General features: G+C 35.9%; 1 protein-coding gene and 1 pseudogene across 1 annotated transcript; one reads left to right on the top strand and one right to left on the bottom strand.

Moving 5' to 3' along the window:
* Positions 1-25986: 25986 nt before the first annotated feature.
* LOC114165244 lies at positions 25987-27459 on the bottom strand. Its single transcript, XM_028049901.1, has one exon. The coding sequence runs from the start codon at positions 27457-27459 to the stop codon at positions 25987-25989; it is 1473 nt and encodes a 490-aa protein (XP_027905702.1).
* Positions 27460-29282: 1823 nt separating this feature from the next.
* On the top strand, positions 29283-45902 carry LOC114165243 (annotated as a pseudogene).
* The last annotated feature ends 26187 nt before the right edge of the window (positions 45903-72089 follow it).

Genomic DNA, 72089 nt, shown 5'->3' with positions numbered 1-72089 from the left:
GAAAGGAAATAAAAAAATTGGTCTGAGTTCATGTAATATTGATTAAATTGGGAATTTGGAATCTTGGGTCGCATTGTTGTTGCGAAGGAAAAATCTGGGCTTGCCTAGATTGCTATGTGCCGCCTAGCGACGAGAATGCGCTACCAAGCGATGGGCGGGACAGTAGAGTTAAGTGTTGTATTAAATGGTTGTACGCAGGTTGGGTTCTGTGAGGGTAAGGGAAAAATTTTGCAATTGATAATAACGATAGATGCAAGTTAATGAAAATTGGTATGTGAATAGGTTTGAATGATGAAAGAATTGGGTTGGATGGAATAACTTTAATTGGGTGTGAGAACCACTGTTTGGTTGGACAAATCCATTGTGTATTACTTTACATTATTGGCACTCAAGAGTTGTGCTAGGGATTGACTGATGTAATTTTAAAGTGTTAGTAGGAGTACAAGGGACTTTGAATTAGTGATCGTATAATAAGAAATAAATAACTTATTTGAAATCTCGTATAAAGATGCTAAATAAAGACATGTAGATAGTTGATACGAAATACTTAGATGTGCTACCAAGTGTTAAATAGGTGGGGAAGCTAAATCAGTAGCTGTCGCGTTACTGTCAAAGCGTCTGACAGCACGGACAAGGCCGCAAGGCGACGTAAAGACCAGAGATGTTTCACAACTAAGGGGCGCCTGGCGGTGAGTGGCAAACTACCAGGCGATAACAGTGCAATAAGGTCCTGTTGTGGTGTGGTGCCAGGCGATATGCGCGATCGTTCGCCTGGCGGCGCATTGGCAGCACTAGGCGATTAAGGCTGCAACTGTACAATTCTTGGATGTTTATGATGGCGGGCTTGAAGGACTAAGTCCATAGGTGATTTGGGATGTGCTTAATTTAAGTCATGAGCGAGGAGTTTGTGTTGGGTGGACCGCATGCAGAACGTGAACGGTTTAGGTCACCGGAGGTACTCTTGTTTGGGATGAGTGAGTGAGGCAATTCATTTCATGCTCAAACTTGAGAATGTTATAAGCAAGGGAGTTCATAGTAGGAAAGGCGCGTATGCAGGTCCGGAATCGAGCAAGGAGTTCGGATGACGGGTGAGGCAGTCCGTGAAGCAGGACTACGAGCGGGATAGGCTCGTAGGTTGGACCACAAACGAGGAAGTTTGTGGGAGCACGAGAAAGTACCATGATCTAGAGAACATGCATAAACTCATAATGGTTATGAATGTGGGAAAATAGGTGTTTATTATAAATAAGATGAATAATTATGAGTGTTTGGGTGGGTTTATTTCATATTTATTTTATTATGTGCATAGCTCACCCTATCTGTTTGTGTGTGGCGATGATCGGGTAAATTGTTATCCGGGAGCAGATGGTGTTACAGGTGAGCTAGGAGATGCTTAGTGGCGGAGAGCGGGAGCAGAGTATAGGGGGATTTATAAAGACCTCTTTATTAAATTTTCATGTAATTCAATTATTTGTTTTTACTGCTTTTGACTTTTGAATTTTAAAGACCGATTATGACTGTTTTGTCTTATATCGCGAACATTATGTTTAAGTTTAAAAATTTCCCGCGTTTTGGGAAAATGGTTTGATAATAAATGAGGTAATTATTTCATTAAGCTGTTTATTTTTTATTATATTTAAGTAATATCCTACCTGAATGTTATAGACACCTTCAGGTGTGCGAACTATAGGTTCAAAAACCTTTCGTTTAGCAAGCAACTCTAGTTATGATTCTTTGCATATTTTTATTTTGTCTAATCTTTTCTTTGTCAACAATCTTCAATGATCATTTATTATTGATCATCATTGTCATTCATAACATTCATTGCTATATTATATGTAAAAGTTTCATCAATGTTGACTTCATTTTGGTTCCACATTATATTATTCATGACATAATTTATTGAGATCTCATCATTTTCAACAATTTCAGGTACCTGAGGTTCTTCTGGAACCAAATCATTAATTATGTTTAATGAATCTTTTGAGATTTCCACCTTTTCGATTAGGTAATCTTTCATTTTAGCTCCCTTTCTCATTCAAGAGTTTTTATCTTTGGAACCAATAGGTCTACCACGCTTCAAACGTGTCTTTGGAACTAGCAGGCTTACCACACTTCAGGCGTGTTATGAATTAATATCAAATATACTCGAAGCATTAGCTGTTAGTATATATGATTTCATTATCCTTTCTATCAGTAAGAACATTTGGTAATTGATTGACTAATTTTGTAAATGAATTATCCTTTGAACTTCCAGTTTACATTCTTTTGTACGAGGATCAAGATAAGATAATGATAATTCATTCCAACCAATATTCTTTTCCAATTATTATTTTTCTCTCCCTAATGTTGGAAAAACTTATTCATCAAAGTGAGAGTCAAAAAGTCGAACTATAAATAAGTCAAACTATTGATAGTTCAAGATATTTTATTATTGAGGGAGAATCATATCCAACATATATTCTCAATCGTCTTTGAGGACCCATCATAGTCTCTTTTGGTGGGGAAATTGAAACATAAACACCACACTCAAAAAATTCTTACATGAGAATATAAGGTCACCGACCAAAAACTAATTGCATAATAGAGTATTTGTGATAATGTGTTGGCTTGATGCGAATCAATAATGCAACATGCAAAATCGCATATCTCCAAGTAGCCATCAAAATATTAGCTCTCATAAGTAATGGTTTTGCAACCAATTCTAGATATTCTAGTAATGATTCAGCAATGGTTTTGTAACAAATTTTAGACGTTCTAGTAATGATTCTGCAAGTCTATTTTGAGTATGAACATGTGCTACTGGATGCTCAACTTCAATTCCGATTGATATACAATACTCATGAAAAGCATGAGATGTAATTTCACCAGTATTATCAAAACTAAATTTTTTTAATCAGATAATCTGGGAAGTGAGCTCTGAATTGTACAAATAACTTTGCAAATACTTGATTGCGAGTTGATAATAAACAAATATGTGACCATCTAGTTGATGCATCAATCAAAACCATGAAATGATCCATATGATGGGTGTATTGGACCACAAATTTCACCCTGCATTCATTTTGAAAATGAGATTGACTCATTTCTAATTTTTCTTGTGATGGTCTTATTATCAACTTTCCTTTGTGAACGTATAGTACCTGAGAACTCATCTGTCTGAAGAAGTCTTTTGACTCTTAAATGTGCGTCAACATGAGTTTTGCAACCTTTTTTTTGCATCATAATAATTGATCATGCCAACCAAGGAGTTCATTCTGATTCGTAAACTCCTGGTTTACCATGAGAGGCATTTTAATTATATTGATATATATGTAGTACAAACCATCCAACTGATAATGCCAAACAAGGCATCCATTTTGATTCATAAACTTCTGGTTTACCATGACATGCATCTCAATTGTACTAATATATGTGTAAACTATAAGAAAATTTGATAATTTCTCCAATTCACATTTTATTTTCAACTCAATTGTAGAGATATAAAGATATTTCATATCTTTGTCATCGTTGTTTGTCTCAATATGATATATATTTAGACAAATATCCTTAAACTTAATAAGTTTCTATTCAAATTTTGGGTAGAAGTATAATAGTTCTTTTAGAGCCTTCACATATATTTGTAGTACTATAAATAATACTAACATTGATGTCTCACATTACCAAACAAGAGAAATAAATTATTACTCTTAAGAATTGTATACGTTGTTGCACTATTAATCAAACACATATCTTCATCATTAGTGTTAGTGCCAACATTCATTTTTCATATAAACATATATATCAATATGAGATTTTTTTTAACACTCTCATAACCAATAAGGTGATCAATGCTTCCATTTGGTTTAGAAAAGAAAATAATAATATCAAGATAAGTAGCATCCATATGGCCATAATCAGAATCACCATCTTCATAAGAAAAATGTGTTTCTATTATTTGTAAGATGTTTTGGTGTACAACAAGTACAACTCAAATGGTTTTTACTATCATAATGATAATATATACTTTCGTCTCATTTACAACAAGTCACATTTTTCTTTTCCCTTTTTCACATTAATGTATCTTTGAAATTTTCTTTATAACCATGTCCATAACCAATATCACGATCATGAAAATATAAATAAAATGTTACTGCATTCACTTCTGGGAATGAAGCAGAACCAATTGGACAAGTTTCATGATTTTTTATCAAAAGCTCAATGCTTTGTTCAACCATACAAAGGCATGAAATGTTTTCATAATATTTATGGATGCATTCACTTCTAGGAATGAAGCAGATTTTGGATGGATCTCATGACTCTTCATCAAAAGCTTCATTGCTTTGTTCAGCCATACAAAGGCATGAAATAAATTCATAATATTTATTGATGCATTCACTTTTGGGAATGGAACATATTGGATGGATCTCATGATTTTTCATCAAAAGCTTCATTGTTTTGTTCAGCCATACAAAGGCATGAAATAAATTCATAATATTTGTGAAATCTCTGTTAATAATATTATTCTCGCAAGAACAAACTAGTTGCTCATATGCTTGATTTCTTTATTTAATGGTATCACCAAGACCCATTGCATCTAAATGTATTTCAACATCTAATATCCAATATAAGTAATTCTTCCTTGTAATATCAAGGGTTACAAATTCAAAATTTGCAACATTTCGCTTATTTAGAACTAACACATAAAATAATAATAATAATAATAATAATAATAATCACCATCATAATAAAAATAATAATAATAAGATGGAGAAGAAAATTGATAAAGTCAAACAATTTTTATCCCAAGGATAAAAATATAAGATAAAATTGTAAATGAAGAAAAGATTAGAAAGAGCTTGGATTGAGACACGCAGAACATTGTCCTTAAAGAGGAAAAAAAACTTCTAGAAGTCGTCATTTGGTTAGAGCATCATGTTGATAACGTGTTATGAAATGAACCTAATAAGAGAGAGGAGAAGGAGAGAAAGAATAGAGATTGAGAAAATAGGGAGCAACTCTTTTGTGTATTATTTACTGATAGGAAGAGTCCTATTTATAGATACAACATGTAATCCATAAAGTAAACAAATCAACGAGTTAATACAAATATTTACATAAAGAGTAATAAATCATAAGAGTATCAATCATATGAGTAAATGTACCGAATCAATGAACAATCATTAATTCATAACAAAAATAACATTATTACAATATTTTTCTTGTTGGTGATTAAAATTTTCCTAATTATAGTAAAAATTTGTTAAAATACAAATTTATTATTTATTCCGTATATATTTCATTATCAAAGTATCAGTTGATATTAGTATGTAGAATCTCATGTATCAATTATTTTAATGAACTTTAAGACAATAAATGTTTTTTTTTAATTAACACAGATGCGTAATAACGGATCGTTGTTTTTTAATTCTTTTCTTTAATTTATATTAAAAAAAGAATATAATTATTATTGTGTTTAAATGATAATTTATTTATATAATTATATTTAAGTATTATAATAATGTATAGAATTTATTTGTTTTAAATTATGCAATAGAATCCCGTACAAAATAAATACACGAAATTGATGATAAAATTTTAAATAGAAACATATGTAGGGATAAATAATTTAAAACACATAAAAATGTTAAAAAACTATTGACCATACAAAATTAGAGAAAAAAAATGAAATTAAACTTAAAATATTGTAAACAAAAATAACATGTATATATAAATAAAATGCAATAAATTATGAAATGTAATCCATATTAAAAAGTTAGAGTAGAACGTTGTTATCAATGTAGAGATTAACTGTAATAACTAATTATTGTTGCGTACATATATATGATTTCTTTTGTTTGGAATTCATTTGGGTATTTTTTGTTATTAAATTATAAAATTGATATAACAATCGATTAATTATATATAATAAAATAATATTGTTATATTAAATCAATTATATTTTTCTATTTTTTTCTAGTGTTTTAAATCAATTCTATTTTTTTATAAATATTATTCGAACCAAATTGGGTGCTCACAGTTTTTCTTGATCTAAAAGGAGTATAGTGTTTTGTAGTAAGGTATATAACATTCATTTCCTTTTATTTTATAATGTTTTAGTGTTTTGGAGAAAAATTAAGTAAAATAATTTCGCTTTGAAAGTTGTCATTGTAATTCTTTTTTCTATTTATAACAGAAAGTATTATTGTTTTGTCCTTAAGGGTATGTTCACTTCTGAATATTGATTTGGGAAGAGAGAGAGAATAAATTCGAGTATATTAGAGGATGAAATTTGTGTTGTTCTTTGTAAGAGATTTGGAGGTGAGAGTAAGTAACTTTAAAAGTAAAGTTTGTGAAAGTTTCTGACTCATTTGATTGATTTAATTGATTAAAAATTAATTGAAAGAAAAACAAGATTACCTAATTGTGCTTAATGTTGAAAGTAATCTAACATTATATTTAGATGAGTTAGATTTATTTTATAAAAATATTTAAATGAACAAATTAAAATATATATTTTTTAATAAAAATAAAATATATTTACTTCTTCAACTTCTTTTTTGATAAAGAATTTAGACATTTCGGGTATTAATTATTGTTGTAAGCCTAATTTTAAAAGTAATATTTTTACATTTTTATCATAATTATGCAACATTATTAATGAATTAACGAGAATTAAGAGAATGAGAAATGAATCGAGGGCATAATGGTAATCTTTCTCAAATTACCTTCAAATCATCTCATATGAGGAAAGATGCGAAAATAAGGGAATCTTATGTTCCTTCCTTTCTCTCTCTCTCAAATTCCTAGAAGTGAACATGTAACTCACCCTCAAATCATACCTCTCTAATCACTCTCAACAGTAAATCCCTTAAAGTGAACACAACATAAGGGTTAGGAGAAGAATATTGTAAATTTGTCATTTAGTAATATTATATCACTACACTGTCTACTAACTTTAGAAACATTCTATTTGTTACATTTATTTTAAATGTGATGATACATAAATTTAGTTACATTTCCTTCGTTACACTTAAATAAATGTTACAATACATACCATTTTTCATAAAAAATGTCATTACAAATAAAACATTCTAAGAAATAATATAATAGCAAAACCTAAACCATGTGATGAGTTATTATTTTCCCTTATTTCATTTCCTTTTTGTTTCCATTTTGATGGTTGTTTAGTGCTTAATTGTCTATTGTTAGTGCATTTTCATCCATTGGGCTTCATTGGGCCATTATTTTGAATTTTGATTAATGTGGCATTAATTGATCTAATTTTCGTTTCTAATTATTTTTAGGTATTTTGTGAAGCAATTTTGGAGCTTGAATATTAATCTTAATATGAAGAGATTTTCCACATCATTTCTATGTCATTTCCACACCATTTCCATTTCATTCAAATGATTGGGCCAACATTTTGAGCCTTGAGTGGCAATTTTGTAATGTTGTAGCCTTGAGTTGCATTTTTGTAGATATGAGTGGCAGAGTGATGTGATCACGAGATTTTAGGTCTCATATTTATTTTGGACAACCACCTTTTTCCTCATTCTCCATTTTCATGTTTTTAGAGCTTGTATGGTGACCATGGAGGAACCCACTCATTTTTCTGCACTTTGAATTGACACCAACTTAGGGATTTTGATATTTTTGCACCTTGGAACAACTTGGGTATAATTTTTGTTGCAGTATTGTTTAGTTTCTTCACTGTTTTTTATTTAACCTTTCATTGAAGCATTTTGGTTTTCGTTTCTGCCTATTACATTTTAAGTTTTGCCCATTTACCTTTTCTTGTTCTTTGGTGCATTGAAAGGATGAATTTTATTAGGATTATATTTTGTTGCAGCTCCATTTCCATGGAGAGCTGATTTTTATATTGATTCCCTGAGGGTAATGCAAATTTGAGGTTTTGTCCATCAATGTTTTATGTTTATTATTGATTGGGTTGCTCTTTGTTATTTAATTTTGAAACTTGAAAACTTGAATGATTTTGTTCTAGGCAAGCTTAATATCCAATACCATTTTTGTGCGCTGAACTCATGCTTAATGGGTTCTATTATTAGTTGTTGAGATTATTGAACGCACACCTTGCTTAAGGGTATGATGAAACTCGATTATATTTACTTAATTGGTTAATTTCGAGTGGATTGACAGTAAACCCTATCAATGTAATCTATTTTGAACCTAGGATAAGTTGCATTTGAATCAGGGAATTAGTTCTTTTAATTAAGTAATTAAATATGTTTCATAACTACAATTTTAATTCTATGTTGAATCTGCCAAACCCCTCGTTATGTTGTGTTTGTCTACATTAGGAACCTTTGACTGATAATATTGGTTGGGAGACAAATTTGGGTTCATTACCAAGTACTACATTTAAATGCAATATTTGGTCGAGTACAACCCCGATCACCCTGCCTCCGCACCACCCACTACTAACTAATGGGCCTTTCGAAGTGGTTGTCGTGACAACAAGCCGCTGCAGTTCGTGATTGTTTGTCTTCCTTCATTAAAGCGATCTCTCCTTCCTTTCTCTAATTCGCGTTTCATCCTCTTCGACATCATGTCATCGTCTCTAGCGAACCACAATCGAACCAAAACAAATCGCAGAAGAGTGATTGGGAGTGCTTGGGCCGGTGGTGGCGAAGTACATGTTGTGGAACACGACATGCATAACCCACCACTAATGTGGCTTTAGGAGTGGGTTTCGTGACAACAACCCGCTACAGTCAACAACTTTCTATTTTCCTTCACCAACAGATCTCTCATTCCTCTCTTCGATTCGCATTTTCAGCTTCTCCAACACCATGTCATCATCTCCAGCAAACCACTAGCAAACTAAAAAAAATCGTGGAAGAGCGATTTGGAGTGCTTGCGACCGGTGGTGGCAAAGTACATGTCGTGGAACATAGTGTTTTTGGTGATTTGTGCGTCGGTGTTGTGGCGAGGCATTGTGGAGAAGTTGAACATGCCGCTATGGATGTGGAGTTTGGGGTTTTCGAGTGTAAGGCTAGGTATGTTATATCTCTTTACGTATTGGTTGAGTTTTGAGGAAGTATATGGTGAAAGTTTGTCCCACTTGTACTTTGCTCAATGAAATGAAGTTCAAATTTTAGCTGCGACAAGGATTCTCCTTTAGCTTTACACTCGGACAAGTTTGCAATCTCGTTCGTGTTATTGTGAATTTACCGTGTTTTTAATTTATTGTTTGTAATCAACTGGTGTGGTGATTAGACAAAGGCTTATGGCATATGTTCACATTGGTCTAAAGGGTGAGTTTTCTACCATAGACTTTGTGTTTGCTATTTTTCTTTTTTTTATTCAAGGAACATTGCATTTTTTGCAACATATACACATCAAACATTGCATTTTCCTTTATTAAAGGTTTCCCCTACAATATAGGTAGTCAAATAAGAGAGTATTCCTATATAAACGATAATATTCTTAAAATTGTGTACTATCTCTTATGATTGGAATTTGATCTTTTCATAAATTTCTCTATTTGTTGCTATTTTTTGTTTTCATATTGTCATTGAATGTAAAGAAGGTCCTCTATCCTTTAAATTGTTGTGCATTATCAATAAATTTGGCAACATTATAAATTTAGCTATTTTTCCAAATCAAGGCTTGAAATTATGATAAGTATGTTTGGAAGATAATTATTAGTTACTATATAAGTTTCTTAATAAAATGAAGGAGTTCTAGGGTAAAGTAAGACACATTGTTGACAACGTAGCGAGAAAACTCATCAATAGATGCTATAGACATTACAAAAATAATTGTTTTTAGTGGAGGTTATATTTGGTATTTTTGGGGGTTTTAACCCCCAATAATGGCTTTACCAGGGGTTTGTAATTCTCCTAGAAGATCCACCAGCGTAGCTAACATATTATTGGGAGTTTTTAACAACCCCTGGAACTAGCAGAACTTACCAGGTGTTTTTAAAACCCCGTTAATACTTGGGGTTCGAAAAATCTTGCTAATACATGGGGTTTTGAAAACTCTCGTTAACACATGTTGAATAGAAATAAATGTCACGATGGGTTTCGCATCTTGGATCCCAAAGGTGAAGAAGATGATGGAATTTTTTTACACATGTTCTTCAGTGTACGACACGTATCCATTCTTCATTGTCACATGTTTCTGAAAATTTAACATGATGGACTTGATTGATGCACTTAAACTTATTTAAAGACCAAATTGACACTTTTTTTTCGTAGGGTACCAATTTGACATACTTTACCCAGAGTGAATACCATAAAAATAATTAAACCTTTTTAAATTGATATAATTCGATAAAATGTTTTGGTTTTAACCATGCATTTAAACGACATCGTGTACTCCTCCCTTTTATTTAGTCCCATGGTTTTCTTTCTACTCTTTTTGTTGTCTACAACGTCAGAGGCGGAGCATCATAGGAGCAGGGAGGGGCCTAGGCCCCCCAAATATTTTTGATTTTTTTAAAAGTTATATATCTACTTTTGGAATTTTTAAAATTTTTGAAAATTTTGAAAATTATAAATACTATATTTTAGAAATTGATGATAATTAAAACATATAATCCAATATAAAAAAGATATTTAGGTTTAATTAGTCTTCTAGTATGTGTTTTCGTCTAAAAATATGAAATTGCAACTAAAAATTTGTGACTAAATTGAAACTAACAAAAAACTGGAAGACCAATTTACATTTTTGGAAACAATAACCAAAAGAGTAATTAAACCAAACATTTATTAAATTTTTTTTTTTCTTCTGTCATTGCCTTTTTAATTTTTGACAAAATTGTACTCATCTCTCACTATCATATGTTTTTTTGAAGAAAAATGAAGTTAGACACATACTCATTATCTTTGCTCTCATTTCTCATTTGTTTCTTTGGTTTCTCGAAGAAAAAAAATGTAACTTTCTGTTATCTTACTTGATGATAAAATATTAGTTTAATAGTTATTAAAATTATTTTTTTATCTCATGAGCCTTTTGTATACTAATTTTTTATGATTATGGAAGAAAAAATAATGTATTATATGTTTTTTTATAACCGATTTTTAATTGTTACTTGATTATAATATATTTTTCTTCTAGTACTTATGTATCTCAATATTTCATTAGATTATGATAAATTGTTTTTTAATATATTTAAAAAAAACATATCGATTAATAATAGAATAATGAATTTATTTGGTAGAAGTGGTAAGAGGGAAGCTACACGTGAAAATGAAAATAAGTTAAATTATACTTATTCACATCTTTTAAAGTATTTAAAGCATTATACTAATAATCCAAACTACGGATCCAATTGTTTTATGGAAGAGTCATTTTTAAAAGTGTTATACTAATGATCCAATCAAATGATCAAAGAATTATATTATTCTAGCCTCTCCAAAACTCTTGGTCAAGATCCGCCATTGTTCAACGTTACCTTTGTAATATTATATTTTTATGTTATATTATATAGTATTAAAACTAATTTATGAAATAAATATATTTTTGTTTTATCGTTATGTAATAAAACTATAATTTAAATCGATATACTTAAAATCAGGTTTCAGTTACTAATTTAAAATATATAAAAAATAATTAATTGTGGATTTACTATTATATTAAAAAATTAGAGTGATTCAAATATGATGGGTTAATCGTCGGTCTTTCGGCGTAACCATTTCACAAACTAATTAATAAATTTAAAAGAATGTTACGTTTACTCTTTCTCTAATTTTAAAATAAACATATTGTTATAATTTTATAAGACCTTTTATTAAAACAACAATTACATTTATTTTAGTTATTCTCTTAAAAATTTTACTTTATTTTATTTAAAAATAATATATTAAATAACAAGTAATAAAATTCAAACGTCAAGTTTTAAAACAAAAATTAAAAATATCTAAAAATAAATTATATTTTCACTTAATTATAAATCCTCTGATATAAAGAAAAAAAACACTATATTTACAAAAATGTTATTTTAATAAGAGTAACAAATATTTATAACATGGATGATTAAATTTGTTACATTTAAACACGGTTTTAAGTGTAAAAATAAATAAAATAAGAATTGTGTTTCAATTTATCAATAAGACTAAGATGGCTTTTTTTTTTCTTAAAATTAAAAAGTATATATTATTGAAAGATGACTTAAATTGTTAATATTTATAAAATAAATTTTAACTATTAATTATAATAAATCAATTTAATATATTAGAGTAATGGTTAAAAACATTAGTTAATCAATTAAAGTTTACATAATTAAAATATATATTAACATAAAAATATAATAGAAAAGAAAACTTTAATATAAATAAGAAAAAATTAGCATACTAATAGATTAAGATTTGAGTTCATCTAAAGTATCTAATACGTTTTATGATGCTTTTCGCGGAATTTAACAATTTCTTGAGTTTTTGTTTGTTTTTATATATTGGGTTTTTTATTCATTTTTAAACGAGTGTCATTTGATTTATGTGAAGAGAAGGAGGAAAAGTAGTGTACTGTATAGCCCATCGTCGAATCATCGGTCGGCGGACTAAGGATAAGCGGTCGCAGGCCGTTCGCTACAGGCGGACCTTCCCTTGAGCCGTTGATGTAACAATCTCTCCGGAGTGCTTTAAGGGGGCTCGCGACCAAATGCCTCCTGCGGAGACATCCTCATTCATGAGGACAGCCGACAGGATGCACGACCCTTCAATCGGACGGCCACACCAAAACCTAGATCAGTGAGAAAAGTGAATTAAGATAATACAAATCAGTAATCAAGTTTAAAAAGCAATTGAGCCATGATTAAGAAATCCTAATCATGGGCCCATACCAAAAACTATAAATAGAGGCTCAAGGTAAGTTGGTAAAGACCTTTAACTCGCATTTATTACAACATTTATTATTATATCCCGATCGAACTGAAAATTGACTTAAGCATCAAAGCCTTTTAGACAGATACTCCGATTGAACTGAAGAAGGAATTGAATAGCTAGTTGAGAAGAACATCAAACTAAAGGACTTAAGGGTAATTTGAGTGTTGGAGATAGGTGCTTGGCCCCTATACCCAAAACATTTTGGCGCCCACCGTGGGGCCGAGCAGTCATTTATAGACCTTATACCCTTATGGTGACCACAAGAAACATGACAAGTAACGTTGACGGAGGAGGAATGGCAGACGACTAAGCTGATACGAGGGAGATGATCAGGGCTTTGCAGTAGAGAATGGATGATATGCAGAGAACTATGAAGCGCAACTGTGCGTTCTACAAGAAGAAAATGCCGCTCTCTGGCAAAAGGAGGATCCCATCCCCTCAACACCGACCATGTCGGTCCCCGCTCGAATGAGTAGGGAACGATTGATGAGCCGACCTCATCTGACGGGAGTAGAACAATTGCAACCGCCGCGGGTAGAGAAGACTCTAGCGTCTAAGGGAAACTCGATTCATATAGTGGTCGAAAGCTCGAGAGCAAGCAGGGGCGGGCCGATGGAAGGATCGAGAGCAAGCAAGCAGGGAAACTCTAGCGGTACACGCAGCGGGGAATTTCCCCTTCACCCAGTTCATCCTAGAAAACCCACTATCTGACCGATGGAAGGTGCCCACGTTCGACAAGTACGATGGCACGACCAATCCTGAGAACCATCTACGAGTGTTCACACACCAGATGATGTTTCACGCTGTGAGTGACCCGATCTGGTGTCATGTTTTTTCATCTTCCTTGACGGGGGAGCACTCAAGTGGTTTTTTGAGCTGCCGCCCAACAACATAGACTGTTTCGCCACGCTGAAGGCCAGATTGAGCACACAGTTAACACCTCTCTGATCGGCCATCCTCATAACGGATGCATTGGTCAACATTCGCTAGGAGGATGGCAAATCTCTAAGGAGCTACCTAGACCGATACAACCGTATGTCAATCAAAATCAAGGATCTCAATGACGAGATCGCCCAGCACAATTTCTCCTACGGCCTGTAGTCGGGCGTCTTTACGGACAAAATAAGTTGTAAGAAGCCAAAGACGATGGAGGATCTGAGGGAGCGAGCGAACCAGTTCATACAGATGGAAGACATGCAAGACTTCAGAGTCAAAAAGAAGGAGAGGGAGTATGCGGTGGTAGAGAAGAAGCCCCCAGATCGAGCAAACCGATTGCCAAATCGGGCGAACGAAATGGCCCCAAGTTCACCACCTACACAACCCTAATCGTTCCCAGGGTAAAAATCTTGCAGGAAGCATTCAACACTGAAGCACTTCCACCTTCGAGGAAGAAACCATCTCCCTCCAATGCCGATGGCAGTAAGCACTTTCAGTACCATCAGACGATCGGTTATACAACAGATGAGTGTCACCCCCTCAAAGATAAGATAGAGGAGCTCATCCGCCAAGGGCAGCTGAAAAAGTACATCAAGCAGGATCACCCTACTTGTAGCCCTGAGAGGAAGAAGAGCCCGGCGCGAGCATACTCTTTGTCTAAGAGAGACGAGGGTACATTAACACCATTTCTGGAGGGTTTGCTGGAGGAGGATCCAGCTTGTCCGCTCGGAAGAGGCACGTCCGAGCACTCAAGTCAATGCACCTGGTGGAAAAGAAGGTGCGATCCATACCACCTATCCCTTTCACCGACGACCATTTCAAGGCGCCTGACCCTAATCATGATGACTCGATGGTGATATCCATCAAAGTGGCAGAGTACGAAATTGGCAAAGTCCTGGTGGACCAAGGGAGTTCTGTCAACATCCTATACTAGAAGACGTTCTAGAAGATGAACCTCTATGAGGATTTGATCGTCGCCTATAATGAACAGATCGTCGGCTTCTCAGGCGAGCGGGTGGACACCCGCGGCTACTTGAATCTGCGCACCAGGATAGGCTCAAGGCGCGACGGTCAGGAGGTAAAAGTTCAATACATATTGGTCAAAGCTAACACCTCTTACAATGTTTTGCTAGGAAGGCCATGCCTGAACGCCTTTGGAGCGATTTTTTCCACCCTCCACCTGGCAATGAAGTTCCCATCTGACAGGGGAACGATCTGCACTATACACGTCGATCAGCAGATCACTATGGAATGTTATGCTGCTAGAACATCGGTCAGAAGTCGCGATGACTAACCTCAATCCGGGAACCAACACGGAGGATCGGATGCAAACCGAGGGGGAGACCAAAGAGTTGTCGATCGGCCACAGCCAAATCAAGTCACAAAGTTGGGAAGACAACTGACGACAGAGGAAGAAGGGCTCCTGACCAAAGTCATCAGTCAGAATAGGGACCTGTTTTCCCTGACATCTGCAAATATGCTGGGCATCCATCCTGATATCATGTTCCAAAAGTTGGCCACCTTCAAAGAAGCCCGACCAATAGCCTAGAAGAAGAGGAAGATGGGCGAGGAACGAAGACTAGCGGTCAAAGAAGAAGTGAAAAAGCTTCTAGAGGTTGGGTTCGTCTGGGAGATCAAATACACCACTTGGCTAGCCAATGTGGTGATTGTAAAGAAGTCAAGTGGGACATGGAGAATGTGCACAGACTTCACCGATCTCAACAAGGCTTGCCCGAAGGACGTTTATCCATTGCCAAGCATCGATCAGCTCGTTGATGGGGGCTTCCAAGCACAATTTTCTGAGTCTTTTAGACGCCTACTTGGGATACAATCAGATCTCAATATACGTCCCCGACAGATCCAAAACAACGTTCATCACCAATTAGTCAAACTATTGTTACGATGTAATGCCTTTCGACCTAAAGAACGTAGGGGCCATCTATCAACGTCTTATGAATAATATCTTCAGATATCAGATCGCCGAAGCAAGGAGGTTTACGTTGATGACAGGGTGGTAAAGTCACAGACATCCGACGAACACGTCTGCGACCTTAAGGAGTTCTTCCATCAGTTGCGGAAATACAACATGCGGCTGAACCCGGAGAAGTGCGTGTTCGGGGTGCTGGCTAGGAAATTCTTCGGATTCATGTTAACCGCCCGAGAAATAGAGCCAACTCCGATAAATGCACGACGATCGTGGAAATAAGAAGTCCAAAGAACCTGAAAGAGATTCAGCAACTGGTCGGTCGACTGACATCCCTAACTCGTTTCTTGCCACGATTGACATGGAGGATTAAACCAATCCTCAAGGTGATGAAGAAGCAGACAATCGACAAATGGGACGACCAGTGCGAGAGTGCCTTTCAAGAAGTCAAGGCCATGATTGCCAACCCGTCCATCATGTGCTGACCGGTCGCCAGTCTTCCTCTACAGTTATACTTGTTAGTCTCGGAGGAGACCATTAGTTCAACTTTTGTACAGGAAAATTCAGAACATCGACTGGTGTACTTCAGAAGTTGGGTCCTAAGGGACTCAGAGACAAGGTACCAGCTCGTGGAGAAGATAGCGTTGTCATTACTTGCAGCCGTCCGACGACTCTGCCAGTATTTTCAAAGCCACTAGATAATCGTCTGCACCGACCACTTGATCGCTAAGATCCTCAGGAAGCCCGATCTATCCGAGAGAATGATAGCCTGATCTATGGAGTTGTCCAAGTTCGGCCTAAAGTATGAATCACACGGGTCCATAAAAGGCCAACACTTAGCGGACTTCGCCATGGAACTGCAAAACGCAGCCGAGCAACCGGAGCAGGGATGGACTCTCTTCGTTGACAGGTCATCTGACAAATGTGGCGGAGGAGGAAGCATTGTGATCGAGGGACCAAACGGCTTCTTGGTGGATCACTCATTGACCTTTAAGTTCAAGGCATCCAACAACCAGGCAAAGTACGAGGCTCTAATCGCCGGTTTGAGGCTACCCAAAGACGTAGGGGCAAGGAGGCTGAAGTGCAACAATGACTCACAGTTGGTGGTAGAGCAAGTCAGAGGAGATTACCAAGTCAAAGACGACCTTCTGCTCCAATATTATCACTAGGTGATAGAAGCAATGAAAGATTTCAAAGAGATGACTCTACACCATATCCCCCGAGCAAAAAGCACTAGGGTCGTCTGGTTGTCAAAACTAGCATAAGGGAAAGAAAGAGGGCAGCTTAAGACGATTATCTGACAGACTTTGACCAGACCGTCAGTAGGAGAGTACGCTTCCATCGATCGAACGACCGATTACAGAAGTGAAATCAGAGAGCTCCTAAAGAAGAACGATGAAGGAAAAGAAATCAAACCCAGTGAGCGAACACGAGAGCTCAGGTTTGTAATCATAGGAGAAGATCTATACAAGAGGGGGTTCACTGCCCCGCTCCTAAAATGCTTGTCGGAGGAAGAAGCCTCATATGTCATGAATGAAGTCCATAATGGGGTTTGTGGCATGCATACTGGTCGACGGACGATTTCAAATACTCTGAGCAGGATACTATTACCCAACCATGGAACAAGATTGCGAAATGATGATCCGCAAGTGCGAAGGATGCCAGGCGCACGGGAATGATGTCAAGAAAGCACCGACGGAGCTTCATAATCTGACAAACCCTTGGCTGTTCGCACAATGGGGTATGGATATCGTCGGCCATTTCCCCATCGGTCGTGCGCATAATGGGGTATGGACATCGTCGACTACTTTACCAAGTGGGTCGAGGTAGAGGCTCTTTCCAACATCACCGCTCGGCAAGTCCACTCATTCGTGTGAAGGAATATTATATGCTGATTTGGCCTACCTCACACCATTATCACGAACATCGGTCGATAGTTCATTGATAAGAAGCTGAGGGACTTCTACAAACAAGTAGGAATCTGAAACCTGACTAGCTCGGTCGTGCATCCCAAGACAAACGGCCAGGTCGAGGCAATAAACAAAATCATCGTAGCCGAGCTGAAGAAGAGGCTGGGAGAAGCGAAGGGAGCTTGGCTGGACGGGTTGCCACAGATTCTATGGGCTTATCGGTGCACCCCACATGGAACGATCGGTGAATCCCCCTTCAACTTGATGTATGGAATAAATGTCATGTTGCTCGTCGAAGTAGGAGAGCCAACATTGAGGAAGGAGATGAAAGATTTAGACGTCAACTGTGGGCGAATTCGGGAGGAACTTGATTGGACAACCGAGCGGTGGGAGAAGGTGGCAATATAAGTTGAAGCTTGTAAGAGGATGGTGGCGAGGAGATACAATGCAAAGGTGAAGCCGAGGAACTTCGTCAAAGGAGACTTGGTGTGGCGAAAGACCAAGGATGCACGCAAGAAATCCGCTCACGGGAAGTTAGCACCTAACTGGGAAGGACCGTTCCGAGTGACCGAAGATATGAGCAATGGAGCTTACAGACTAGAGTACCTGAGCGGGAAGAAGTTACCCAACACTTGAAACACCACTCATTTAAAGATGTATTATAGTTGACATTGAAAAGATTGACATCAATAAAAAAGGCATTTTTCCTATCTCGATTATCACTTACAAGAGTGGCCGATAGGCCGACTAGGGCTCCCTACGGGACTCGAACCAAGCCTATTCGCTCAAAGGGTGAGCTTCCTCGAAAGCCCTGTTCGAACAACACCGACCCTAGTGGTCAAACAAAAACCCCGATAGGGTACAACAATGACATGAGCTGTTAAAATGAATGCCCCAACAGGGGCTTCACAATAACTTAGTTAAAAGCAATTTTTCAATTGTGTTGGTCGATTAACAAATAAACAACCAAAGCGTTAACAATATAAGTCGATCGTCATTGCGATAACAAAGCAAACAAGCAAAATCCGTTAAAAGATAGATAGTCGATCACATCATTAAAGTATTCGTCACTACTAACTCACCGATCATCCCGACGATTGAAGTCATTAAATCAAACTTCTTTATTACGTAATCACTCACCGATCGAGACGTTAAAGAAATTACAATTTAGGATTGATCGCTCAAACGATCAAAGCATACTTAAACAATCAAATAGTAGTAAATTTGTCTGATCAAAACAAGTAATTAATGTGCGAGACATAATCGATCGAATAGTATGAAGATAATTAATGATGGATTAAAAAGTCTAAGTCAATAACGATCGATTGAGCGTGATCCACCGATAGGTTGATCGCGCTCGACACTCGATCGATCATCCAAAAAATTCAACACAAAATACAAAAAAATACAAACTAAGAATCTAAATCTTCAACGACGGGAGGAGGAGTTGTAGCAGTTGGAGGCGGATCGACAGTAAGAACGAGGGGCTTGTATACTTTGGTGAGATTCGCATCAACCATGCCAAGTTGGACGTCGATTCGGTCGACGAGAACATTGAAATGATAGGCTGCCTGATCCGCAGCCCTTTGGAACCCAGACTCGTACTGCGCGAAGACTTGTTCATCCACAATCTGCAACTCGAACTCGAACTCTTCCGCCTTTTTGCGCCACGTCTCAGCCGACCGAACATACGCCAAGTTCTACAACGTTAAGTCGTCGAAACGACGTTGAAGCTTGTGAAGTTCTTCAACAGCAGCCTTGCTTCATTACTGCTCCTCCTTCAACCGGTCGTCAACCTCTTTAAGCTGACCAACGTACTTCACTTGCTCAGCCTTGACCAGGGACAACCGATCAAACTTCGTCTTTAACTCGGAGGCTGACGCTTTCACCTCCTACAGTTCTGCCCAAGCTGTGGCCAGGTCCTTCTCCAAGGCGTCAACCTTGCTCTGGTCAACCTTTGGAAATTTGGAGCATAATACAGAGAGCCTAAGGTTTAGCTCCCTAGCCGTGCGGACGACCTCATCGCCAAACACGTCCTTCAACATGTCTTTCACCCTGGACCCAAGGTGATAAGAGACTTCCTCCCCTAGTTGGACGTAGCTTCCTAAAAAAGTAGACCATAAAGACCCAAAGGCCTTCCCGCGCTTGCTCCACTTTGGTGAGCAAGCAGAAGATGGACCTTCCTTGCCCTTTTTTTTTCTCTTGGTCGTCACTCCTTCGGCGATCGAGATTGTGAGGAGTCTCAAGCACGTGGGAGGCTCACATGTCTTCGATGCCTGACGCCCCGGTAGGAGCATCACACTTTGGCGTCGGCTCGGCGGATGGAGCGATAGGACCAGTCTGTCGAGCGACAACAGCCTTAGAAGATCCCATTGGTTTGCAGCGTGTTTTGGCCCGCTCCATGAACTCAACGTTGGTAGCAGTCGTGCGGAACATTATATCTGCAAGCAAACAAAAATTTAGATAAGTTAATTTACCCCCAAAATAACCGGGCGGATCAGAAACACTAACCATAAACCGCCCCAGATAAATCCTACGAGCGAAGACATTGGATCAAAGGCCTTGGTGGAATTTTGTCAAGAAGACCCTTAAGGACGGCAAGGTCCGCCCACTTGGTTGGGGTCATCCGGTCCTCAGACTAGGGGTCAAGAGGCGGCAACATCTGCGTCCAATACAAGGGGAACTTCGGTCGGTCCTCCTCGTCGAAAATGAACTTCCTCCTACAAAGTACAATTGAGACCTTGAAAAAGCTGGTCTTAAAGCCCTTGTAGGAGGTAAGGTAAAGGCCGATCAGGCTCTTATTAGCCACGAGGAACGACACCCAACCCTTGGTCAAAAAGGGCAGATTTTGTAAAAATGGACGAACAGGGGCATGGTCGTAGTAAGCCGGCCGCCCGACATAGCACGTCGAACGCCTGCATGGATGCCCAGGCATTTATATGGATTTGGGTGGGAACACATTTGATCTCCGCAAAACGTCCATCTACCAATCGGCGAAGGGCACAGTTAAATACAAGTCTTGGAAGAAACAAGCGTAGACGTAGAAGAAGTGTAGCTTAGCCCCTTCCCGATCGTAGCACACCCTTTCGTTACCAGCGCACACCTTCAGCCGAAGAAACTCGTCTTCGACGTCATCCCTGAAAATGTTTGCCTTGCCGACCAGGTCAGCCAGATCATTTCCCCATCGGAACCTAGTCATATAGGTCCTAGGCTCATGAGGTGACCACTCGTAGCCAGGAATAGGAGGAAGGTCACGCCGATCCCCTTCGTCAACACATTCGATCCTAACAATAACACAAAAAAGCCTTTTAACGTCCGACATTTTCGATCTTTGACGTCTGCCCAAACACCGACGTCGTATCGGGTGACGTCAAAATAACGTCGGAAAAATAGCAGACGTCACTTGACGTCGGTCCTTTTGGGAGTCCGACGTTATCCAACGTCGGGGCCAGTAATAGCAGACGTCAATTTTCGCACCAGAAAGAGGGAAAAACCTGAGCAATTTAACGTCTGTCAGAGACTGTCAGACGTTAAATAACGTCGGCCCTGCAATAGTCAGACGTTAAATTACGTCGGCCCTGGTACAGTCCGACGTTAAATTACGTCTGTCAGGGCACACCAGACGTCAAACTGCTCCATTTTTTTTAAAAAATTTGACTGTTTTTACAATATCCACACACCTGAAAATCAGAAAATTCCCAGAACAATTTAATAAAACTTTCAGCACAATTTTAGAGTTACAGTTATATATAATAGAACTAAAGTTTCAACATATATTCTAAACTAATATAAATAACAACAAACTAAAAGTTTCAACATGAAATTCTTGTACAATAAAGTTTTTAAAACGAGTTCTAATTCATGTGGTATCAACTCCATCTCTCCAATAGATATGCTGCCCATTCCTGTCTTAGTGTGTGGATAATGTCATCTGGTAGAGGTGATGGATTCTTGAATCGCTGAAAAAGTAATACAATTTCATTATGTATGAATATCATTCTTTAAAGTTTGATATGATTTATAATATGTGAAAGATATATATAATTACCTCTATCCATTCATCTTTAACTGCAGCTCGAATGATTGTTCTTATCCAAGACATGACATAATATCCACATTCCCATGAATCTTCTTGCTTGTTACACTGAACATTACAAATAAAATAAACACATCAAAGTCATAAGTTGACATACAGAAATTAATAACTTTAAAATGAATGAGTTCTAACCTTTGGATATATGACTTTAAGTTGTTGGCCTCTAGGTTTACCCACAATTCTAATGAAATTTTGGAAACATAAAACATATATAAGTTTTTATAACTAAGTAGATACATAGGTTAGGATTGAAAAAAAAATAATACTTACTCTTGTAACATGTTTTTAAAAGCTGGTGGAATCTTCCTATGGCATGAACAAAACCATACAACTAGGCATTGTCTTGGAATGATGAGACAAAGTTGCCAATGATACCTACCATTAATCACAAGTACTTAGCCAAAATAATTAATAATACTTCACAAAATATTATTAGCAAAAACACTTACGAATCAATGTATGGCGCAAAGTAGATCTCTCTATTTGACTCAACCACCATGTTTGCAAATAAAGTTTGATTTGGTCAGGTGAGTTTCCCGAAGGTTGAATTGTTTGAGGTTCAATGAATCCATAGACGGAAGATCGACCTTGGTCCACAATGACTTTGTCCATGTACCTACAAGAAGACAGTTAGGTATAATATTAAAAGGTACCAATTCCTTGCTTTAAATATGAAATACAATAAAAAAAATCTTACATGCACCATAGTTGTATGACTGAAATATTTAACATCTTGTCTCCTGTAATGATCTCTAGTGCATCATTCAGGTTTATGTACAATGGGACATGACAATGGAGGCCAAATACTCTTAACTCCCACTCTAGCTCTACCGGTCCTCTTTTCAACTTGTGTAATTTCAGAAGCAGCTTTCCTAGAGGATCATCTTCTGCTTCCGCCATTTCATCATCTTCACGTATAACACGTGGACGTCGGACCGGCTGTTTTTCAGGACGAGTGGACTGAAATAAAGATTTAGAAAGGTTTGACGTTAAAAGTTTTATAAATTGTAAGATTGAACTACTAAAAACATGATGTCATAATACCTTTGGTGGGCTAAAGTATGGCATGATCAATGCTTTAGGCCAAGCAATAAATGTGCCTAAAGCTTCCCCAACAAATTGGATTTCTGAAGTTGGCACAGGCACTTGGGCATGGGGATCTCGAACTTCATCAATCATCACACGCACATGATGGGGCAATAGAGGAACACCATGGATAGTCTCCCCACCCTGAAGTTGTCGTCCTATGGCCACTACGCGCGGGGGTCTTCATCAACCAATAGCTCATACTGACTTGTGTAGTCAGTATGATCTACACCAGAGCATGAGCCTTTTGTACTCACACGTTGTCCTGTTGGAGCTTGAGTGGGTAATTCCATGTTCTGTTGCTGCATGGACTGAAGTTTTTCTTCAAGTGTTCTTTGTATTTGTTGTTGCTGTTGAAGTTGTTCCATAAAACGTTGCTCCATAATTCCCATGCGTTGGTTGAATCTTTCCTCCATTTGTTGCTCCATCTTCCTCAAGGCCTCTTGACTCAACGATTCATTACTTCTTTGTGGAGGACCAAAGTAATCTCGAAGACCAATGGCACCTCCAACACCACGCACACGTCCTGGGTGCTCTGGCCTTCCAATTGTCGTTGTGAGTATATCGTCCCGACCATGGCCAACAAACGAACCCTGAGTCTCTTGCTCAATTAATTCATCCTACACCACAAAAGAAAGTTTAATCAAAAGGAGAAACATATGAACTATGATAGTCAAATAAGGTTTGTACTTACTATTTTTTGAGATATGATTTGAGTTGATTGTGATGTCATTTGCCCATCGGACTTAGTCCGAGCAGCCTTCCACATCTCGTACCTAGGAATTGCATCCACTAGGTCAGGGGACTCAAGTCCCAGAGACTGTGCACGCGACTTTTTCAATTTTTTCTCCAATAATGCATAACCACCTCGAGAGAGTACATGTGGTGTATCATTAAGCCTTTGTCTTTGTTGGGTTGCTGTCCTTTTTTCCTGTCACACATAACATTATTTAATAGTTTGAATACAGAAATGTATGACTAGTGTCACTATAAACAAATTTAACAAACAAACATGCCAGTCTCCAGACTCTCTACATGCACGAAATTGCATCCACTCCTCCTCCGAATTTTGTACTTCTCACAAGGAGTGTCATGTTGTCTATCTCCAAACACATATAAACGTGTGAGCCTTGCCTTGAAGTCCCTCCATCTGGTGGCTATGTGAGATAAGACTTTCTTTCTAATTCGCTCAGTGTTCGGAGTAATCTCAAATTTGTGCTGTTTAAAACATAAAATATGTTATGTTAACAGTAACATAAAAAAATACTATAGTTGGTTTAAGTAAACATACCACAAGATCCTGCCATAGGAGGTTCTTCTCGACCTCCGCGACGTCATCCCAACATGCAATTGCAATAGAAACTTTCGTTTTGGCCAACATTCCTATGTAGCTACGGTACTTTTTTTCCTAAGGGCCACTGGGTTCACCCGATCGAGGATCAATGTGGACCGGCATCCTCTCTCGTCGGTTTGTGACATCTGGCAACCGAGTCACAGATCTACCAGGTCCCTCCTGGTCTGATCCGGAGCTTGTCATACCTGAAACATATCATTAGGAAATGTTAACAATGAAAATATACTCAATTAACCTCTATTATATTAAAACAGGAAGAAAAATAAAAAAAAGTAAATGTGACAATATTATTAAATAAACACCTATCAAGAAATTGTGTTCTCCCATATGCCTTCATTGTGATCACTTCGAATAGCATGGATGTCATCAGTTACATCATCAACTTTGTCTTGAATGGTTCTTGATGAGAAAGACGTTGTCTCAAGTATGTCTAGACAATCTTCATCATCATTTACGTGCATGTTTCTCCTTCCAATACAACTGACAATTTCTGATTGGCTGGATCAATGACATAAAAAATTTGTCTTGCTTGACTAGCCATAATAAATGGTTCATTTGTATCACTCATCTTGTTAAGATCCACCAAAGTAAAGCCAAAGTCATATGTGCTAACACCCGAATTACTATCAACCCATTTACACTTGAAAACTGGCACTCTAAAAGTCACATAATCAACTTCCCATATTTCGTGTATTATTCCAAAGTAACTCATGGATGCTGTAACTGGATTCTTGTCCTTAGAACTGGCAAAATGTACAGATTCAGCTTGAAGTGTAACCCCACTATTTTGAACTCTACTTTTGTCATCTTCCATCTTTGAATAAAAACAATGATTGTTTATGTAGTACCCGCCATATGTAATGACATCATTGTTCGGTCCACGAGCTAGCCTCAATAGAGTTTCAGAAACATTTGGAGTCGCGTAAACCTTTTTCTTAAACCATGATAAGAATGTTTTGTTATGTTCATTAAGTGCCCATTTTTCACTCATTCGTGGATGTGCTGATTTCGTTTCATCAATGTGTTGCGTTATGTAAGGAATGACCTCTACAGTGTTGTTTAAGATGTACAAATGGGCTTGATCAACTAATTTTCTACTAACACTTTGAATCTTCACTCCACGCACACCCTTACCTTCACATTTACCTTCATGTCTAGTCTTAGGAACTCCAATTGGTTCACAACTTGGCATATAACTTGAGCAGAATTCAATGGCTTTTCTGCAATGTACCGCTCTATAATAGAAGCTTCTGGTCGATACTGATTCTTGACATATCCCTTTAAGATCTTCATGTATCTTTCCACTGGGTACATCCATCTCAAGAAAACTGGCCCACATAATCGAATTTCCCTCACAAGATGAACTATCAAATGAACCATGATATCGAAAAATGAAGGTGGAAAATACATTTCCAATTGACACAATAGTCTAATGGCCTCATTTTCCAAATCGTCTAACACTCGAGGGTCAATAACTTTCTTGCATATGGCATTGAAGAACATACACAAACGTGTTAGAATACCTCTGACAGAAGTAGGTAAGATGGCTCGAAAAGCTACTGGTAAAAGTTGTTGCATCAACACATGACAATCGTGAGACTTTAAACCGACTAACTTTAAATCTTGCATAGAAACAAGGCTACTAATATTTGAAGAGTAACCTTGGGGAACCTTCACACTTCTTAAACACTCACAAAAAATTTGCTTCTCTTTTCTAGAAAGAGTGTGACAAGCTGGAGGCAGGTAGGTTCGTCTTCCAATTGATTGTGCATGTAACTCAGAACGGATGCCCATTTCAGCCAAATCTTGTCGTGCTTTAACTCCATCTTTAGTCTTTCCTTTTACATTTAGTAAAGTCCCGATGACGTATCACATACATTTTTTTCAACGTGCATCACGTCTATACAATGTCGTACATCAAGTTTACACCAATATGGAAGATTAAAGAAGATTGATCGTTTCTTCCAAATGCTTTTTTCCGTGGTCTTTTTCTTTGGATGTTTCCCAAACACAATGTCAATGTTTTCCACTTGGTTGTATATTTCTTCACCATTGCGGGGTCTCGCTACAACTTCATCCTCAGGACTTCCATTAAATGCTTTTTTCATTCTACGATAAGGATGATTTCGAGGAAGAAACTTTCGATGTCTTGTATACACAGTTTTCTGACCGTGCTTCAATTGAATATAACTCGTGTTTTTTTCACAAATGGGACATGCAAAATGACCTTTAACACTGTAACCGCTCAAGTTTCCATATGCTGGAAAATCATTTATGGTGCAAAACAACATTGCACGCAAACAAAACAATTCTTCAGAATATGAATCATACACATCGACACCTTCTTCCCATAATAGTTTCAAATCATCGATCAACGGCTTTAGGTACACATCAATGTCATTTCCAGGTTGTCGAGGACCCGATATCATCATAGACAACATCATATATTTCCTCTTCATGCACAACAAAGGAGATAAATTGTAAATCATCAGCAAAACTGGCCATGAACTATGTTTGCTACTTAAGTTCCCATAAGGATTCATACCATCTGTAGCAAGTCCAAGTCTTAAGTTTCTTGGCTCAGCACCAAATTCTGGAAATGTTTCATCAATCTTCTTCCATTGTGGAGAATCAGCTGGGTGTCGAAGAAGATTATCACACTTTCTTCCATCAACGTGCCATTTCAGGTTTTTTGCATCTTCTTTAATGGAAAATAGTCGTTTGAATCTAGGAATTATAGGAAGGTACCACATCACCTTAGCAGGTGGACCATCTTTGTCTTCATCGCCACTATTTCCATTAATTTTCTTTTTAAACCGCGATAAACCACATGTTGGACACGCCTTCAGTGAAGCAAACTCGTCTCTGTATAAAACACAATCATTTGGGCATGCATGTATCTTTTGATATTCCAAACCCATTGGACATAAAACTTTCTTCGCTTCGTAATTACGGATAGGTAACGTGTTATTTTCTGGAAGCATCTCCTTTAACAACTCCAACAATTCTGTGAAACTTGTATCCGTCCATCCATGCCTTGCTTTTAAACTGAATAATTTCAAAGTTTCTGACAGTCGCGTAAAGTTAGTGCATCCTGGGTACAATTGTTCCTCTGAATCGGACTTAAGAGAATCATATAAATGAACTTTTCCAAAATTCTCCTCCCCAACATCACGTACCATATCTTCTAAATGATCATTCATCCAGTCATCTACATAATCTGTTCCTCGTGACGTTGTAGGCTTGTCTAATACTTCTCCATGCCAAGTCCAAAGTGTATAACTTCTCATTATACCAAAGATGAATAGATGATCACGCATTGTTCCTAAGTCATGACGTATTTGATTAAGACAACGAACACAAGGACAAAAATATGTCCCGTTACTTGAGATTGCGTGTTCTTGAATATATTGCAAAAACTCAGAAACCCCTTTTTCATACTCTTCACTTATGCGACGCTCATTCATCCAGCTTCGATCCATACTATATGTTCGTAAAAAACTCAATCAATCTCAAACTTTTAACTCTCACAAGGTGAGGCCCTACCCATTCGAAAAAATTATTTTTCATAATTTGCTAACACATGTACAAATAAGTCAAACATCATAAATTTCACAAAATTTCGACAGCATTTCGCATTGGTCTCTGAAGTACACGAAATGAAAGTGATTAATCATGATCACAATCAAGTATGCATCCAGAGAACAACACAAATTAGCCTCAATCGAAATTTTATGAAATTTATGCGTAAACCTCAATGTACACATTGCAGCAAATTATGAAAAATAATTTTTTCAAACTGTCCAATCGGACAATTCAAGATTTAATACAAACGATTAAAAATTTAATCATTTGTATTAAATCTCAAACGGGAACTAAGTTTCGCTCACTGTATACTATAAGTATTATAAATCTACATATATAAAATAACACTGCAACAATAATATTCAAAAATAAAATGCAATGAGAATTATTTAAAATGCATATATCTAATAATAAATATAATTTTATTTACTAATTTTACAAATATTATTATAAAATTTTAAATAAAATATAACAATAGTCTAAGACTAAAACTATAATGACATTTATAAATTATACAAGTAATTCTATACATACAATGAACAAATATATACATACAATGAAAAACTAACCTTCTCTAATTGAAAGACGAACTTTGATAGGAAGTCTAGGGTCTCCGCACACTGCTGGCCAAATGGGAACGAAGAGCAAGTGGGACGAATCTCAAAACGCTGCAAATGGGGATGAAAACGAAAATAATCGGTTCAAAACGCGTAAAATCAACCCATAATTAAACCCCAATAAGTTTGATGGCGAAAACCTTTCGAAACTCACCTGGAGGGGGTCGGAAATGGCGTCGCCGGCGGGAACTCTCGCGGAAACGATGAACAGCGCGAGGGTTTCTGCGTTTCGCGCAGAGATAACCTAAAACTTAACGTCGGGGGTTTGATGTCCGACGTTAAGTGACGTCGGGGGTGGGTGGGGCCGACGTTAAGTGACGTCTGGCGCGCGCTGGTCCGACGTCAAGGGACGTCTGTCGAGCTGGGGGCCGACGTCCTTTTTTGAGTGACGTCGGGGTATTTTTTAACAGACGTTAAGTAACGTCTGCCCACTCCAGGTCAGACGTTAAATATGTCTCATTATTTGCAAAAATGCCACCGCTCATTTTTAACGTTGGGCTTTTTTTAGGCAGACGTTATTGGGGTGACGTTAAAGGCCTTTTTTGTGTTAGTGTAATGTGACCCCTGTCCTCGCTGCTAGAACCATCACCTTCCTCTGGCTGACCGCCCGAACCCCGGCCCCCTCCCCATTATTGTTATTTACAAGGGAGCTTGAATCGGATGACCCCTGATTGAGTGACCCCTCCATCTCTGACAAGCTAATCGAGAAGGAAGAAACTGACCCACCGCCACCCCGACCAGATGACCCATCAGAACTTGACAAACTAACGACATCCATTATTACCTGAAAAAAGCGAAAACGATCGGCGCGTCGAGTAGAGAGAAGCAAGAAAGTGTGAAAATTACGTAGACCACACATCGCTATTTATAGAAAATTCAAGTGCCACGTGGCAACACCAGATCCACATGATCACATGACGATCAACGGCTGAAGCAGCACGATGCTTCACCTCCCCTCTGACAGGCACGATCTACGAAGCGTCATAATTGTTAAAGGGTCTCATCGTTTCACTGATCCTCGATTGGGCTTCTCGCTAAACCTTTGTCGCTTCGTCTCCAACATCGCTCAAGGCTTTGGGGGCTTTTGTATTGTATGGCCCATCGTCGGACCACCGATCAAGCGGACCAAGGACAAGTGGTTGTAGGCCGCCCGCTATAGGCGGACCTTCCCCTGAGTTGTTGATGTAACAATCTCTCCGGAGTGCTTTAAGGGGGCTCGCGACCAAACTCCCCATGCATTCATTTCCAATTGAACTTTGTCTCCAACTCTGTGGAGACATCCTCATTCATGAGGACAGCTGACAAGATGCACGATCCTTCGGTCAGGCGGCCACACCAAAACCTGGATCAGTGGGAAAAGTTAATTAAGATAATACAAGTCAGTAATCAAGTTTAAAAAGCAATTTGGCCATTATTAAGAAATCCTAATCATGGGCCCATACCAAAAACTATAAATAGAGACCCAAGGTAAGTTGTTAAGCACCTTTAACTCGCATTTATTATAACATTTATTGCTATATCCCGATCGGACTGGAAACTGACTTAAGCATAAGAGCCTTTTAAACAGGTACCCCGATCGCCCAATCAACCGAGCGGGAGACAACTAAGGAATCGAACTGAAGAAGGAATTGAATATTTAGTTGAGAAGAACATTAGACAAAAGAGCTTAAGGGTAATTTAGGAAAATAAACTATTACTATGCTTTGCTAAAAATGAAGATAAGTTTCACAATTAGTCAAAATGAATTTGTTCAATTATAATTGTTTATTCTGCATGCTTTATAAAATTAAGCATTAAGTGGATTTTATGCTTAGTTTTTAATTTCATTTTAATCATCTCCGTATTTGACATATCATACAATTTCAGTGTCGTTATTCAATTCATATTAATAAAAAAAAATATTAATTATAAAACTACACCATATTTTAATATCTTATATTAAGTTTATTTTAAAAAAGTTATGTGTTAGGTGTGATATTTTTTGATATCTAGTATATGGACATTATTTAGTTTTAGTCTCTTGATATTTGTTTTCGTTAATTAAGTTTCTCTTTTAATTTATCAATTTTGGTCCTTATTCTGTTAGTTGTATTCTCTATTTGAAATGTTAAATATTTCATTTTCTTTCTAATAAAAATATTTAGAAATTGAATTGATTAGTTTTTTTTCCATCTCATATTTTCAATTTTTTAAAATAGAAGTTCTCAAAAATTATCCAACCCTAATTTACAATTTGTAAATGATTTTAGATTTTATGGATAGGATATATAAGTTTTTCCTTTTTTTTTTAGTAAAAACCAAGATTGAAGTTGGTTTGTTATTTTAGTTTTATAAGTAATTTAGAACGTCTTTTGCATCAATTCATTTTATGATTTTAATGAATAAAGTACATTAATATTTTAGTCTTTTTTTTTAAATCTAACTCTATTTAGTCACATAGCAACACTAAACCGAATTAAGTGGAATATGATAATTTAAGTTAAGCACGAAACCATCCACATGAATTATAAAGGACAAACTTAGTCATAATTCATATTGTTTTTTAATTAAAATTGAGCCTTTTTTTTCCCTTGAAAAATGTATAGAGACAAATAATACTAAATTGTCTTTCAAGGACATGTGCCCTACTCAAAGCTTGCTATAAGGTTATAAACTAACAGACCTAAATAAATTTAGCTATAAAGAGCACGAGCAACAAGTGCTAAACACTTGGACATTAAATCTTTTATATCGTGTTCCAGACAAAATCTCTTAAAATTAAAAAATTAATTTATTTAATTTTATTTAAGAAAATTGAATTTTTTATGTCGTGTTCCACACAAAATCTCTTAAAAATTAAAAAATTAATTTATTTTAATTTTATTTATAGAAAATTTGTCTTTGTAAAAAAAAATTGTCAAAACATAATTTTCCTTATAACAACAATAATAATATATGCCTTATTCCTAGCCCGAATTTCCAAAAAACATAACAAATGGAACAAATTGTCAATCCATTGATACTTCGCGAGTAAAAAACTTGAAAAGTTTAATACTGATAGCTAAATGACCTTTTAACATCAAAACCTTATGCTTACCAAACAGGATCAACTGCAAGGATTCTAGAGTGTTATCCTATTATACTCGATCACAGATAAATTCATGAAACCAATGTTTAAAAAATAATAATAGTCATTAACTAGGTTTAGATACTTGGTTAATCAGATACAGGTTGAACCAATAGGCCCTGTTTTATTTTTATTTTTTTTTAATTTCAGCTAAGGAATAGACAATCAATATTAAAATAAATATGAATTCCATTACATAATTGGAATGAGTGAGAATAATCAACAAATGTCAAGATAGACATAGTGAAGACACAGTGAGATGGTTGAAGTCGAGTGCGGTTTCTCTGCTAGGATAAAACATACTGAGCTTCTACTGGACTATTCAAACGATCTCATTTCACTTGCGTGGACCGGATACAATTGAATAAAATTGGCCATAAAATCCTGGATTAACCTCCGGTAGTTCCTACAACCTTTGTATAGAAAGTCTACTCCAAATTCACATATATTTGTTCCTTAATCCCCACTTATCTGTCACTACATGATTGTCATTTTCATTTCCAATAGCTTGAAATAATGTATAGATTTATTTTAATTGAAACAAGTTCATTATCGAATGGGTGGTTCACAAAGAGACTCATGATAATCAATTGACATAATAACATTTTGTGTACAAAAAGTGGTATTCAACTCCCCATTTGTTCGCACACAACTGCACAGGTGTACGTTGTAATTAGAAAATATCACTATTTAAAAATTTATGCACATTAAGAGTCCTTCAATTTGACTAAGGTTATGACTTGCATGGATTGGGTCAGTTGAATAAAAGTGGGCATAAAATCCTAGGTTAATATTTGGCAGTCCCACAACCTTTGTACAAAAAGTCCACTCCAAATTCCTACATGTTTACTCGTGAATCCCCACTTATCTGTCATTGCAAGGTTGGTATTTTCATTTCCAATGGGTTGAAATAATGTAAAGATTTATTTTAATTAAAACAAGTTCATTGTGGAATGGGTGGTGCACAGAGAGACACATGACAATCATTTTGCATGACAACATTCTGTGTACAAAAAGTGGTATTCAACTCCCCACTTGTTCGCACACACTTGCACAAGTATATGTTGTAATATGAAAAGATCACTATTTAACAAGTTATGCACATTAAGAATCCTTCAATTTGACTGAGGTTATAACCTGCGTGGATTGGCTACAATTGAATAAAATTGGGCATAAAATCCTGGGCTAATATGTGGCAGTTCCCACAACATTTGTACAAAAAGTTCTCTCTAAATTTCCACATGCTTGCTTGTGAATCCCCACTTATTTGTAAATTTATGGATTGTATTTTCATTTCCAATCGGTTCAAATAATATAAAGATTTATTTTAATTAAAACAAGTTCATTGTGGAATGGGTGGTGCACAAAGAGACTCATGGAAATCAATTTGCATGACAACATTTTGTGTACAAAAAGTGGTATTCAACTCCCCACTTGATCGCACATAACTGCACATGTATATGTTGTAATTAGAAAAGATCATTATTTAACAAGTTATGCACATTAAAAGTCCTTCAATTTGACGGAGGTTATGACCTGCACGGATTGAGTACAGTTGAATAAAGTTGGGCATAAAAGCCTGGGCTAATATGTGGTAGTTCCCACAACCTTTTTACAGAAATTTTGCTCCAAATTCCCACATGTTTGCTCTTGACTCCCCACTTATCTATTACTGCATCATTTGTATTTTCATTTCCAATGGATTGAAATAATGTAAAGATTTATTTTAATTAAAACAAGTTCATTGTGGAATGGGTGGTTCACAGAGAGACTCATGGCAATCAATTTGCATGACGATATTTTGTGTACAAAAAATGGTATTCAACTCCCCACTTGTTCGCACACAACTGCACAGATATATGTTGTAATTGGAAAAGATCATTATTTAACAAGTTATGCACGTTAATTGTCCTTCAATTTGACTGAGGTTATGACCTGCGTGGACTGGGTATAGTTAAGTAAAATTTGCCATAAAATTTTGGGTTAACATATGGTAGTTCCCACAACCTTTGTACAGAAAGTCCACTCCAACTTCCCACATGTTTGCTCATGATGCATCAAAGTGAAGCCATACTAGAATTCAAATTGTATTAGGAAAAAGAATTGAATGCAAAGGCATAGTTGGTATTCAATTTATAACAACCAACCCAAACAAAGTTTCTCTAGATATAATGCAATTGCTAGATGCAATGGCAGCAGAGAACAACACGTGACAACATTGAATTTCTACATAATTGAATGCAAATTTTGAGCTATTGCAGAAATGCATATGCAAATGTAGATTCTCCAATAATGGCAAAACCTACTTGCACATGTAACTAATGCAATAGAGAAAAAGAAACACACGCATAACTTGAATCCATTGTTGAAAAATGGCAACATTTAAAGCATAATTTGGACTGCAGAGTTTGGTCTATGATAGCAGCAACACACCCACATTTTTTCACTAAAATGCAATGCGAATTTAAGATGGAATGAAACCACTTGGAAGCAGATGCCAGCATCTAGTTCAACGACAATGGAAAGCAGAAAATAGATTCAACTAGCTTCACACTACTAAGAATCATGCACGAATCTATTTATGATGCAGAATGACATTAGGTAGATGATATGCATTGCAGATGAAGGATGAATTGGGTCCTAAAAGGCTCAAGATGCAAAATGACTAGAATGAAAAAAAAAACTAGGATGCTAATGCAGAATTTTAGAATAGTTCAAGATGCTAAAGTAAATTTATGAATGCACTACATGAATCAAATAAACTAGCTACTACAGGAAAATTAAAATTAATGCAAGGAACCATAAAATGCAGAAACGTAAACAAAGTAAAAGTTTTTCAAAATTTATTTAGCAGAACACTTAAACCAGACACAAGAATAATGGTTTGCTCATGAGTTCATCTACACTCAAGAAGATATCTAGGCAATTTGTGCTCACTTTAGGGTCACTAGGTTTCCAGGAGGGAACATTGATGTCTGTAGGTTACGAACCCAAACTCAAACCACTAACTAAAGATTGCAAAACTAAATTTAAAACTGGGATACAATAAAGAGAATTTAAACAGATTTAGAAAATTAAAGCTGAGAAACATAAAATGCAAATAAACTTAAATAAGCAAACTCAGAAACTAATGAGCCAAATTTGAAACTGAAAAGCAAAATGTATTTCATTAGATGCTAAGAAAAATTTAGACAAAGAGAAGTCTAAGAATTAAATTGGTGCAAGGAATCTAACTTAGATCATCCTCGACCATTTTGTGCTTGTGGTTGATGGAAATATAGCTACTTTGGACACTAGGGAAAACTCAATCTTGCCGGCCACTTTGTGCTCATCGGAATGTGAGTAACCCCTATACAATGACTCTCAATCTTCGCTCACACCGGAACACAAGAAACCAAGAACCCTAACTTTAGTATTTCTCCCTTCAACATTGTTAGGGCTATCCAACAAAACCTAATTCTGCCCCTTTTAAACCCCTTACAAGAAAAATCAGAAAAAGAAACCCAATTCCTTACATCTCGAATCAAAATCACAAACCTTGAACCCTAATCATGGCACCCTAGATCAGCCTTGCTCTTCTCGTTTGTCCATTATTATCTACCATGCTCATGCTCCAATTTGATCTCGAATCATCTCCATCCATCACAAACCAACATGCATCAGCCTTGATCTTTTCCTTTGGGTCAGATTTCGTGCATCACCATTCACTCATCAAGCTTGGATTGTGTTGGATTGCTCCTTCGTGCATCAGCCATTTAGTAGAAAGATGGGTCATTCTTTAACGAAACAGTGTGTTACGGAGAAGGATTAGGTCCAACTTGCACAGAGCGCTCTCTTGCATAACATCTTTAGGACAATTCACTGATTCGAGCCCAACATCTTTGATTCAGCATTGTGGTGCAAATGGTCTTTCTGCAATAAAAAGAAAGTTAAATCAAGGTTCAAAACCTTAAAACAACGATAAAAGGGTATCCTGACAAACTAACTTATTAAAAAGGGAAGTCTTAAAAAGAATAAAACCAAATGCAAGAAAAATACTTTTAAAAGCAACCTTTTTCTCAAATTTTTATGAAAACTCTATTTTTTTAAACAAATATTAAAAACTACTTAATTAAAGAAAACCTAGTAATTATTTAAATTGAAAAGAAGTTTTAAAAGCAAAAATAGTGAAAATGGAGTGCTCAACAAGAGTTCATGGAATACATCATCTATACCACAATCATGTCTATCCAACCACCACAAATTATCAGCATACAATCTCATGTTAGTATTCAACCAACTAACCAACCATGATTCATGCATTTACTCATACCAAGCTCATCAATTCCGAGTCCCATTATGTTATATAGAATATATACCAGGCATCATACATAAACTTTTTAAAGCAGCAAACCATCCAATCATTAGAAACATACACGTATCCAACCAACTCTGTCAATCTAGCTCAGGCTAAAGAGCTCTCACTCGGGCGAGAGGAACCCTCGCTCAAGCTACCAACTCTCGCCTACGCGAGATTGCACATAGGAACGTTGAGGTCTCGCTCAAGCTAGTCCATCTCGCTCAGGCGAGTGGCCTTTGCTTAGACAAGCCCTCAAAACAGAGAGGGGGTGAGTTGCTGTTGCTCTCGCTCAGGCGAGAGCTTCTCGTTTTAAACGACCACCCAACTCGCTTGGGCGAGTTTAGTAGAACCCACATGCTCTCATGCGTGCCAAACTAGATTCAAACAACACCATGAGCACAACAGTATATTAAACACATGTTCAACAGTACATATCAAGCACCCATAACATAGACAGATCCAATCAGGCAAATAACGTAAAAATAGTGAAACCCTACCTTTCCCTTACCTAGAAAGATGCTATCTAACAACATAGGCAGCCTATAGAGGAGCACCGCAGCTCCAGGAACAACTTGGTGAGCTGAAATACTAACACCAGAACAAAAACAAGGTTACAATGATGAACTCTAGTTGGAACCACGAAAGTAAAGCTAGAGAAGAGAGGTATGCGTTGAGGACCAACTTACATGGGATGAAATGGAGTTTAAATAGCTCGACGAAAAGTGGGGTCAAACCCTAGCAAAGCTTTATTAGACAAAAAGGAGTGAGAGAAGCATCTGCTTTTACAAAGTGAACAAAATGAAAGGAACAAGTGGTTTAAGGGGTCTTGGAGTACCCCAACAAACACAAAATGCCCACCAAAACATCACAAAACCTACTCACTGACGATTCTCTTCACTCTTACACATCCTCACACGCATTAGTAATTAACTTAACAAACTCAATTGGCGCTTCACTCACCTGAAGACGCTACAAAAACATAGTTAAAAGGGAGCGAGATTTCCTGGAGTTCGAAGAAGACAAAAATAGGGAAGCAGAGAAATAAAAGGGAAACAAAGAAAGAAGAAAGAAGAAGGTAAAGGGGAAAGAAAGAGCAACCAAGAATCAAAACGACATAGGTTTTATCCTTACCCAGATTCCTAATTTTGCTTCACCATAGGATGAATGTTTGTTTCATTTGTTTTCGTTAATGCTATTAAGACAAATGTTGCAATTGTTTTGTTTTCAATTTCATTGATATTGTGTTGTGAATATTACTTGCTTCGTTTTGATTCATTCTTTTATCCTCACTAGCATGATTTGTAATTGTAATTCGTATCACCAATACAAACACACAAAAAAGAATAAAATTCAATTCCAGATTACTTCAAAATCTAATTGCATGATTCCAATTTTCAATTTGAAACAATATTATTGTAACATCCTAGGCCTATATACTTAGAAAATAAATTACAATTTAAACAAATTCAAATAATAATAATGTTCCCAAAAACATGGGAAATTCAAATCTTCAATGGTGGTAATAGAAAAATATTTCAAGACAACTTATTACAAGCTTGATTCCAAAAACAACTTAAAAGAAAATTAGAAATTTTCTTCAAAACCAATTCCTTAAATAACCCAACAGTTATTCCTAGCTCTGTCCCTATGCATCGCCATCAACACTTAGATCATCGCCAACACAAATAGAAAGGGTGAGCTAAATAAATACACGTAATAAATAAAGATAAATACAACTCACCCAAATCAACTTAGCCATTTTCTCATTTATAAAACATTTATACCATGCCACCATGGTCTCATAGCCTATATGAGATGAGCACACACACAACCATAGTCTTCGGGATTCCAATGCTTCCACGAACCTACCCGCTTATGGTCTGACTCTACGAATCTCTCGCTCGTAGTCCAACTCTACGACCCTCCCGTTCGTAGTCCAACACGCGTGAACACCTCTTATTATGAACATCCCCGCTCATAACAACCTCAAGTGTGATCATGGAACATACGAACATCCCCACTCGTATCCCACACAAGAGTACATCTAATACAAACTCTCCATTATATCTATCACGCGTTTCCACTCCATTACGAACCTCCCCGTGCAAGCATACCTCAGACTATTAACACTCCATTTTTCAGTATTTTTCCTTTCTAAAACTTTCTTCTTAGTTTAAATAAATTATAGTTTATCTTTAATTAACTAGTTTTTGTTAATTGCTTAGGAAAAATTAGTTTTCAATAAAATGTTATAAAATGTAGTTTTAATAGAGTTTTTATTGCATTTAGTTTTATTCCTTTAGAATTCCCCTTTGTATAATAAATTAGTTTTGTTTGCCAGGAAGTCCGTTATTTTTGCTGATTTGCATGTGAGCCCTTTAATCTTATGAGCAAGGCTTCCATCCAAAACGCGTGTTTCATTAAAAGTGTGGGTAGATCCCTTGCTGCTGAAACCGTGATGAAAGAACAAGATTGATGCTATATCACAAGAGTCTAATGCGCGAGAAAATTTGATCAAAGGAGTCATCCATCTCAAAGGAAACCTGATTCTGAAATCTGACGAGGTTGATGCATGGATGGATGAAGGCTGATGCATGAGATTTGGAGGCGTGATCGGGGGCACGTGATGAACGAGTGGAAGGATCAAAGTGAGATCAAGGGTGTTACGAATTGGGTGCAAAGTTAACAATTTTTGGTTCGAGAGCAAGGATTTTTTTTTCTTTTGGTGCTTCAACCACCATATTGTTTGTGTTGAACTTTAGTTGTTTTGTCGTGGAGTCATGATGTGTGATTAGTTTGAGATATCTGATGTTCAAATAAGTTGTAATAAATCATTACTTTTTTCTTCTTCTACTGTTACCATGTATCATTCACTTCACTATTAACTTTTGTCCTTATTTTGTGTTTATTGTGTCTTTAAAATTTACAACCATTTCAATTCACGATAATTCTTAATCCATTACTTTTAGTCAATTCACGATAATTCTTAATCCATTACTGTACCGTACCTAGCCAAACTCAACCAAGTAAACAGTGTGCATATCGAAACCGCCTAGTACCCAGGCTAGGCCGAGTTAGCACTTCACATCACCAACATAAGCCATCTAGTCAAGTAGCCGGTCGAGACCGACTACTCCAATAAACTTAAGCCAACATCGTGCCCCACATTCAATAGGTCTCAAGGGCCTGGGTTGGGGCCCAGGCCCATTCATGGCCCAAACTAGAGCCCAAGTCAAGACCCAGCCCATGAAATGGTCAAACGTCATTAATGTCCTATAAATACACGTGGACCCCATCATTTAAAGGTACGCATTCATTAATCACTGATTTGACTCTCTAAGAGCTTTGACTTACTTGAGCTTCGGAGATTCTTCTGCAGGTAGCCCCTCCTGGGTTCAAGTTGATATATATCGACCGGAAAGAGACCAACTGAGGAGATAGCGGACTACATAGTAAGGTGACATTTGTGCCTAACCTCTTATTTGTTCTCTGTAGAAACAATTACTTTAGTCAATTCACGATATTATGCAAAAAAAAACTCTAATCAATGATAATTCTTAATCCATTACTTTAATTCACGATATTCTGAGAAAAAAGAAACACTAATCAATATATGATACTTGTGTTAAGGAGAAGAAAAAAAGGAAAGCTAAATAGCTTTGAAATGGCAAATACGGGGTTTTAAAACCCCAGACACTTATAAGGGTTTCAAAATTCCATGCCGTAAAATGGTTTTAAACCTTATGCGTAATGGGGTTTCAAAACTTCTAGGCAGTATGAGGTTGAAATCCCAGGCAATACCAGGAGTTTTGAAAATCATTGGTAAGTTGCGCTAGTTCCAGGGAGGAACCTCGGATAAAGCCATTAGTGGAGTTAAACCCCATAAAAGCCAAAAATAACCCCACTGAAATAATTACTTTTGTAGTGGATGTTATACTGATATTTTTATTAAAATTACATTTTCATTAAATATATTTTGTTAAGGTTAGAGCTGGTTTAAAACTAGAACAAAAATTTTAAAAAAATTTAAGAGGTTAAAAACCACATAAATTTTTGATCTCATAAAATTTTAATTAATGGTGTTAATCCTACTTTTAAAATTTTAATTTTAATTTTAAACATACTCTAACTCTAAATTAAAAGTATTTAATAAAAAATATGAATTTTAATAAGAATATCACTATAACATTTATATAAAAATCAAATTTGGTCTCAAGTTGGAGAGAGACAAATTGCTTAATTTTTAAAAATTGAGACCAAATTAAACAAAAATAATAAATATTATGGCCAAATTCAATATAAAAATGTGATCCTGACATGATATTGAATTGACACATGAACATTTTTTAAAATTAAAAAATTAAAAAAAATTAAAAAAAAACATGAAATGCTAGTGTCTGTTCACAATCACAATCCGTTAATTATTTTAATAATGTTAGCGAAAAAAATTAAATTAAACAAAATTGACAAATATTATAATCAAAGAAAAATTAATGTTTGAGTATTTTATTTATTATTAAATAATATTTGATAATTTGAATGTTCGTAATATTATTATATGATTTTTATTTTTTTTTACTTGTGTTTTCTTTTGAAGGTTCCTCCTGCCATTTTTCCATGGATTCTGGGTCATGAGGCAACTGGTTGAGTTTCTATAGTTTTGTCAATTTTATAATGCTTTTATTTACTGAAAATTTATCTTATTCTCATGAAGATTCAATTTCGTAAATTTTGAATTGAAATAAACTACTTACTTTATACAGGTGTTCAGTAATAGACTATTTCTGGAAAATGATTTTTTTCTTCAAAAACATGTTACTAAAATAAAATAAGTAATTACTCCTACAGAAATATGAACTAAATGAGCACATTAAAAGATTTTGAATAGAGTTTGTACCACACCAAGCCAACTTAACAAATAATGATAAAACGATCACCATACCAAAGCATTCAAGTAACCGGCCTAGGCTGGCCTAACTGGTCAAACTGGTAACCTAGACGTCTAGAGGAACACCTGTCTAAGACAACACATGAGCAACACAAACCGCCAAGGAAAGTAGTCGATTTAGGCCAACAACCTCAATATACTTAGTAAATCAAAGCCCCCCGTGTTCAATAGGTCCTAAGGGCTTGGGTTAAGGCCCAGGCCCACTTACAGCCCAAGCTAGAGCCCAAGCCAAGGCCCAGCCCATGGGATAACCAAACATATTAATGCTCTATAAATACACGTGGACCCCAGTAATTAAAGGTACGCATTCATTAATCACAGATTTGACCTTTTTAGAGTTTTGACTCACTTGAGCTTCGGAGTCCCTTCTGCAGGTAACCCCTCCTGGGTCCAAACCAACATGTATCAACCGGGAAGAGACCAACTGAGGAGATAGCGGACTACATGGGTAAGGTGACGCTTGTGCCTAACTTATCTTGTTTGTTCTCTGGAGGAACAGAGTTGTTGTTAGTAGAAGTGGACGAACTGCATTTTGATATACACACTTGGGTCCCCATTGTTTAGGCTACGATTCTAACTTATGAAGTGGTTTAAACATAATATACGTATAAAACTGACATGTAAGATAAGTATTGTTTCTAAGATATGATTTTATTTTAACGTTTAAAGTAAAAATTTATCTTTATAATATAATCATGTAATTATTTTATAAGTTTTTAATTAATTAAATTAATGATTTTAATTAAATAAAGTCAAATAATTATTAAATTACATATTATTTTTCCAATATATTTAAATAAAGTAAAATTTAATTTGTAATTATTAATAATTTAAATTATAATATTATTTCAAATTAGTATCTTGAAATAATATAATATAAAAATTTAATTTTTTAAATTATTTTTTATTTTATTTTTTAATTAAAAAAAGTGAGTCAACATGGTAATTCGCGTCAGAACATTTTGCGAATTATCAAAACATATACAATAAATAAAAACAATGAAATGGATGAGAAATGTAACATCCCATTTAAATAATAACATAATTAAATAAAATCTTACATCGGATAATATAAAAAGCCAAATTGTGGAGTATAAGGTCACTCCTTACAGTTATCCAAGGTACTTTAAAAGAAAGGCTTAAATATACATCTGATCCCTATTTTTGTTTATTTATTCAATTTGGTCCCTATTTTCGTTTTATGTTCAATTAGGTCCTCATTTTCGTTAAATTGTGGTCAATTTGGTCCTTTTCACTAACGGTGTTTAAATAGTTAACGTTTTTGAACAGTATATGCTACGTGTCAACTCCTGTTTTTTTTTATTTTTTTTTTAATTTTTTTTAATTTTTTTTTAATTTTTTAATTTCAAAAAAATGGTCCACATGTCAAGTCACAGTTGTGCCACGTGTCAATGCTAGTGCCACGTGTCAATTTGTGGTAGTATTATTTTTTTTGTTCAATTTAGTCCTTATATTCGTTATTTTTGTTCAATTTAGTCATAATTTTTGTTCAAATTAATCAATTTTGTCCCTTTCAAATTGACACTAAATTTAATATCTTTTATACAAATTATATTAATATATTTTCTAAAATTGACCTTTGAATTTATTATTTTTTAAATTCAATTATAAAATATTAAATTTAATTATAAATTGAATAAATGTTTATATTTAATTGCTAAATAGAATAAAATTATTTAAAATATTATAAGAATATGATTATTAATTTTTTTTCTAATATTTATATTCTAAAATATTTTTAAAATTGATATATAAAATATTTTAAATATTCAAAATAAAATATTTTAGAAAATACTAAAGCTCACTACAAAAATAGGGACCAAATTGAATAAAATCAACAAAAATAGGGACCAAATGTATATTTAAGTCTAAAAGAAAATACTAAAGCTCACTACAATGCCTACAACCAAAAGAGTAAGAGATAACCATTATTCAAAATAAAGCCTTAAGGACAATACAATACACGGGCCTTAACCCTAAAGAAAAGCCCAAATAAAACGTGAGGTCCAGCCCAAGTAGACTATGCAGCGGAATCATCTCTCCTGTTGACCACGAGTACATCTCACATCTGCTCCCATCATTAAATTGATGATCATCGCAAAGGTAGAAGAACAACATACAAGGCAATCAAACAAGCAAAGGGTAAGCTAGAGCCAAAAAGATTTTATCATGCAATCAGATATACTTTCACAGTCCAATATACACAGATCATCCAAGCATGTTATGACCTCGAAATTAATACATTAAGACTCGACTCGACTCATCCGGATACATATAACCTGGTCGGATTGAGCGGATGCTTGCACTTGTGGTGGATACCTCTTCTCACCCCTGAGCTATGTGTTACAAGTGTTACAATGAATCAATTCCTTCACACACAAGGTTAACCCTTGATGAGTTTCAGGCCTCCTGCTACTCTCACCACAAGAGTCAGTCTGCTCTGAGTGAGACTAACTGACTCCTTAGAGTGTCAGTATGCAATCCTTACCTTGAATCCTTACAAGTTATATAGATGGGGCACCACTATGAACACCCACTAACAGGAGCCATGAAATTATGTCCCGACCACTGAAGCACGAACAGGAAGTCTCACCTAGAGACTCAAGGATTTACGTACTGACAACATACCAATCACATTCCAAACAAACAAATAATATTGATCATGCATTTAACACCTCACGCCATCCTTTGTAACCCATCCTCATTCATATTCCATGTTGATTTCATACCATCCCATTCTTCTCAATTTGGGGATATAGAACTTCACCTCATACCAATACCATGCCATCAATGTAACATTATTATTCATACCGAATTCATGACCACATATATAACCAACCATTTCATTGAAATCGCATGCCAAGATTTATCCAAGTTCATCATTCACAATCCATGAATCACATCACTCATGCAAATTCATTCATCTCATACTTTATAAATGCATACCAAGACATACATATATCACAAAATAGTATTCATCCCAAATAAATGAGTGCCAACGTTTAAGTACTTTCAATTCCATACAATCAAGTACAAATTGAGGGACCTTGACTGCTTTAGGGGTCTTGGCACCCTATGGGTCAGCCTTTTAGGCCCAATAGTGTGGCCGCCCTTAACATTAGGGCACTCAATAAAAGTGGGTCTTACCAGAAATATCTTAAAGATATGAATAAATTCTGTGAATATTTAATAAGTTAAAAACAACTTAAGAAAGAGAATAAAGATTTGTGTCCCTAAATAAAGTAATATCGATTACCGGAAAGAATAATGAAATTAAGTTTTTAAGTTATCTTATGAATTACGAGTGTTTTAGTTACTTAAAAACAAGAGTCTGAGTATGAAAATGAGTATAAAGATGGGGACAAGGACGAAGAGAGATGAAAATTACCTATACTCATACATAATTTAAAAAATCATGTATTACTCGTACATATGTTAGATGAGTATAAAAATTTTCGTTAAAATCGAGACAAATTTAATCAATATTTATCTCTCATCCCTATTGTGCAGATGACACAATAGAATCAATAGATTTTGTAAAGAAAGTATATTGAAAAGGAAGAAACTAATACGACATATGAGAAATCGTGGATGCTTAGAAAACAGAGTCATTCAATTGAAAGATTGAAGGGTTGGCAGATGATGAAGTGTTTCAAGAGATTTTGATAAGTTTTGATATGATGACAGGGTTGTGGAAAGTGTAGGGAAGGATGTAAGTGAAGTTAAAAAAGGTGATGTGGTTATTCCAGTTATCCTACCAGAATGTGGGGAGTGCATAGATTGCAAATCAAGCAAGAGCAACCGTTGTACTAATTTCCCTTTCAAGGTGTCTCCCTGGATGCCTCGACATGGTTGCTCTAGGTTCACTGACAAGAATGGAGAGATCATATACCATTTTTTTGTTTATTTCAAGCTTCAGTGAGTACACTGTGGTGGACATTGCCAATATTATCAAGATTGATCCACACATTCCCCCTCACAGGGCATGCCTTCTTGGATGTGGTGTTTCATCAGGCAAGTTTCTTTAACAATTACTTTCCACAGACAAAATCTAACAAATATTTTAAACACATGTTTTATCACCAGTTGAAATTATTGCTCCACACGTCTTTTACCCATTATATTTTTTTAATTTAAAATCTTTATTAATACCTTCAAAGTTAATTCCACACCAATATTAATTTTTCTTTAATAAAATTATGTGACAATTAGTAAAGATGAAAAAATTCTCAATTATATTAATTATTAATGGAGTTTGAATAAGACTAATGTAATTAAATTTATTGGATTAAGACTGTTATTTTTTTTATTATACTAAACAAAATATGTCAATATTTGTTGTACTAAACCAATTGTTAATTTTTAAGCTGAAAATAACAAAGTTATCTTATATTAACAAATCACACCGTTGTTTTAATCAATGTTATAAAGTTCTGCTTCCACATGTAGGGGTAGGTGCTGCTTGGAGAACTGCTGGTGTGGAACCAGGGTCTATAGTAGCCAATTTTGGGCTGGGATCTATTGGATTGGCAGTATGAAGTCTTTCAACAATGTTTTCTTTTGTTTGTAACTTCTGTTTCTGTGCTAAAATGCTTGTTGCAATTCGTTGGCTTCATAGGTTGCAGAGGGAGCAAGACTTTGTGGAGCAACTAGGATTATAGGTGTTGTAGGTGTTGACGTCTATCCAGAAAAATTTGAAATTGGTAATGCACTGTTTGTTTAGTAACATCATAGTAACCATTATATTGTTATTCAAGTATGAATTCTGACTTTTATGGTTGTTTTTCTCTTTCAATCAGGAAAAAAGTTTGGTGTCACAGACTTTGTCCATGCAAGAGAATGTGGGGACAAACCTGTGAGCCAGGTCTAACCTCTTGGAGACATCAATCTTTTTTGTTGAAATTCCTTTCTCTTTGCATGTGATGAAATGAAAAGATTAAAACAACTTTCATTGATGTAAGTTCAATGCCTTCACTATTTCACTGCCATTGTATTCAAATGTGGGTGCTAAGCAGGTTATCATAGAGATGACTGGTGGGGGAGCAGATTATTGCTTCGAATGTGTTGGCATGGCATCAGTGGTGCATGAAGCATATGCTTCTTGTAGAAAGGTACATGCTACACTGTCAAAATTTCCCAACAGTTAGCAGACTAAACTATATATTGACCAATCAACAACACTCATGAGCTCCACACAGACTTGATGAAAGCATGAGTTGCAAGCTGATGATTTTGTGTTCAGGGTTGGGGATAAACAATTGCTTTAGGAGTGGACAAACCAGGAGCCAGGATAAATATCAGTTCCCATGAGGTCCTTCATGACGGCAAGTGCCTCATGGGATCCTTGTTTGGAGGTCTCAAACCCAAGTCTCATGTACCTATTCTCCTTAAACGTTACGTGGACAAGGTAAATTATGCAATTGCTTTTACTTCTCTTTTCAACAACGCTGTCTGTCCCATCAAGATTAAGATATACGTTATTAGACTAGTAGAAATAATTATGTAAAACTTGTAATGAAAATATTAATTAAATATCAAACTTTTGGGACATCCCTAGTCTATTAACTTTTGCCCCATATTTTTATAGGAATTGCAGTTGGATGAATTTGTCACTCATGAGGTGGAGTTTAAGGACATCAACAAGGCTTTTGATTTATTGAGTACAGGAAAGTGTCTTCGATGTGTGATTTGGATGGATAAGTGAGTACATTGTTAAGTATCCCTAGTCCTTGATGATGATATGCAACATGAAACATTTATTCCTAGCTCTTTTGTATTTGATAAAACATATTCAATAAAACAGACCTTCTATTTTACTGCACTGCAAATGCACTTGAAGCACTAGTGAAGTAACTAATGGGGGAGGTAATGGTGATCCTTGTTGCTCCAAAGTGTCTTAGTCTGTATACTCCAGAAATAGCACCATCTGGTATTTCCCATTCGATTGTAGCTAATCCATGCAAGGAACTATTATCTACTTTCCACTTCAAAAACAAGTTTAAATCATCATCATCATACGTAGCAATCCATCTTTTTCCTTGCAGCCTCTCCACAGCAGCAAATGTGCCTTCTGTGAGAAGATCATATCTTGGAATAGCAATCTAGAATGTAGCACTTGGGGTATCTCCCTTCCTAAAATACCCTGTTTCTGGAAAGGCTATGTCTTCTTTTATATCACCAAATTCGATTCCTTCTGGAGGTGAGTCTCCAAACGGACCAACTAATAGACTTATTTGTACAGATGAGAGATCAGGTGGAGAGGGACCTTTTATAGTGATGTTCTGTCCTTCAGCCATTGCTTGTGCTAGTTTCTTAAATTCTTGGATGTATGCTGACAATGTGTGAGGACCATACAGTGTTGAAGCAGCCTGAAATTATATTATTAAATAGCAATAATTTAGATATAGTTTGTCTCAAAGATAAAGCCCAAAAGCTGTGGTAGCACGTGCTGCTTGCTTGCTTGTGTCTGATTATGATATAATTTCAGGTTAATAAAGAACAAGTACTTTGACTAAGTAGATATTATACAAGTGTTCCTAATAGTTTACATTCTTAAAAGTCAAGGTTAAAGACAGTTTAAATAATCTTTTATCTCCTTCCACCCTCTGAATATTTTAAGAACAAAACCATGAGGGAGCTCTAGGTTCCAAAGCGGACAATACCTCCGATGAACAAACTTGGATAGACACAATAGGGTTAACTAAGTTAGCTTGACCACTCATGAAATTTAAGATAGATATTCCTTCGCATCAATTGCTTCTATCAAATATAAATATCTAGTAAGTTTTTGTAACTTGATGAATTGGCAATCCATTTCTATTCATCATACCTCGTAGCGTTGGTGTTGATATTCTTCAAAAGTAGCAATGTACTGTGAGTAAGCATTTGTAAGTCCAGCTATAACCACATGTGTTTTGTCATTAAATTCTCCATTGCTGCTAGATATTAGTGTCTCTTAAAAGTGCCATGTAACTTTAAAAACTTTACATTACTTTTTTGGGTTTTAATGTTAACTATATATGGTAATATCAAATGGTTACTATTTGATTTTCATTCTTACATTTTGAAAAGGAATAATTAATTTGATATGTCACAAAAGTATTTTAATTACCCATTTGAATTCACAACAAAATTATTTTAGCCTTAAGTTGTTCACTTTGCTCCTTTAGATCTTCAACAAGATTCAAAATATTTTTATAATAATTTTGTTGCTTCGTAACATTGAATTAAATAGAACTAATTGTCATGCTATAATTTTGCAATACCTCAAAAATGTTCTTTGGTTGCAAATTTTTAAGAACCTTATTCTCTTTCAATTTTTATTAAGCTTATTATGCTATATCTTTATAGATTCCATGTCATAACTAATTTTAAAGACCTTCAATTATGGTAACTCTGATCTCATTTGTTTCAGTTATGTTTTATAGTTATTTTTAAGAAACTAAAGAATGGACTCTAACGATGGCAAACTCTGCATCTAGTGTCTGGTTTGAACTAAGTAAAATTTTAGGATGGTTTTTCTTTCTAGAGTATGAGCAAGATGAAAACTCGTTCCAAGTTTTACCATTGTTATTATCCTCAAACTTCTTTTTATCACCAATAAATTTTCCATTGTTGGACTTTACCTTTGGTATGTGTTATGAGGACACCTTTCATACTCCCCTCGATTATAAGAAATCATTTGTGTTTGATAGGTTATATTTTTTCATATATGGTTTATAGTCATGGTCATGGCATAGTTATGGTCATTGAGAGATTGTGGTTCTATATGGTTATATAACATTAGTCTTACACATATAAGACCTTAGACACCACTTTTACACCAAAACCTTAAGGCAATGTTGTTATGGGTCTTTATTCTTATATAGTGTTTAACTTTGTCTTTTCTATCCAATGTGGGACTTTTTGACTCACACTTGGACTATTCCCAACAGTGTTCAGTGGCTTGTAAAGCATTCACAGATTTTGTCACTGTTATCATGTAAAAAACCTTGTTCTCTTCTAGAAAGGATATTTAATTCAGGAATACAAACTAAGATTTTTTCCACCACAAATTGATTACTCAGTTCTTCATTAAACAACGTCATACATGTTGCTGTTAGGATTTTTAAGGCTTTTAAAAATATGAGAGATATATGTAATATGTTATATGGAGGAACATGTTTTTGTATTTTACTGATATACCCTATATATAGAGCAAAATATAACAAATATCAAGTATAAAATATTTAGAATATCTCACTCCTAATCTAAAATAATAACTAATTTCTAAAACTAAAACATATCTCTAAAATTGAAATATTTTCTAAAAACTAATTTAAATAAAAAGATATTAAGTAATATTCTCAACATTCCTCCTTACTTAATATTTGTTTATTTAAATTTTATATGTTCATATTTGATTCTTCGTCTTTTGATGCTTGGTTTTCTCCTTTTTTTGTGCTTGTAATATTTGTTTTTTTTTCTTTCTTCCATGGCATCACATCTTTCTTCAATTTGGCATCATCCTTCATATTTTTCCTTATATCAGCATCATCTTCTTTTCTTTGTCTGGTGTGAATTTCATTGCATTGATATTGGATCTTTTATGAATATTAGAATGTGAACATCCATCTACTTTCTTCACTTGGACATCTACTTTCTTCTAGATATATTTATCTTCTGATTTTGATCCTTCTTTCATACTCACTTTCTTTGTAGTGAATTCCTCCTTCATAAAATCCAGCGCAAATCTTTTGCCTTTCATTTGCACTTTGAATACCTCTATGTTGTTCGTATTTTTGATCACACATAGTTTATTTTCAAAGGAGACCTTATAATCTTTCTCTAACAATTGAGCAATACTTAACAAATTCTGGGTAATCTCAGGAACATATAAGACATCAAAATTAATTTAATACCTAAATGAGATTTAATTGAAATTGTTCGTGTACCTTTAACCATAAGTTGTTCTCCATTCTTAATTCTTACCTTGGAAATATTTGATTTATTGAGCTCCTTGCAAATTTCTCTATCATGAGTCATGTGGTTTGTGAAACCACTATCTATAATCCAATATTTTGTAAATTCGTTGGTTGTGACACATGATGTTGTAAGAAGTAGATCCTCCTCTGATTTATCCTCATATGATTTATTCTCCACAATCTGAACATCTTCTTGAGAATCTTTAGATTTGCATACCTTTTCCACATGTCCCAATTGACCGCATTTGTGACATTTGACATCTGGCCTCCACCAACACCAATTGGGTTGATGACCTTTTCTCTTGCAATGGGGACAAGATGGAAAAACCTGTGTATTATTGTATTTGCTCCTTCTATTTTTCTTGACTATGAGAGCATTCCCTTTAGTGTAATTTAAATTACCTTTAACCGCCTCATGATCTTCTCTCATCAATCTTCGTTGTTCTTGTGCTTGCAAGGCATGTAACACCTCTGTAAAGGTAATTGTAGACAAATCTTTTGTGTTTTCTAAGGAAGCAATAAATGCCTCATATCTTTTCGGCACCGTCACCAGAATTTTTTCAACGAGTCTGGAATTTGAAAACTCCTTTCCCAACAATTTTATCTTATTGGCAATACCCAACAATTTGTTTGAGTATTCTTTAATCGTCTCTGACTCTTTCATTCTTTGCATCTCGAACTCCCTTATCAAATTCAAAACTTTCATGCCTCGAATCTTCTCGTTTCTTTCATATTCTTCTTTGAAGTATTCCCAAATTTCTTTGGGAGACTTTAGAGTCATGATCTTGGTCATAATCATTTGTGAAACACTTGCGAACAAGCATGATTTTTCCTTTGTCTTTCTCATTTTCTTTTCTTTATGCGCTTTCATTTGAGCCACAGTGGGATTTTTCCTCCACAACTTCTCATAAATCTAGCCCCTCTAGATATGTTTGCATCCTTACCGCCCATAGATCATAACTTTCACCATCAAAGAGTGGAATAACGACATGTGACATATTTCCTTCCTTTCTACCAGCAGTAAGAACAATTGCTCTTGATCCTAATTGTTGGGATTTTTAGGGCTTTTAAAAATATGAGAAATATGAAATGTATGAGAGATATATGTAACATGTTATACAAGGAACATGTTTTTGTATTTTATTGATATACCCTATATATAGAGCAAAATATAACAAATATCAAGTATAAAATATTTAGAATATCTCATTCCTAATCTAAAATAATTACTAATTTCTAAAACTGAAACATATCTCTAAAATTGAAATATTTTCTAAAAACTAATTTAAATAAAAAAGATATTAAGTAATATTCTCAATAGTTACCACCTTTAAAAGTTGATTAGTGAAGTATTTAATAGATTAACTTTCCTTCATTATAATTGCTTCAAACTCTCTTTACAAATTTGAAACTAACATCATTTTTATTTTGTCACTTCCTTCAAACCTCATTAACCTATCTCAATCTTTCTTAGTAGTTTTCAGAGTAACAATCTTAAGGAAAATATCATCATGTAAAGTTATTTGTATAATGGTAAGTGCTCTTCTTTCCTCATTTTGACTTTTGAGTTTTGCTAAAATTATCTTTTCAAGCAATGGAGTGAGTACTAACATCTTCCCCTACATACTACAGCCTTTGAGCTCTCAAGTAAGTCCCAAAGCAATCTTAGATGAAAGTTCTCACTAAAACTTAGTTACTAATGATATTGGATTGAAACATATCCTAGATTTTTTTTAATATGTATATACATATATAAAAAAGACCCTTACCTTTAAATCTCCTTGTTGAAACCCAAAAGCACCTAGCCCATCTATAGTGCCTGCTGCAAAACCAGGATCAAGTGCTGCAGGGCAATTTTTATCCACCTTATTACTTCCAATTCAACTTCAATGTCTGTGAAGTTCAGGTACACATGGAGGTACTCAATCTTCCCTATCACTTCCTCTCGAGCTGACTAAAACATTTGGTGAGACATCTCTAACATTTGATTGGCAAAATGCTTAAACAAATAAGGATCCATCATTCTTCCTCACCTTGGATGCTTGGCTTGCTTGTTTGTTGCAGCCTTTTCCTCACGTGGCCTTAATTGATTGTGCCATCTTCATTAGTTGCCCAACATCTGCATCATGCATTAGTAACAATTCAAGCAACAACTCTAAGGAAATTTTTATGAATCAACGCATTAGTAAGTAACACTTGTTGAATTAATGCTATAAAGTAAATTTTAAATATACTTTGTTCATAACTCTATTATTTCTCTATTTAAAACTACCTTTTTAGAAAAAAACTATTTTTTTCATATTGTAGTGACTTTAGTGTAATTTTAACCCCTGTATTTTACAAACTACGTTGGTTCTAAATTTTTTTCCATAGTTTTAGTACCTTACTTTTAAATTATTAGAAATTTGATTCTTGTATTTTATATAATCAACAATTTTAGTTTATATATATATATATATATATATATATATATATATATATATATATATATATATATAAAATTAATGATTGTCACTTATTTTGACAATTTTTAATGGTTTTATATGTTGAGTTAGTATAGTTAATTCAGATACTTTGTAAGATCAACCTATATAAGGCATGTACATTTTTGCACATAAAATAAAAATATAATATACATAATTTCTAATTTCTTTTTCTCGTTTTCCCCTTCTTGTTGGAGTAACGGCTCGTTATGTTATCCTATTTATAAATCCATAACCATATGCGTTTATATGCATTAGGATTCATCCTACGTCTCTTTCTTTTTATAACAACATGTTACTTACAGTTACGGTTAATCTTTGCCTCTGCGGTGAACCCACCAACGTTAGAGTCAATTTTCTTTTTTTCAAAAACTTTGTTAGATTCAATATAGTTTATAGGTTTCTGTTTCATCCTTTATTTCCCCCACAAATTAGTTTGGTGTCCTTGCCAAATTGCAACCATCATCGTTGTCAAAGCCACTGCCACAATATCCCCTACCACCAAAGTCGTGTACACTGATGTTGGTGCATTTGTTTGGACTGACAACACCAAGATTCTACTAGCCTTGGGCACGCGACCATTGTCCTGCAATAATGGCAACAATTGGAGCTTCGACAAACCTCCACATCCATTTCAATACTTACCATCACCATCCCACTCGTTTCAACGTCCTTTTTCTATATTTGCAACTTTTATTATAATTGAGTATCATTGAAATATGTCACTATTTTTTTTAAGATTTATTCCCTATCCTGGTAAATATTTTTTCTCTTTATAAGTACCTATGGCCTCTTATGTTGCTCCTACCTTGTATATCCTTCAAGACAATCTATTATCTTAACGAATTTATCAAAGGGTATAACCATCGTTAGAACTTTGATAGACCTTCACACTCCATTTCAATACTCACCATTGCCATCTGATTCCTCTCAACACCCTCTTTCTATATTTGCAACTTTTGTTATGATCAAGTATCACTAGAATATGTCACTTTTTTTAAGGTTTATTCCCTATCCTAGAAAATATTTTTCTTTATATAAATACCTATGTCCTCTTATCTTGCTCCTACGTTGCATGATCCTTCAAGACAATCTACTATCTTTAATGAATTTATCAAATGGTATAATGATCGTCAGAACTCTGACAAACCTCCACACTCCATTTCAATAGTCATCATTGACTCGTCTCAACGCACTCTTTCTATATTTGCAACTTTTGTTATGAGTATCATTGGAATATGTCACAATTTTTTTAAGATCTATTCCCTATCCTAGTAAATATTTTTTCTTATATAAGTACCTATGGCCTCTTATGTTGCTTCTACGTTATCTGATCCTTCAAGACAATCTACTATCTTTAACGAATTTATCAAATGGTATATCGATCGTCAGAACTCTAACAAACCTCCACACTCCATTTCAATACTTACCATTGTCGTCTAACTCGTCTCAATGTCCCCTTTCTATATTTACAACTTTTACTATGATCGAGTATCACTGGAATATGTCATTATTTTTTAAGGTTTATTCCCTATCTTGGTAATTTTTTTTCTCTATATAAGTACCTAGGCATCTTATGTTACGTTGTTTGATCCTTCAAGACAATCTACTATCTTTAACGAATTTATCAAATGGTATAACTATCGTCAGAACTCTGGTTCTACCACTTTTGTTGTGAACATAGATACATCTTTTGTTAGCCTAAGATATAATAATACCATTGTTGGATTGTTCTACCTCAATCCCCTAGAAATATTTGATTTTGCCAAGATCTTTGGTCTAAAAGTAGTAATAAACGTATTGTTTCACATGTGAGATGCCATGGTGGTCACTACCTAGAACAATAGTGTCATTAACATATATTATTGGATAAATACACCTATCCCTTAAGCGATGATAACAATTTGAATGATCTATCTCGCTGCGAGTCATACCAAATTGTTGAGCAACACTAGAAAATTTTCTGAACTAGGCCTTAGGAAACTGTTTAAGGGCATATGACGATTTGCAAAGACGACGTACCAATCTAGAAGACTCTTCTAGACCATTTTTGAAGAGTGTCCATGGCTATAAATATGCAAATAGAAGCACGTTATGAAACCCTTCTAGGGAAAGAACTATGGTTGTGTTTTCTTTATTGACACAACCCACAAGTTGTTACATCTTGGTAAGGCTAGAATAAAAGAGGGAGAATCCATTATCAAACCAACATGTGTAGATGTCAGTAGATGATAAAAATCATAAGACTCATATTCGATGTCAATTATCTTATTCAAACTACAAACTTATAAATAAACAAAATATTTGGTAAATGGGATAAGACAATCAAGGAAATAGGTAAGACAAGTAAGGAATAATAAGTTAATGAATACCTTGAGACATAAAATATTATCATTAGATAGAGAAGGAAAAAAGATGAATAGTACTAACACAATCTGAGGATACTCTAGATCCATGGGTTATTGTAATAAAAGGTAAATAACTCGAAGTGGACATGAAAGTGAACAAATATTTATTACTAGTAATGTCATTTATGACATCTGAGTCCAAAACCCAAGGGTCAATAGAGTTGAAATGAGCTAAAGGAAGTATGCATTGGATAGTTTGGAGGATAACTTGATCTCTTGAAAGAGAAAGAAAAAAAATGTTGTGGCAAGATCTAGTGCAGAAGTAGAATATAGAGTTATGGCCTCAGCCACTTGTGAATTTATTTGGCTTAAACAATTATTTAAAGACTTGAAATTTAGAGATGTCACTCAAATGACAGTTAGTGGCAATTAGGTTTCTCTTCATATTAGCTCTAAAATTGTCTTTAGACTAAACATATTGAGATTGATTGCCACTTTATTTGAGAAAAGGTTATATATGGAGTCATCAAGATAGATTTTGTTAACTCAAATGATCAATAAGTCGACATTTTTACTAAGTCTTTACAGAGACCTAGAATTGATTATACTTGTAACTATTAATAAGTAGACTTTAAGTCTAATTCAACCCCACAAAATTGGCTTGTAAGGTGAGGTTTGCACCCACGTATATATTGTGAATTGGCCTTATCTCTAGTCAATATAGAACTTCCAACAGACACTCATCATATCGAGGTGTATACATCTCGTGTGTGGGACTAGACATTAATGGGTGGTCCGATAATGAGTGGAATAATAAATCAAACAAACAATATGATAGGCTCTAACACATAGCTCTAAAACCATGTTAAGAAATGGACTTTAAGCCTAATTCAACCCCACAAAATCAGTTTGTAAGGTTAGGTTTGCACCCAATTATATATTGTGAATTGGTTTTATCTCTAGTCGATGTGGGACTTCCAATAAAGTAACAAGCTTAGTACATATGATTTATGTGTACCAACTTAAAGAGGAGTGTTAGATGTGGTGGACTTAGGCCTATCTCGGTATATTTTCCTATTTATAAATACATAACCTTATGTTCTTTAAACACATTAGGAATTCATGTTATGCCTCTTTCTCTTTTGTTTCAACACCTCTCATTACACTACAATATGTAACCTTAACATCCCTAACAAATTTGTATCCACAAAAAGAAAATCTTGGGGACAATATAAAATGAGGCATTTTCTCTCTCTGTGTAGTTCGAGTTTCATATCGATCATCTTGACGGGTTTGAAAGGGAACAATCCTAGAAATTAGTTAGTTCTTGATTGAAAGAACTAGGACAAACAAAATGTCCAAATAAATGTATTGTTTGATTTCCAAGACATCTTTGATATTGTTAAGAATGGTTATAAACAACTTGTTGAACTTGCTATTGAAGCCCAAAGACAAGCTTTCCAGGAGAACCAAAAGAAAGATTCTATGGCTTTGTTATTTCAGCATCAATGTGTTGATGGTTCTCACTTTAAGAATATTTCTTTTGTTCAAACTTCAAAAGTTGCATAGGATGGCTTGGCTTAAGCTTATTCTAGTTATTAAAGTGTAATGCAAATTCTAGAAGAATCTAGAAAGTCCTAAGATAAAAGTATTGAAATGTAATGAAAGTTCTAGAACCAAGTAGAAAAGCCTAAGATAGGAAGAAAATATCAAGAATATTCTACATAGGCAAAAATCTAGAACATTCCACACAAGTTGTATCTAGCACTTTCTAGAATACTCTATAGGTCTATAAATACCCATGTACTCAATCATTTGAAGAATGACAATAAAAAAGACCACATCTAGCACACCACTAACTACTACAACTATATACACCTTCCAACTACAACTTCCACATTCTACTATCTCCACAATTTTCTCTATCCCATCAACTATTCCTTTCACAACCTCAAAACACTATCAATGGTACCAATGCTACGTTCGGTCATCTACTACGCGTAGATAAATTTTTCAACTACTCAAAAAAACTAGAACTCCATTCTATACTACTTCCAAAATATTTTATTAACCCATGGCCACTACCAATTAAACATCATCAATTCCAGTACCTATTTTCACAAGAGAAACTTATGATTTTTGGAGTGTCAAAATGAAGACATTCTTTCGCTCCCAAGACTTATGGGACATGATAGAAGAGGGATTCATTATTCCAGAAGACACTAGCACTCTTACTGCAGCTCAGAAGAAGGAGTTGAAGAAAAACAAACAGAAGGATTCAAGGGCTTTATTTGCTCTTCAACAAGCAGTTGATGACACAATCTTTCGAGAATAATAGGTGCCACAAATGCAAAGCAAGCTTGGAACACAATACAAGAAGAGTTTCAAGGAAGTGATGAGGTACGCAATGTTAAACTTCATTCTCTAAGACGAGAGTTTGAATTAATAAGAATGAAAGAATTTGAGACCATTAAAGACAACTATTGTAGAATAAAGGAAATAGTTAGCCAGATGAGAGCCTATGAGAAAACTATTCTTGACAAAAAAATCGTTGAGAAAATTTTAATTTTTATTCCCCAAAAGTAAGATGCAATCGCAACCGTGATTGAACAAACAAAAGATTTGGCCACATTGTCAGTAACACAACTAATGGGCTCTCTTGAAGCTTATGAACAAAGATTGAAAAGGCATGAAGAAAACTCAGTCAAAAATGCCTTTCAATCAAAAGTAAAATTACGGTCTCAAAATAAAGAATATGAAGGAAATAAAAGTAGAGGAGAAATTTCTAGAAATAAAGAAAATTCTAGAAGCTTCCCTATGACCCGTCAAGGAAAATACCCCCCATGTGGCATATGTAAAAAGATAAGTCAGATGGAAAAAGATTGTTTGCATCATGGAAAACCTCAATGTCAGTACTGCAAGAAATTTGGCCACGTAGAGAACTACTATCGTAATAAAAATAAGCATCAAGCAAACTTTGCTGAAGAACATAATCAGGAGCAACGCTTATTTATGCCACTCAAGAATCTCCTAGCGGAGTAGAAAGTTGGTACTTGGATAATGGATGCAGCAATCACATGGCCAAAGATCAAAGCATCTTCAAAGACATTGATAAATCTGTGAATGTTAAAGTTCGACTAGGAAATAGTGCCACAATGGAGTCTCAAGGCAAAGGAATTGTCATGGTGGAGACAAAGAAAGGTACAAAATTCATCAAGGATGTTTTACTGGTTCCCAATCTTAAAGAGAATCTTTTAAGTATTGGCCAAATGATGGAGAATGAATATTCTCTTCACTTTGAGAAAGATACATACAAAATTTATGATAGTAGAAAGATAGAAATTTGCCAAGTAAAAATGGAGAAGAGAAATAGAAGCTTTCCCATAAGCTTCTAACCTGGAACTAATATTTCCATGAAGGCAGAAGTTGATGACTTGTGGCTTTGGCATAGGAGATTTGGCCACTTCAACACGCATGCCTTAAAGCTTCTATATCAGAAAAACATGATGAGAGATCTTCCATGCTTGAAGGAGAATAATGAATCATGCGAAGGATGTCTTCTTGGTAAACAACATCGATTACCATTCTCGACGGACAAAGCATGGAGAGCAAAAGACTTACTAGAGTTGATCCATACTGATGTTTGCAGACCAATGAGGACGCCTTCACATCACAACAATAGGTATTTCATCCTCTTCATTGATGACTTCTCTAGAATGACACGGGTCTATTTCTTAAAGGCAAAGTCAAAAGTCTTTATTCAAGAAATTCAAGGCCCTTGTCAAGAAGCAAAGTGGAAAACAGATAAAAGTACTTAGAAGTGATCATGGAAAGGAGTACACGTCTCACGAGTTTGACAAATTTTGTGAAGATGAAGGCATAGAGAGACAAATCACAGTCGCATATACTCCACAACAAAATGGTGTGTTAGAAAGAAAAAATCGCACAGTCACGTAGATGGCAAGATCAATGCTAAAAGAGAAAGGTATGCCTAACACTTTTTGGGCTGAAGCAGTCTACACTATAGTTTATATTTTAAACAGATGTCCAACTAAGGCAGTCCAAGACAAGACTTCTATTGAAGCTTGGAGTGGAAGAAAGCAATCAGCCAAACTCCTACGAGTATTTGGATCTATCTGCTACATACATGTTCTTGATCAAAAGAGGCACAAGCTTGAAGACAAGACTATACGAGAAATTTCTTGGGATATAGCACACAATCAAAAGGCTATCGAGTTTACAACCTACAAACAAAAAAGCTCGTCATTAGTCGAGATGTTGAAATTGATGAAAATGCTTCTTGGAATTGGGAAGAAGAAAAAGTCGTTAAAAGCAACATTTTAGTCCTGGTGCAACAATATCAAGAAGAAATTCAAGAAGAGGCAGAAGCTTCAAGTACGTTTTCTCCACCTCCACTAGAAGATTCTTCACCAGAGTCCATTCCAAGACGAGTAAGATCTTTGGTAAACATATACGAAACCTGCAATATGGCCATGATTGAGCCTAACTGCTATGAGGAAGCATCAAAGCAAGAAGTATGGGTCAAGGCTATGGAAGAAGAGGTTAAAATGATTGAGAAGAATAATGCTTGGGAGCTCGTAAACTGTCCTCAAGGAAAAGACATCATTGGAGTGAAATGGGTATATAAAAGAAAGCTCAATCCTTATGGAACTATAAAAAAGCACAAGGCCAGATTGGTCGCAAAAGGCTACTCAAAACAACCAGGAATCGACTATGATGAGACATTTGCTCCAATCGCACGACTAGATACAATAAGAGCTCTCGGACAACAACCCACCCAGTATGAATCTGCTGGTTTGCCAGGGGTGTTAAAGGTCAGGTTGGGGTTCGATTCCCACTGGCAACAACCCACCCAGTATGAATGGACGGAGAAGGGTGAGGGGTTGGGGTGCATCGGGCTGTAGTAACCTGACAGCCTCTGGGACCCGAGGAGGGGTAGCCAGGGATGTTACAAGTATCACCTCATTGTCTCCTTATATGTCGATGATCTTATCTATACAGGAAACAATTTGGAGATAATGAAAGAATTTAAAGAAGACATGATGAAGACATTTGAGATGAACGACCTTGGGTTGATGAACTATTTCCTCGGTATAGAGGTGAAACAACAAGAAGACGTCATAATTATCTCTATAAAAAACATATTGAAGCCCTATTGAAGAAGTTCAAGATGTATGATTGTAAACTTGTCGCTACTCCATTGGTGGTAAACGAGAAGCTACAAAAAGATGATGGAGCACAAGAAGCATATACATCACGCTACATGAGTTTGATTGGAAGTCTCTTATATCTCACAACCACAAGACCAGACATTATGTATGCTACAAGTCTTCTATCAAGATTCATTCAAAAGCCAAGTCAGATTCATTATGGAGTAGGGAAAAGAATTTTAAGATATCTACAAGGCACAAAGAAGTTTGGAATATGATACAAAACCATGACTAACTCAAGGATGATTGGCTACACCAATAGTGATTGGGCACGATCAATAGATCACATGAAGAGCACCTCAGGCTATGCTTTCTCGCTTGGATCAGGAATATTTTCTTGGGCATCAAAGAAGCAAGCAACCGTGGCACAATCAACAACTGAAGCAAAATATGTGGCTGTTGCTGAAGCAATAAGTCAAGCTATATGGATTCAAAAGATATTCAAAGATATGGGAGAAAAACAAAGTGGACCTACTACAATCAACTGTGAGAATAAATCAGCTATCGCAATGACGAAGAACCCAGTACATCATAGTAGATCAAAGCACATAATAATTAAATATCATTTCATTAGAGAAGTAGAGACAAAAATGAAGATCCGACTCAAGTACTGCACAACAGGAGACCAAATTGTAGATATTTTTACAAAGGCACTACCAAGACCAAGGTTTGAACTACTACGCGCTATGCTTGGAGTTACCGAATTTGCATCAAGGAGGAGTATTAAAGTGTAATGCAAATTCTAGAAGAATCTAGAAAATCCTAAGATAAAAGTATTGAAATGTAGTGAAAGTTCTAAAACAAAGTAGAAAAGCCTAAGATAGGAAGAAAATATCAAGAACATTCTACATAGGCAAAAATCTAGAACATTCCACACAAGTTGTGGCTAGCACTTTCTAGAATACTCTATAGGTCTATAAATACTCATGTACTCAATCATTTGAAGAATGATAAGAACTAAGACCACATCTAACACACCACTCACTACTACAACTACATACACCTTCCAACTACAACTTCCACATTCTACTATCTTCAAAATTTTCTCTATCCCATCAACTATTCCTTTCACAACCTCAAAATACTATCACTAGTGATGACAGGCTAAAAAGTTGAAATTGTAGATATTGACACGAAAATTTTATTTGCTTAAGATGGAACACAATGAGAAAATCACAAATTATTTTGCAAGAACACAATGTCTTATGAATCAAATGAAAATGTGTGGTGATACTATTTCAAATCAGACAATGGTGGAGAAGGTGACTCGAACCTTAAGTGAAAAATTTATTACATAGTAATAACTATTGAAGAATTCAAAGATCTCTCAACAATGAAGGTAGAAAAGTTGTAGAGACTGTTGAAGCACATGAACAATGCTTTCTTGAAGGATATCAATATCAAGAAATTGACCATGCCTCACAAGCCAAAGCTAGTTTCAGGAGAGATAATGGCAAGAAACAGCAAAAGGGAAAACAGAAAGTGAAGTATGACAAGGGTGGAGGTAAGGGAAATACCTCTAATAATGGTCATTCTTATGGTGATGAAGCTGAAACTTTAAAGAACAAGGGGGAGGAAGAAAGTGTGGAAAGGAAAAGGGAAGAAAAAATTTGATAAGTACAAAATTGAATGCTAAAATTGTGGTAAACATGACACTTTGTTGATAAGTGTTGGACAAGAAAAGGAAAAAAAATGATAAGGCACACATGGCATAGGAGGAAGAAAGCTCAAACTTTGAGCAATTATGCTTATGACTACAACAATATCATATTTAAAGGATAACCATTGGTACTTTGACAAAAGGGTGTTCCAATTACATGAATGGACACAAGGAGTGGTGTAAGGCCCAATTTTCTGCTGCCTTGTTTTGTAAGGATTGCCCCAAATTGAATGGGCCCAAGGGCTGGCCCAAAGCGAATTCAGACCCTAAAATTGCCCTAACCCTAACTCTCCTTCTCACTTTTCAGAAAACTATTTCTTGTCCTAGAGCCGAAGCGACCTCTCGATCTCTGCTAGGGTTTGGTACCACCGCAGGCACGCAAGTTCGAACCTGCTCTTTTCCTCTACGTAATTATCCTTTCATCCGTGCTCATAAGTTCTGCTACTGTTACGTTGGGTAACTCATTTCCCGCTATTTCTCGTTTATTTCCAGCACCTTAAGTCGCTCCTTGAGCTGCCGCTTTTCGCTGTTTGGGGTCAAGATCTTGTGCGAGTCATTTCCAGGTAGGGAAGCTAAGACCTTACTCATTTATCCCGTTTTTCTACGTTGGTTGGCTGTTGTTTCAAGTTTGTGTGGTTAGTGTGATGCTATGTTGGTTTGGAATGTATGAATCTGTTGTTTGGACTGGCATGTGTGGCTGTTGCAGGAAAACAGTGGCGAGACTTGATAATCTTGCCTGGGCGAGATGGACAGGGACTCGCCCAGAACCTTTTGCGCGAAAGAGTCGCTCAGGCAACCAGCTCAGCTTTTGAGCGAGCGAACATCTCGCCCAGGCGAGAGGGGTCTCGCCTGTAAGACCCGTGAAATTTAATTAATTAAATAATTAATTAATTAATAAATGCGGGTCGTGGAAGCCTTTAGGGCATTTAAAAGTGGTTGATGTGATGTGAAAAAGTACTAGCTTAAGTGGTTAAGGGTACTTAATTGTGTGAGAGGGCTTGGGTTCAAGTCCTATGTATGCCACTCATGTGTTATTTAATTATTATTGTTTTAATAATATGAATGTGCGTGCTAAGTAAGAATATAGTATTTGAATTATGTTAGTTAGCACGAAACATGAATTGGCTTGATGGTTTAGCATTGACTTAATATTTGCATGGTTAGGGGTTCAAACCTTGGTGAGACCTAAATTAAGTTTTCTTTTTGCTAAACTTGATTTTTGACAAAGAAGAGAAAGAGGTAGAGAACCTAGCAGCCACGTTAAGGCCCCCAAAGGGGCTGAAAAACAACCCCATAATGGTCTTGAATGACACTTATCACAAGCATTAAAACCAATTTTCGTTTTTGGCTAATTAACCTTCATTAAGAAGTAATTAAAAGACAAATTGAAGGGAGAAAGAGGGTTTTCTTGGTCTGGACTACTACTGCACGAAAAGGGAGAGAAATCAGAGTGAAGAGAGTGAGTTGGGTGAATCTGTGAGGCGTTTTTCAGGAGGACTAAGAGAGACCTTTGGAAGCAAGTGGACATCTAGAGCCATTCAAGTTTTAAGCAAAAGGATCCAGGTTAGGGGAGTTTCACTTGTCTTTTAATATTAATTATATGATTTTGCTTTAAAATAGATGATTGTATGATGTTGTGCTGCCATATTTCATTTTAATCCTCGCGTTTCTGGAAATTCCCAGAAACCGCCTGGCAGCGTCGGATGAACCGCCAGGCGATGCATGTCGCAGAACCCATTTCTGGATTTTTTTCTTGAACTGCCTGGCGGCTTTGCGTGGCCCCCAAGGCGACGCCACTGGTTTTATCTTGTTTCTAGTACGTAGGGGAGCTGACCTTACGGGGTTCTCTTATTTACTTATTGGTTGATTAATGAAGCCAACCTTTGGGTGTTTATATTCACATAAACTGGTATCTTTTGTTACATTTGATGATTGATGTATAAAACATAAAATGAGAATGAGGGTCACGTCATTGTGGGGTTCTCTGTAAATAAGTTACAGTGTTTTAATTTCATGCCATTTTGCTTCTTCCGCAATATTATAATATATTAAAGAAAAAGAAAATTATTGGTTCGTAAAAGTGTGTTTACTCACATTTTGTTTTTGCACCAGAGGCATAATCATATTTTGGTTTCTTAGGCTTGCAAAGATGGTTTGACTTAGTATGGTGGTGTTCAACTTTTAAGGCTTCTAAAATTGTGATTATATATATAGTTATATTGCTTTGGTGCTTGTGCGGGACCCACTGATGCATATAAACCATAAATTATATATATTTTTTCTTCTCCTTAGCCTTTGAGGGTAGTTCACGTGATCATGCTTGGCCATGCGACCCACGCACGAATTTGATTTCCATTTTTATGTCTATAGCACATAGCACATGAAAATTATCTTAAAAAGGGGCTTGCAGGTTTTATATAAGTTATATTAAGATTTATGCCTTATATAATAAATTAAAGTACCTTTTTAATAGGTTTTACGTAAAAGAATTTTCTATAGTTATAGTTAGTACTATTATATGAATTCTAATACATAAGAGTATATATATATATATATATATATATATATATATATATATATATATATATGTTAACAATACTCATATCTAGGTTTTAGTTAGTAAGGTAAATGTATAATTAATTGGTTTTGGTAATACAAATAATTAAAGTATAATTATTTATATTATCATTATTACTATTTGATTGTTGTGTGATATTTTGGGGCAATGGTTATGTATTCTTCCTGCTTTAGTATATTGTTAGTTGTTTAGGATTGAATTGGACAAGGATCCAGTCATGTGATTATGACTGAATAAGCTATATTCCAGAAAGTATGCTAATTTGGTAAAACGAGAAGTGTGAATTTAGCATGTGGCATTATAGTTAAAGAGATGGTGCGATGGCGCCTGGCGGTGCGGGGCAGGTGCACCAGGCGGTGGCGGCAAGTGGCGCCTGGCGGCATGGTGGATTCCGCCCGGCGGTGACGGTGCAGTGATGATGCTGCAGGCATGTGGTGCCTGGCGGTGTGTGATGCCCGCCAGGCGGTTTGGACCTAGTGTCCGCCTAGGGACGTGGGATGCCCGCTAGACGGTTTTGGTTCAGTAAAGGTGCACAAGGAAAGGTTTCTACACAGCTTTAGGTGATGTTCATGATGCGAGGCTTTGGTTGGGGGTCCAGTTACGAGTGTAACTCGTATTGGAGTAACTCGTGACCACTCTAGGTTGTAGCCTGGTGGTTTAGGAAGTCTAGTGGAGTGTGCGAGTTATGGCTCGTACGGCGAGGTTCGGGTGATTGCCCTCTTCAGAGCATTCTGGTAGAGTTTTTGGTAGTTTGGAACAGCTACAAACATTATGTTTGTGTCGGGGAGGTCCACTTGGTGTCACGGTGAGATGTTGTGGCAAGGTTATTCCCACGTGTGGACGATCAGGTGGTGGCCTGTAGTCGGAGGGGCGAGTAGACACTCGTGCAGCAAAGATCGATCATTGTTCTCACCTAAAGGGTATAGAAATGTTAGACGTCTAATGAAAGTATTGGAAGTGGAGAAGTAAGGAAAAAAAGGAGAAGAATACTAACCCAGGTTTAAATGTTTTGATGTTGTATTTAATATTTTATTGGTTGGTTTTATTTAAATGAGCTCACCCTATCTGTGTGTGTGTGGCGGTGATCATGTAACTTGTTACATGGGACTAGATTTTGATGAGGTGAGCGGACAAGTGCATAGAGACGGAGTGGGGATCTCTCGGGGATTTTCTCACTAGTTTATTTTATTGGACTATGGTGTTATTGTAATAATTTTTATAGACCATTTTAATTGTATTACAGTATTAATGCGAATTATTTTATCTGTTTTGGCGTGTTGAACTTAAGGTTTTAAATAATTCCCGCGTTTTGGGAAATTATTTAATGATAAATGAGGTTGTTTTATTAAATTTTATTTTTGTAAGAAATTTCTGGCTAGGACGTTACATCGCCTAAGCGAGATCCTGCGTGAGCTCCTACTTCATTCTTTCGAGCCCTTGCCTAGGCGAAGGGGCCTCGCCTGAGCGATAGCCTCTCGCCTGAGCGAGGCCCTTCGAGCTGAGCGAGGGACTGGGCGAGACAGTGCATTTATATGGTTATTTCTGAATTTCTGAATCAGTTTATGCTTGTTTGGGTGTTGATTATTCTGTTAAATGCATGAGACAAATCAATATGCATGAGTTATCTGAACCATGAATTATGAATGATGGATTTTGGTGTGAACCTTCGCATGTGAAAGAAATGAGGTGGTTGGTATTGAATTGACATGGCATTGGCATGAGATGAAATTCCACTATGTTGGTTGAGAATGATGAACTGGTATGAGTTCACTAGAAAAAGGAAAGGAATGGATTATGAAGAACTAGTATGCGATGTGTATGTATTAATCGGTATGATGGATTTCTTCTTGATTGGTTGAGCCTGTTTAGTCCGTGTCAGTGTGTAAATCCTTGGAGTCTCTAGGTGAGACTTTCAGGGTCGCGCTTCAATGGTCGAGATGTATTTCCATGGCCCCTGTTAGTGGGTGTCTATGGTATGCTTGAACTTCTCAGCATAATCCGTCACAGTCTTCCCTCCCTAAGTCAGTTGGAGGAATTTCAACTCCTTGGCATACCGAATGCTGTCTGGGAAATATTTCGAGAGGAATTTAACCCTGAAGGCCTCCCACGTCACTGGCTTGCCTCTCTCCTCCATGATGGATTTTGTAGTGATCCACCAGTGCTCAGCCTCTCCAGTGAGCATGTATACTGTGAAAGCCAACCTGTTCTCTGTTGGGCACGTTTTTGCATCAAATATCCTCTCCATATCCTTTAGCCATTATTCCGCGGCATCAGGACTCGTCTTGCCCCCAAACTTCGCCAGGTGGTGCTTCAAGAAATCCTCTAGACTCCACTCCCTAACAGTAGGTCGTGGCTTGGGACCGTAAGCAGGTGCAGTTGTTCTAGTCTCTTCCAGCTGCCAGAGGGCCTCCATATGTTGCATGTGGTCTTCCTCCGTAGCTACCCTAACAGCCTCCATCTGCTGCATTACCAGCTATTATTGCTCGAGCGACGCGGCTTGTCGCTGCATTGATGCCTTATGTTATTGCATCATCGCTGTGCTCTGCTGCGTCATGGCAGCCATCATTTCTTCTATGGACCTAGAGATATCAAGAACGTCGCCTTGAGAGGATTGGGAGGTCCTACGATGTGGTGCCATAGTTCACTGGCACACAGAAAATCACTTCGTTAGGCTTAATAAGACTGGAAATTTAATTAGAACACTCAGAAAGACACAGAGAAAGCTAAGCGGACATCCAAGTCCACAGACCTAAGGAATGACCGCTCTGATACCATAAACGTAACGCCCCATTTATTTAATAAATATAATTAAAATAAAACGTTACACAAATAAGATATAACAACATAGTCCCGAAGTTTAAACTTAACTCCTTACAGTTATCCAAGGCACACCACAATGCCAAAACTAAATCGATACAAAGTTCAACATGAACAAAATAGGAAATTAAGAGTTAAGCTGATACATGGGCCATAATCCAAAAAGAAAACCCAAAGTAGAAGATCCAGATGACTAAGCAGCGGAACCATCGCCTCCCTGATGACCACGGGTGTTCCTCGCATCTGCTCACATCAACGAGTTAACGATCATCGCAAAAGAGAGAACCACACATACGAAACACACAACAAACAACAGAAGGGTAAGCTAGAGCCAAAAGTGATTTTATCATACAATCAGGCATACTTTCACAGTCAACAATACATACATCATCTGAGCATGTTATGAACATTCCCTCAATACACTACGACTCGACTCAACTCATCCGGATACATATAATCTTGTCGGATTCAGCGGATGCTTGCACTTGTGGTGGATACTTCTGCTCACCCCCGAGCTATGTGTTACAAGTGTTATAATGAATCAATCCTCCACACACAAGGTTAGCCCTTAGTGAGTTTCAGGCCTCCAGCTACTCTCACCACAAGAGTCAGTCCGCTCTAAGTGAGACTAATTGCCTCCTTAGAGTGTCAGGATGCAATCCTTACCTTGAATCCTTACCGAATTATGTAGATGGGGCACCACCATGGACACCACTAACAAGGGTCATGGAATTACGTCCCGACCACTGAAGCACGACCTTGAAATCTCACCTAGAGATTTCAAGGAATTACACACTGACGCAGACCAATCATACTCAAACAATCAAGAAAGATTTTATAATGCATGTACATATATTATGTCGGCCTTTGTTACCAATCTCTCTCAGGTTTCAGATCAAACCCATACCAACTCATCATACTCCATCCATGAATACCGAATCTCAACTCATCTCATTACCATGCCACTTTCATAACCAACCATTCCATGATTATTACATGCCAAGATTCATTCAAGTTCATCATTCACAACCCATACACCCTCCCAATCATGCATATCAATTTCCCTTCATGCCATTATGTAATAATTCACTCATATACAAGCCAAACATCCAAGAGTATAGAAAACATCACACTAGAACGCAATCTCGCTCAGCTCTTCGCTTAGGCTGAAGGGTTTCGCTCGAGCGAGAGGGTCTCTCGCTAAGGCGAGCCCCCTTCGCCCAGGCGAGAGCTAGACATACATGTATAGTGAACTCTGTGCATTCTCGCTTAGCCAAGACCGTTATCGCCTTAGCGAGACGCTCGCTCGCTAAAAAACATAGCTAGTCGCCTGAGCAACCATTCGCATGAGAAAACCTGGGCGAGCCTCTATTAGTCTCGCCTAGGCGAGGTAGGCTCGCTTGGGCGAGAAGACCAGTACTCACCACTGTTCTCTCGAGTAACAGCAACCCACACACATCTAAACAGTTCAACAGGCCTTTTTCAACCGATTATATTCTCACACAGGCTATTCAATCATCATATACGCATCAAATAAGCAGATTCTACTGAAAATATAGTAAGGTCTAGCTTCCCTTCCTTGGAATGAGCTAGTTTAAGACTTCGACACCAAACAGCGGAGCACCATAGCTCTAGGAGAAGATTATGGAGGTGAGCCAAAGCAAGGTCAAGCTGAACGTGAAACTGAGTATACTTTGGAACCCTAGCGGAGGAAGATGACAGCAGCTCTAAGGAGGGGAGGGTTCTGTTTTACGAAAAGTGAGCACAAAGTTAGGGTTAGGGCAAATTAGGTTTGTTTTCCCATTTGGGCCAACCCTACGGCCCAATAGTTTGGGGCAACCATTAAATAAAAGGGCAGAACGAAAAGTGGGCCTTACAAAATTTGTAGATCATACGACTTTACTAAAAACAAAAATAAAATAAAAAAGTAAAAGTCGTATGTATGTTAATGTGTAAGTCGTTATTTATTATTTTGGTAACACCATTTATTTAAAGTTGTGTTTCATTTTAAAGTAATGTTTTTACCCAATTTTTATAAATTTTAAAAATTTGTTCATGTTGTGAATTAAAATTTACAGCCATTTTCGTCAATTAACATAAGAATTGATGTATTTTGTTAGAATTAGATTATGTTTACTTGGATGTAAGCAAAAGCAGAAATATGATCCTAATATTGATTCTAACAATCAATCAATCATAAACAATATCTCATACTGATAATCATGATGTAAATAGTAAACGAAGCGTACCTGAATTGGCCATAACGATGATATTCCCTTCTTTAGAGCACTACTGATCCAGTGATCTTCCTCCTATAGAACACCTTTATTTCTCTTTGATTTTCTCTCTTAATGGGATAGAGAGAAAGGAACAAGAACTTGAAAAGTACGTTATGACTCCATGTTCTCTCAGAAGGGAACCATAACCATTTATAAACTGTTAATTACTTAAGTTTTAGTATTTCTAATTTGGCCCCTCATCAAATTAGAAATTACTTTATGGTCTCTACACAATATTTATTTTCATGACATATGTCTTTAGCCAAATTTTTAATTTAGTCATATCACTTTATTATTTGGCTTAATAAATAATGGCCCTAATACATTTAATTATGTGTTATATATATATATATATATATATATATATATATATATATATATGATCCAAAATTACTAACATTCGATTCGATGCCAAAAAAAAATGAAAAATAATGTGTAAAAGAAATGTTTAAGCTTCCAGATATAATTACACCAAGTAACTAATCACTTATTTGTCACCGCATATTTTTTTATAAAATTATAAAATTTATGGAAATGCTGGTTAAAATTATCGAAGTGCAATAAGAAGCTGCCACGATTAATGTGTTACCTATATTCATATATATAGAACCAGGCTTGAGATTGTTGTGAGCTTGAATAATGCTTTGTTCAATTGCATCTACAATCACATCAAATGACTGTTTCACAAAACCAAGAGAAGTCACAGAGTAAACCAAATATTGCAGGTAACCACCAGGGCCACCATGTGTGTGAGCCCCACTTATTGCTACATTTTCTTCACTTTACAAATTGCCAAACCTTCAAAAAATTAACAATGAAAATGAGTTATTTATTTCCTTAAAAAAATATAAAGAAAAATTTGTTTCTATTTCAGTGCCCTTTATTAAGGGGTTGAAATGATGTACTTGTAACTTGTACTTCATTTAAAGAACTTATGCATAATTTTATGTATTTATTGATTGATTCATCTTGTGTTCATTTGAAATAGAATTTGTGATATGTGATACAAGTCCCATAGGGGTACTTTAAAATAAATGTGACGTTATAATGAAAACACACATCAATTTCTTAAAAAGCATTTTAAGATAGATTTTAGTTTTATAAATGTAAGCTCTATTTTTCAGCTCATATGTGTTTGGGCCCGGCCTTTTCGTAGGCCCAAGGCCAGCCCATGAAGGGGACCCCAATATCCTGCTCAGCTCTGACACTCTCACTTTTCACTTTTTCAGAAAAGCAATTTCTCTTCCATCTCTCTCTGCTGGAACTTGAGAGCAATGTTAGGGCACAGTGAACTTCCCTCCTTGAGCTAGTTAGAACCATTTTCGTTTCCAAGTAAGTAACCTTTAGGGTTTCCCGGTCTTTCCCTTCTTATTCTTCACTGTTTGGATACATGGGAACAGTATTCAATTCACAAAAGAACTACCCAATCAAATCAAGAACCAAGGTACAATCAAAATCATGATCAAATACACAAATCACAAACACTTATAATAATAGTGTGAGTGAGTCTGTTAGTCTTGTATAGGAAAGAGGGAAAACAAAAACATTCAAATTTAACATAATAAGAACACTAGTTTCCCTGATTTTTCACATAGCTTAATTTTATTTAAGATTTCCTTATTTAACTACCTCCTAGATTTTTATCCTTTGATTAATCAAAATTTTTACATGTTTTAAGATTAATTATTTAATATTTTTTTTTATTTTATCAATATGATTATAGTTTTCCGATTTTTCACATGTATTGCTTAATTTTATTTAAGATTTCCTTATTTAAGTACCACTTAGATTTTTATCTTTTGACTAATCATTATTTTTTATCATAGTTCTATCTGTAACATCCCAATTTTTAGCAGCTTAAAACTAATAAAAATAGGAAGTTCCATCATAGTTCCAAAACAGATAATTTCGTGTACACAATATATTAATAGATTATTACAAAAGATATGACTGTAAAATATATCACTTATACACTTACACTAAACTAATAAAAATATACCTAAACTGACCACTGTTAAAGCTCCCACCTAAAATGATGGTTCCTCATCCTCCAGAAGTGCCTCTAACATTGCAACCATGTCTGCTCCCGGAAAAGGTGATCATCGCAAAAGGAAACATACAACACAAGACAAGAACACAAAAAGCAAGGATAAGCTAATCTGATTAAAGGAATCATGTAGTTCAATTATAAACAGAAACCATGCAATCTTTCTCATTATTACCAGAATCATATAGACCACCACAAACATAGCACAAATACATGACTCTAGACTTAATATCTGGATTATGTAAGCGACATTGGATCTCTTGGTGGCGTGCACCTGTGACGGTTCCTAAACTTTGCAGAGTTTGGGCTCAAGGGGTTATCACCCAACCACTCCCAGGGTAAGTCCCCTTCGCGTCTAAGACTAATCAAGTCCAAAGACTAGGACCTCCTACTACTCCTCACGACATAATCCATTATACTCTACATGAGCCTTAATGGTTATTGGAGCGTCAAGATACCAACCAAAACTAAGTCCTTATGTCCTTACATAAAATAAAACATTCCCCTTAGAATTTCCCTTGAAATCCTAGTTCAACCACATCTTCTTATATTCCAACTTCATTCAATTTCACCACACATTTTACTAGTCATAACAATTCATGCATATCATAACTAAGTTCGCATTTTCACATTCAAACATAGCTTCATCTAATAGAAACAAAGAAATAACACTCAGTTACAAAGGTTCTCGCCCAAGCTAGAAGGTCTCGCCCAGGCGAAAGGGCTCTCTCACTTAGGCGAATCATTCTCGCCCGAGCGAGGCTCGAAATAGAGAACAACCCAAACTCTGGGCGAATTCTGACTCAGGTTAAGCTGTCTCGCTTATACGAGAATGACTCTCGCTCAAGTGAGACTGGATCGCCTAGGAGAGATCTCACACAGTGACAAGAGATGAGTTTTTGGTGTTTTCACTTAGGTGAGAGCGGCT

Source organism: Vigna unguiculata, chromosome 10, assembly GCF_004118075.2.
Source record: "Vigna unguiculata cultivar IT97K-499-35 chromosome 10, ASM411807v1, whole genome shotgun sequence".
Lineage (NCBI taxonomy): Eukaryota > Viridiplantae > Streptophyta > Magnoliopsida > Fabales > Fabaceae > Vigna > Vigna unguiculata.
Note: the sequence above shows the minus strand (reverse complement) of the source record. Positions and strands in the feature narration are given on the sequence as shown.

Coding starts and splice junctions, on each gene's coding strand:
- LOC114165244 (XM_028049901.1), bottom strand. CDS start 27,459: ATGCGTGATCATCTATTCATCTTTGGTATAATGAGAAGTTATACACTT.